General features: G+C 35.0%; 4 protein-coding genes and 3 pseudogenes across 4 annotated transcripts; 4 read left to right on the forward strand and 3 right to left on the reverse strand.

Annotated features, from left to right (window-relative positions):
- Positions 1-5,658: 5,658 nt before the first annotated feature.
- On the forward strand, positions 5,659-8,078 carry LOC149876878 (uncharacterized). Its single transcript, XM_090074787.1, has 8 exons — positions 5,659-6,749; positions 6,830-6,930; positions 7,004-7,060; positions 7,176-7,238; positions 7,323-7,427; positions 7,540-7,641; positions 7,737-8,003; positions 8,071-8,078. The coding sequence occupies exons 1-8, from the start codon at positions 5,659-5,661 to the stop codon at positions 8,076-8,078; spliced, it is 1,794 nt and encodes a 597-aa protein (XP_089930913.1).
- On the forward strand, positions 8,028-11,256 carry LOC149876879 (uncharacterized). Its single transcript, XM_090074487.1, has 4 exons — positions 8,028-10,106; positions 10,364-10,429; positions 10,691-10,747; positions 10,904-11,256. The coding sequence occupies exons 1-4, from the start codon at positions 8,195-8,197 to the stop codon at positions 11,221-11,223; spliced, it is 2,355 nt and encodes a 784-aa protein (XP_089930613.1). The 5' UTR covers positions 8,028-8,194; the 3' UTR covers positions 11,224-11,256.
- Positions 11,257-20,138: 8,882 nt separating this feature from the next.
- Positions 20,139-21,425, reverse strand: LOC149876880 (uncharacterized; annotated as a pseudogene).
- Positions 21,426-21,756: 331 nt separating this feature from the next.
- On the reverse strand, positions 21,757-23,151 carry LOC149876881 (uncharacterized; annotated as a pseudogene).
- Positions 23,152-25,311: 2,160 nt separating this feature from the next.
- LOC149876882 (uncharacterized) lies at positions 25,312-26,799 on the forward strand (annotated as a pseudogene).
- A 12,634-nt stretch (positions 26,800-39,433) lies between these two features.
- On the forward strand, positions 39,434-40,045 carry LOC149876883 (histone-lysine N-methyltransferase SETMAR-like). Its single transcript, XM_090074788.1, has one exon. It carries the CDS (start codon positions 39,434-39,436, stop codon positions 40,043-40,045), a length of 612 nt encoding a protein of 203 aa, XP_089930914.1.
- Positions 40,046-62,163: 22,118 nt separating this feature from the next.
- LOC149876884 (uncharacterized) lies at positions 62,164-63,069 on the reverse strand. Its single transcript, XM_090074789.1, has one exon. The coding sequence runs from the start codon at positions 63,067-63,069 to the stop codon at positions 62,164-62,166; it is 906 nt and encodes a 301-aa protein (XP_089930915.1).
- Between the last annotated feature and the right edge of the window lie 9,020 nt (positions 63,070-72,089).

A 72,089-nucleotide genomic window follows, 5' to 3' on the forward strand; every position in this document is an offset into this window, starting at 1 on the left:
CTAACCCTAACCCTAACCCTAACCCTAACCCTAACCCTAACCCTAACCCTAACCCTAACCCTAACCCTAACCCTAACCCTAACCCTAACCCTAACCCTAACCCTAACCCTAACCCTAACCCTAACCCTAACCCTAACCCTAACCCTAACCCTAACCCTAACCCTAACCCTAACCCTAACCCTAACCCTAACCCTAACCCTAACCCTAACCCTAACCCTAACCCTAACCCTAACCCTAACCCTAACCCTAACCCTAACCCTAACCCTAACCCTAACCCTAACCCTAACCCTAACCCTAACCCTAACCCTAACCCTAACCCTAACCCTAACCCTAACCCTAACCCTAACCCTAACCCTAACCCTAACCCTAACCCTAACCCTAACCCTAACCCTAACCCTAACCCTAACCCTAACCCTAACCCTAACCCTAACCCTAACCCTAACCCTAACCCTAACCCTAACCCTAACCCTAACCCTAACCCTAACCCTAACCCTAACCCTAACCCTAACCCTAACCCTAACCCTAACCCTAACCCTAACCCTAACCCTAACCCTAACCCTAACCCTAACCCTAACCCTAACCCTAACCCTAACCCTAACCCTAACCCTAACCCTAACCCTAACCCTAACCCTAACCCTAACCCTAACCCTAACCCTAACCCTAACCCTAACCCTAACCCTAACCCTAACCCTAACCCTAACCCTAACCCTAACCCTAACCCTAACCCTAACCCTAACCCTAACCCTAACCCTAACCCTAACCCTAACCCTAACCCTAACCCTAACCCTAACCCTAACCCTAACCCTAACCCTAACCCTAACCCTAACCCTAACCCTAACCCTAACCCTAACCCTAACCCTAACCCTAACCCTAACCCTAACCCTAACCCTAACCCTAACCCTAACCCTAACCCTAACCCTAACCCTAACCCTAACCCTAACCCTAACCCTAACCCTAACCCTAACCCTAACCCTAACCCTAACCCTAACCCTAACCCTAACCCTAACCCTAACCCTAACCCTAACCCTAACCCTAACCCTAACCCTAACCCTAACCCTAACCCTAACCCTAACCCTAACCCTAACCCTAACCCTAACCCTAACCCTAACCCTAACCCTAACCCTAACCCTAACCCTAACCCTAACCCTAACCCTAACCCTAACCCTAACCCTAACCCTAACCCTAACCCTAACCCTAACCCTAACCCTAACCCTAACCCTAACCCTAACCCTAACCCTAACCCTAACCCTAACCCTAACCCTAACCCTAACCCTAACCCTAACCCTAACCCTAACCCTAACCCTAACCCTAACCCTAACCCTAACCCTAACCCTAACCCTAACCCTAACCCTAACCCTAACCCTAACCCTAACCCTAACCCTAACCCTAACCCTAACCCTAACCCTAACCCTAACCCTAACCCTAACCCTAACCCTAACCCTAACCCTAACCCTAACCCTAACCCTAACCCTAACCCTAACCCTAACCCTAACCCTAACCCTAACCCTAACCCTAACCCTAACCCTAACCCTAACCCTAACCCTAACCCTAACCCTAACCCTAACCCTAACCCTAACCCTAACCCTAACCCTAACCCTAACCCTAACCCTAACCCTAACCCTAACCCTAACCCTAACCCTAACCCTAACCCTAACCCTAACCCTAACCCTAACCCTAACCCTAACCCTAACCCTAACCCTAACCCTAACCCTAACCCTAACCCTAACCCTAACCCTAACCCTAACCCTAACCCTAACCCTAACCCTAACCCTAACCCTAACCCTAACCCTAACCCTAACCCTAACCCTAACCCTAACCCTAACCCTAACCCTAACCCTAACCCTAACCCTAACCCTAACCCTAACCCTAACCCTAACCCTAACCCTAACCCTAACCCTAACCCTAACCCTAACCCTAACCCTAACCCTAACCCTAACCCTAACCCTAACCCTAACCCTAACCCTAACCCTAACCCTAACCCTAACCCTAACCCTAACCCTAACCCTAACCCTAACCCTAACCCTAACCCTAACCCTAACCCTAACCCTAACCCTAACCCTAACCCTAACCCTAACCCTAACCCTAACCCTAACCCTAACCCTAACCCTAACCCTAACCCTAACCCTAACCCTAACCCTAACCCTAACCCTAACCCTAACCCTAACCCTAACCCTAACCCTAACCCTAACCCTAACCCTAACCCTAACCCTAACCCTAACCCTAACCCTAACCCTAACCCTAACCCTAACCCTAACCCTAACCCTAACCCTAACCCTAACCCTAACCCTAACCCTAACCCTAACCCTAACCCTAACCCTAACCCTAACCCTAACCCTAACCCTAACCCTAACCCTAACCCTAACCCTAACCCTAACCCTAACCCTAACCCTAACCCTAACCCTAACCCTAACCCTAACCCTAACCCTAACCCTAACCCTAACCCTAACCCTAACCCTAACCCTAACCCTAACCCTAACCCTAACCCTAACCCTAACCCTAACCCTAACCCTAACCCTAACCCTAACCCTAACCCTAACCCTAACCCTAACCCTAACCCTAACCCTAACCCTAACCCTAACCCTAACCCTAACCCTAACCCTAACCCTAACCCTAACCCTAACCCTAACCCTAACCCTAACCCTAACCCTAACCCTAACCCTAACCCTAACCCTAACCCTAACCCTAACCCTAACCCTAACCCTAACCCTAACCCTAACCCTAACCCTAACCCTAACCCTAACCCTAACCCTAACCCTAACCCTAACCCTAACCCTAACCCTAACCCTAACCCTAACCCTAACCCTAACCCTAACCCTAACCCTAACCCTAACCCTAACCCTAACCCTAACCCTAACCCTAACCCTAACCCTAACCCTAACCCTAACCCTAACCCTAACCCTAACCCTAACCCTAACCCTAACCCTAACCCTAACCCTAACCCTAACCCTAACCCTAACCCTAACCCTAACCCTAACCCTAACCCTAACCCTAACCCTAACCCTAACCCTAACCCTAACCCTAACCCTAACCCTAACCCTAACCCTAACCCTAACCCTAACCCTAACCCTAACCCTAACCCTAACCCTAACCCTAACCCTAACCCTAACCCTAACCCTAACCCTAACCCTAACCCTAACCCTAACCCTAACCCTAACCCTAACCCTAACCCTAACCCTAACCCTAACCCTAACCCTAACCCTAACCCTAACCCTAACCCTAACCCTAACCCTAACCCTAACCCTAACCCTAACCCTAACCCTAACCCTAACCCTAACCCTAACCCTAACCCTAACCCTAACCCTAACCCTAACCCTAACCCTAACCCTAACCCTAACCCTAACCCTAACCCTAACCCTAACCCTAACCCTAACCCTAACCCTAACCCTAACCCTAACCCTAACCCTAACCCTAACCCTAACCCTAACCCTAACCCTAACCCTAACCCTAACCCTAACCCTAACCCTAACCCTAACCCTAACCCTAACCCTAACCCTAACCCTAACCCTAACCCTAACCCTAACCCTAACCCTAACCCTAACCCTAACCCTAACCCTAACCCTAACCCTAACCCTAACCCTAACCCTAACCCTAACCCTAACCCTAACCCTAACCCTAACCCTAACCCTAACCCTAACCCTAACCCTAACCCTAACCCTAACCCTAACCCTAACCCTAACCCTAACCCTAACCCTAACCCTAACCCTAACCCTAACCCTAACCCTAACCCTAACCCTAACCCTAACCCTAACCCTAACCCTAACCCTAACCCTAACCCTAACCCTAACCCTAACCCTAACCCTAACCCTAACCCTAACCCTAACCCTAACCCTAACCCTAACCCTAACCCTAACCCTAACCCTAACCCTAACCCTAACCCTAACCCTAACCCTAACCCTAACCCTAACCCTAACCCTAACCCTAACCCTAACCCTAACCCTAACCCTAACCCTAACCCTAACCCTAACCCTAACCCTAACCCTAACCCTAACCCTAACCCTAACCCTAACCCTAACCCTAACCCTAACCCTAACCCTAACCCTAACCCTAACCCTAACCCTAACCCTAACCCTAACCCTAACCCTAACCCTAACCCTAACCCTAACCCTAACCCTAACCCTAACCCTAACCCTAACCCTAACCCTAACCCTAACCCTAACCCTAACCCTAACCCTAACCCTAACCCTAACCCTAACCCTAACCCTAACCCTAACCCTAACCCTAACCCTAACCCTAACCCTAACCCTAACCCTAACCCTAACCCTAACCCTAACCCTAACCCTAACCCTAACCCTAACCCTAACCCACTAATCCTAACCCTAACCCTAACCCTTACCCTAACCCTAACCCTAACCTTAACCCACTAACCCTAACCCTAACCCTAACCCTAACCCACTAATCCTAACCCTAACCCTAACCCTTACCCTAACCCTAACCCTAACCCTAACGGTTCTAAAATTGATGAATTTATGATGAAATTCGATTTTTGGTTTGATATGATCCTTACATGCTACGAACTTCATTTTTTTTTTGTTTGGTAGATTTTCTTTTGCTCATAAACATATTTGAAATTGAACAGTCTAACATTTTTAGTTTTTCACCTGTGGTCCTAAACCTTATAGGGGTCAAATAGGTATCCTGCTGACAATGTTTAACCGCATTTTTTGATTGACCAGTCTGTCGTTCAACAGTTTCTAATGGTGTATACATGAAGTATTTTTGAAGGAGCATTAGAATTTGTCCCTAACCCTTCAACTTTGTTATTCAATTTGTCATAGCATTTATTTTTATTTTTGTTTTCTTAGTGGTTTCCTGCCAACCGTGGGTAGTTGTGATCCTTTTTTTTCTAATGACCCCGATAAACTTTAGGAAATTGATCCATTTTTGGTGCATGTCATCATGTTATGTCTCTTATTGTGATTTCATTTATTGGAAGTCGAAATTTGGTGTGGATGGGCAGTTTTTAACGGTTAATTTTTTAGGAAGGTTTAGTATATTAAAACGACGTTTTACTTATGCTGCACTCCAGCTGAAGGTAGTTATTTGTCATGGGACACGTTTGGAAGTCTTGTGCAATGTCAATATGGAGAAATTCATTCTTTAAAAGCGTCAATTTATAAAAATTCAAAAAGTGGTTTCTAGGAGGACAAATTTCACTTAAAACCTTATGCTACAGATTTTTAATGCCTGAAATGAATTCATTTGTGCACTTTTGATAATGTTTGTAGTAACGAGCATTTTACTGACATTTGCTTGCATGTGGCAGCTTTACTTGTGCCCTAACCCTTTGTTTTGTCCTTCTAGATGCCAGTTTTTTTGCGTAGTTTTAAAGCTTTTATTCCGTTTAGTGGTATACCAGCTTGATAAAGTACAGCAATCAAAAAACGTTTGTATTACTCATAAAGGAAATTAAATTCTGCGTCAAATGGTGTTACACGCTTTTTTAGTTTTTGCGTCGTTCGGCTTTTACAAATCGTTTTTCCGTTAAAATTGAAGAATAATCGAAAGAATGATCTTTTTTTCGGGCCATTTTCGTCGGGTTGATATTCATTTTCTGTAAATATTCTTTTTCACCTCTCAATTTTTCTTTTGCATTCGTGATTTGACTAGTTAGCATATCTCTACTCTTGTCTTCTTACTAAATCTTACCAAACTTTTAAAATGGCCGAAACCTTCACTTGTAAAGTTTGTGGCAATGAAGCCGTTGGTAACATATTTCAATTGAGGGGTAAGTGTTTACAATGCTCAAACAGTACACTGTTTGATTACTACGCAAAACTTACTCGCGCCCAAATCTCGGCAGAAATAGAAGATCCAAATGAATTAAAAAAATTTTTATCAAAACAAATAATTTTAATGAAGTCAAGGAAACTCAAAATGAAGATTACCAAAGAAGACATGCTCACTTCTTCGGAAGAAAGTTCTTCTGATGGGAGTTCCGATGAAGATTTCGTACCAGCAACCCCTGAGCTTCACAAAAAATCTCCAAAGATCACTACTACAACTGCGAACAAACCTGCTGCTGGTGTTTCACCGATGGAGGAATTGTGTGGTCCTGCAGAAGACCAACTAAAAAGATCAACACCCTCGCCTACTTCTAAGAAACGTAGTTTGTTTCCATCAGCAAACGACGGTCCAGTCTGCAAACGTCCTCTCCAAGCAAGACATTTAGAGGAGGATATTAACAGCGAAGTCAAGGGCCCTAAGACATTTTTCAAAATGAACTATGTGGGCGATCAATTTTTTTACCCCACTGAACGCTTTACAGCGAAGTTCACTGAAGGGCTGGATGATGAGTCGTTTATATCCTGTTCTAAATATCTTGAGTCTTGCAAGAAAAAGATTTTGAAGGACCTCGAGAGAGTTTTTGGTAACAAGGACAGGGTAAGCTGTAATGCTCTTTTTCTCTTTCTTTTAATGGTGTGTTTTAGTAAAAAGAGTAAATCTTATTCCTTACAATCTTTGTTGGTGGCAATGCAAAAAAGCTCATCAGGCAAAATATCTTATAAAATCTTTTGCCCAAACGATGGCTGTGTGGCGAGGACAACAAGACTCGGCCGCCATTTGCAGCAATCCCACAAATGGAGCCAAAAACGGGCTAATTTTCTAGTTTCTTTCTACGTTAGAATGTTCAAATTTCTAACAAAGGTGGTTAGAGACAGCCATCATCCATATGCATGCTCCATCTGCATGCTATGGTATGAGAGGTTGGACAACCACCTTGTAAAGGAACACAACATTGCTCGTAACAGGTAGAGAACTTTCTATTTTGTAGCAACAACTCAATTTACAAATTTACCTTTGTCACTTTACACAGAATTTTCTCTTTTAGTGAAAAGTTTAAAGAGCTTATCATGGAGATGAAGGCCTCTTCTAAAAAGTTCATAGAAGAAAATAGTTCTTCACAAGAGCCATCTTTTGATCGTCGAATAGGTACTTAAATTTGTCGCAGAAACTTGAACTATACCCTTACCATTTATTGTTTAAAAAAACATGTTGTGTTTAGATAATCCTTGCCAAAAGCTTTCTGCAATAGGTGCCGAAAAAAAGCTTGAAGAAAATAGTAAGTAAATAGATTTTGCAGTTGGCAAACAGCTTTGACAGATGATAGAACTCTTTAACCGCATATACCTTTCAATCACATGATTTTTACTATTTTTTTAAACATCAATTTTTAGGGAAGTTGTTAGATAACATTAGTAGCAAAACAAGCGATGCATCTCTGAGCTGTGTTTCGTCAGGTAAGAGAAATGTGAAAACAGCAGAGGCTCAGTGTTATTGTATGAACTGTATGCAAGAAAATTCTTGTCTTTCTCTTCTCTCAGGTTCTTCAATGAACAAAGATTCACAAGCAGGGCCGAGTGGGTTGTTTAAAAAAAGGAAAAACATTAACGTAGACCAGCTTAAAAATGCTCTACAGACTGCATACGGTAAGTAAAGCTTTTTTTAGTTATTTGTTTGTTGTTAAGTGCTTTTACTTACAGTCTGCAATTTTGTAAAACTTTTTTAAAAAATGTGCCAAGTTCTATTTTTAATTCTTAGATTACTCGTCTTCTGATGAAGAAAAGGTAAGTGCGTGGGCTACAGTTCAACCACCAAGCAGCAAGGGAAAGGATGTCGTGAAACGTGGTTTTGGTCAGAGAGGTTTGTCAATGTTTTGGAATAAATGCAATTCCTTTGAACAAAAAGAAAACGATGTCAGGTAGTTTTCTTTTTTTTTTTTTTTTTTCTTTTTATAGGAAAGGAGACTCAACAGTTTGGCCAGTTCAAGGGGGAGTCTGTATTGATTCACGCCACAGAGCTAAGCTTTGTGGACAAGAGGAGATTCAACATCACCTCATATCCTTTTCTGTACTATTATCAAACGGCTCCTCCACTTATAGAAGACTTCTTGAGATGGCTTTTAAAGGTTAAACTACAAAACAAAGAAAACGCAAAATCCCACTGCAATCACGTAAATACTATATGGAAAACAATTGATCCATCCCAAAAGGTTTTGCCAAAATGTGATAAAAAAACCTTTACAAAGATCTACAAAAATGCAGTTGTGGAAATATTGACTTGTTGTGACAGCACGTTGACGCTGCACCCAAACGCCCTCACCAATTCCAATGTTTTGGAGGATAGATACTTCTCCTTGCACTTTAAGAAAATTCAGCTCAATTCCAAGCTGAGTGAACTTGACCAAACAAAAGCCATGTCTTGTCACACGTTGTACAACCGCCTTGTCTCCCTTTGTCTCCTGTTTCGTTTCAGTGAAGCCAGAAACGTCTATTTCGGACTTTCTCATGAGGCCATCCGACGTTTGCGCTGCAAGGTGGATGAGTTGCGAAAAGTGCTGAGGCCCTTTCGTTCTTTGAGGAGGAGCCTTGTGAAAAGAAGAAAAAGCATCAACATCATCAATGTCAGTTTGCTGACCGAATATGGCAAGTCTGCATACGTAAGAGAGTTAGTGGAATCGATTAGAAAGGCGTCTCTTCCGCTGACTAGAGACAATGCTGTGTCTCTACGAAACCATCTTCTTCTCTCTGTCACTGTAATTAACAGTTTAAGAAAATCTAACATTGCTCTTTTAAACATTAGAGACTACATGGCTGCTGAGAAGAGTGAGTGTGGATATTGCATTGTGCAAGAGCGCTACAAAACAGCATACAAGTACGGAGCCAAAAACATTCTAGTGCCGAACGACTTGAAAGTGTTGATCGATATTTATTTGCTGAGATACAGAGACCTTCTTGTCAACGACTCTCACTACATGGCTGCAGACACCAAGACTGTTTTGGAGTTGAGCGACTGCTACAGGCCCCTTTTTCCTTCGGTGAGAGCCAACAAAGACGAAGGTGTGACACTAGGTGCAACTAGAGTGCCTGTTTACCAGATGGGTTCCTCTGCTATCACCTCTAGCCTGACGTCCTGCTTCAGAAAAAGCCAAGTAAACATTCCCATGAAGCGTCTTACTCCCACTTGCATTCGCGGTTCGATAGCCACTTACTTTGCCAACAACAGCAAAGAAGATCGCGAGCGGTTTGCTACACTCTACATGAAGCACAGCAGACACACAATGGATAGCTTTTATGTGTCCCAGTGGAACGCTGCAGAGGAGTTGCGCTTTGCCCTCGGCATCGGACAGTCCTTCGGAGTCATAGAGTCTTTGACTGTTGAAAAGTCTGAGAGACCACCAAAGGAGGAGAAGGATGTGATGGACTGGCTCAGAACTAATGCAGAGGAGTACGGTTTTCATGATGTTGAGGACATTTTTGAGGAAGATTCAGACTCCGGTTCTGACTCTGAAGAATGTGCTGCTACTTTCGGTTGTACCACAGTAATTCCATTTTCTCCAGCTGTAGAAAACAATGCTCCTTTAGAGGACAGCAACGAACATGTTGTAGATTTCTTGTGTGAACCTACCTCAACTCCTGTTTCGTCTGTTCCTTCTGAACAAACAATCGCTGGTCCAGTTCTTGAACTATCCTCTGCTCTTGCACAACTAGTTCCTAATGAACAAGCTGTTTGTATGTATGTAGATCAGACTCTAGCTGTTCCTGTTGGCACAGCTTGTTCTCCTCTTGCATTAACATTATTTCCTGATGAACCGGATTTTATTGAACACCATGCACAACTTTCTCCAGTTTACTTTAGTGAGCAAGTGGTTGCCAAACCTGTTTCTGCTGCTCCTGCTCAACAAGTTGCTTTCAGTCCTTCAAAAGAGGTCTTTTCTGTTCTGCTGGAAACAGTGTCTAATGTTGCTTCACAGCAAGATAATCTTATGGCTGTCACACGTGTTTTCCATGCTCCTCCTGAAGCTGCTCTTCTTGAACCTGCTCTTCTTGAACCTGCTCTTCTTGAACCTGCTCATAAGCAAGTGGTTGCCAAACCTGTTCCTGTTGCTCCTTCTCTGCAAGTTGTTTTTAATCCTTCAAAAGAGGTCTTTTCTGTTCCTCTGGCTCCTAATCTTGTTGCTCGTCAGCAAACGATGGCCAAACCCAGTTTGTTTCTTTCAGCTGTTCCAGTCCAACAGGCTGGTACTGTTCTTGAAAAACAGCCCTCACCTGGTGCTGTTCAATCTGTTGGTAGTCTATTTAGCCAAAGTCTTGCTTGTACATCCAGAGGTAAATTCTTTTTGATTTTTGATTTTTATGCAAATCTCAACACGCTTTCAAAAAATAAAAATGCCCAAATTAACTCCTTGCCCTATTGTTATTGTTAAAGCTGTAAAAAAAAAAGAAAAAAGAAAAACAATAAAAAAAAACAAAAAAAAAAACAAAAAAAACAACACAGAAGTGTGTATGTATTTGTTGCAGGACTAATTCTGTGATTGCTTAAATGTTTACACAAGTGAATGATACTAAAACTGATTATGTTTTAGAAGTAAAAGATCCAAGAAGAAAAAAAATCAAGTTGGAAATGCCATCTTTTACTCAAGAACACATCGGTAATGTAAAACCTAATTTATACAAACATATATAAACACAAACCTCTTCTTGCACAATTTCAGATGGTTAACTGTTAATAAAAACTAGCCATCATTGCTAAGTGCACTTTTAGAAAGTTGTGTCTACCCGATTTCTAATGATGAAGTTAGAAACATCACCGTTAGAAATCATGCACAGCTTGTTATTATCTCTAACACTTAGAAACTGTTGATGGTTTTTTTATGAATTAGAAAAATGAACATGGTTTTATTTTATTTCAGGATCAACTCAGCCAAGAACAAAGGAAAACAAAGCAGAAGTTAGCCAATGCCAATTAGGTAATCTTTCAAAAACCAGTTGTTGCTATCAGTGCAAACAATAAGGTCAACAAAAAAAACAAATAAAAAAACAAAATTAATCTTGTCATGCTTCAGAACCAAATGAATGTTCGATTTAATCTCTTTGTGTTATGACTTGAGTTTGTAAAATTTTAGATGAAATAGTTGAAAAGCTGAATGCTTGCCCTGGCCACAACGAATGGTTCAACACCAGAAGTTTTCCTCGATGTGCAGCTTTAGTGTTGGCATACATCTTGCAAGACGTGTTTACAGATGTAAGCTCAAGTTGCTCGTACAAAGATTACCTTGGCATCTTGGCAAATCATAGCAGTGACAAGCTCATTCATGTCTTGCAAAAGTACTCCTACCGAAGCCATATTAAAGACAAAATTAAAAACATGAAGCTAAAAATTCAAAAAGAGGGTAGTTTAGAAAAGTTTGTTCAATATGGCAATATAGTGAGACCGTTTATGTAGTTTAGAAAAGTTTGTTCAGTTTGGCAATAAAGATGGGCCTTTTGTGTAGTTTGTTTTCTCTATGCTTTTGCAAATATATTTATCTGTTTCGCTAAATACATAATAAACAAGAAGTTCTGTTAAACTGTTCTCACATTTCTTATTTAAAGATAGTTCAAACTTTTTTTATCTTTAAAAAAAAAAAAAGTCGTTTTGTTATTCTGTTAACACTTTTAATAGAGTTGCATTTAGAATTATTTCTGATGTTTTTAAGAGTTTGTTAAAAAGCAAATTAATATTTTCTGTGATGTTAAACTGCATAAGTGAAATTTAAAAAAGGAAAACTGCTCCAACCATTTTTCGGAAAAAGAAATCAAAAAGTTCCTTATTTTAAAAGATCTAGACATCCATTTCTTCTTCAGCAAAATAGCGAGGCTTTTTTTATGAACTCTTACTCTCTATTTTTTCATATATTTACACAAAGGATTTTATTAAGTTCAATGTAAACATACATAGAAGTATATTATGTTTTTTTTTTGTATGTTTTTTTTTTTATGGTGTCTAACTTTTGTTTCACTTCTATTTTATTTTACGTTTATCTTGTATTTTATCATGCCTTATTGGTTTTTGCGTTTTGTGATGTCAAGCTGCGTAAGCTAAACTTAAAAGAGGAAAACTACGCTAACTTTTCTTTGAAAAAATATTCAAAAAGTAACTTAAAAGAGAAAGCACACGAATTTAAAAAGTTGTATCTTGCCATCCAATTCTTCTTCTGCAAAGTAGTGAGGCTTTTGCTCTCTAATTTATCTCTATTTACGCAAAGGGTTTTATTTCAATGTAAACACGTATAAAAGAATACTTTGTTAAAAATAATGTTAAAGGAGTTGCGTAAAAAAAACGTCTGAATAAACTTTCTTTACAAAAAAAAACAACTAAGAAACAAGCGCGCCTAAGAAAAACCAGATCACGATTCACTAAGTCAATAGACGAAAGAAACAAACTTTAAAAAGTCTTTCTAGACAACAAATTCTATTTTTGGCAATGCAGTTTTTGTATTTATGCAACCTATCTTTTGTTTCACTTCTACTTTATTTTACGTTTACCTTGTATTTTGTCTTGCCTTTTTGCGTTTTGTGATGTCAAGCTACATAATCTAAACTTAAAAGAGGAAAACTAGGCTAGTAGAATATTATGTTGTTGGTTTTATATGCAGCCTAACTTTAGTTTCATCTATATTTTATTTTGCGTTTATCTTATATTTTATCTTGTCTTTTTGAGTTTTGTGTTTTGTGATGTCAAGCTACATAAGCTAAACTTTAAAGAGGAAAACTACGCTAACCTTTTTTTTGAAAAACTATTCAAAAACTACCTTTAACAAAGTAGCGAGGCTTTTTATGCACTTTTACTCTCTAACATACCTATATTTGCGCAGAGGATTTTATTTAACTCAATGTAAACATACATAGAAAAATATTGTTACACGTTTATTTTATGCAGCCTAACTTTAGCTTCATCTGTATTTTATTTTACGTTTATCTTATATTTTATTTTGTCTTTTTGAGTTTTGTGCTTTGTGATGTCAAGCTACATAAGCTAATGTTAAAAGAGGAAAGCTACGATAACCTTTCTTTGAAAAACTGTTCAAAAACTACCTTAGACATAATCTAGATTTAAAAGAGGAAGACTACGCTATTTTTGCTTTGAAAAAACTTTCGAAAACTACCTTAATCGATAGAGATAGCACACGATTTTAAAATGTTGTATCTAGTCATCCACTTCTTTTACACCAAAGTAGCGAGGCTTTCTATGCACTTTTACTCTCTAACATAGCTATTTTTGCGCAAACGATTTTATTTAATTCAATTTAAACATGCCTAGTAGATTATTATGTTGTTGGTTTTTTATGGAGCCTAACTTTAGTTTCATCTATATTTTATTTTGCGTTTATCTTATATTTTATCTTGTCTTTTTGAGTTTTATATTTTGTGATGTCAAGCTACATAAGCTAAACTTTAAAGAGGAAATTTACGCTAACCTGTCTTTGAAAAACTATTCAAAAACTACCTTTAACAAAGTAGCGAGGCTTTTTATGCCTTTTTACTCTCTAGCATACCTATATTTGCGCAGAGGGTTTTATTTAATTCAACTTAAGCATACCTGTTAGATTATTATGTTGTTGGTTTTTTATGCAGTCTAACTTAAGCTACATCTATTTTTCATTTTACGTTTGTCTTATATTTTATTTTATCTTTTTGTGTTCTGTGATGTCAAGCTACATAAGCTAATGTTAAAAGAGGAAAGCTACGCTAACCTTTCTTTGAAAAACTATTCGAAATCTATTTTTGAGATAATCTAGATTTAAAAGAGGAACACTACGCTAATTTTGCTTTGAAAAAACTCTTGAAAACTACCTTATTCGATAGAGATAGCACACAAATTTAAAAAAGTGTATCTAGTCATCCACTTCTTCTACAGCAAAGTAGCGAGGCTTTCTATGCACTTTTACTCTCTAACATTATGCATTTTACTCTCTATTTTTGCGCAAAGGGTTTTATTTAATTCAATTTAAACATGCCTAGTAGATATTTTATGTTGTTGGTTTTTTATGCAGCCTAACTTTAGCTACATCTATTTGTCTTATATTTTATTTTATGTTTTTGTGTTCTGTGATGTCAAGCTACATAAGCTAATGTTAAAAGAGGAAAGCTACGCTAACTTTTCTTTGAAAAACTATTCAAAATCTACCTTTGAGATAATCTAGATTTAAAAGAGGAACACTACGCTAATTTTGCTTTGAAAAAACATTCGAAAACTACCTTATATTTTATCTTGCCTTTGTTAGTTTTGTGTTTTATTATGTCAAGCTTCATAATCTAATCTTAAAAGAGGAAAACTGCGCTAACTTTTCATTGAAAAAGTACTCAAAAAGGACCTAAATCGATATAGATAGCTCACGATTTTAAAAAGTTGCATATAGTCATCTTCTTCAGCAAAGTATCGAGGCTTTTTATGGATTTTTACTGTCTAACTTTCCCATATTTGCGCAAAGGAATTTATTTAGTTCAACTTAAACATGCCTAGTAGATAATTATGTTGTTTGTTTATTATGCAGTGTAAACTTTGTTTCATCTATATTTTACGTTTATCTTATATTTTATTTTGTCTTTTTGAGCTTTGTGTTTTGTGATGTCAAGCTACATAATCTAAACATAAAAGAGGAAAACTACGCTAAAATTTCTTTGAAAAACTATTAAAAAACTACCTTTAACAAAGTTGCGAGGCTCTTAATGCTTTTTTACTAACATACCTATATTTGCGCAAAGGATTTTATATAATTCAATTTAAACATGCCTAGTAGATTATTATGTTGTTAGTTTTTTATGCAGCTTATCTTTAGTTTCATTTATATTATGTTTTAGGTTTATCTTATATTTTATCTTATCTTTTTGAGTTTTGTGTTTTGTGATGCCAAGAATTTTAAGCTAAACTTAAAAGAGGAATGCTACGCTAACCTTTCTTTGAAAATCTATTCATAAACTACCCTAGACAAAAGCTAGATTTAAAAGAGGAAAACTACGCTATTTTTGCTTTGAAAAAACTTTCGAAAACCACCTTAATCGATAGAGATAGCACACAATTTTAAAAAGTTGCATATAGTCATCCACTTCTTCTGCAGCAAAGTAGCGATGCTTTTTATGCACTTTTTCTCACTAGTTTGCTTACATTTACGCAAAGGAATTCATTTAATTCAATCCAAGCATATATAGAAGATTATTATGCTATGATTTTTTTTTTCTTTTATGCAGCCTAACAATTATTTCACCTATATTTTATTTTACGATTAACTTTTATCTTACTTTTCTTTTTTGAGTTTTGTGTTTTGTGATATCAAGCTACATAAACTAAACTTTAAAGAGGAAAACTACGCTAACCTTTCTTTGAAAAACTATTCAAAAACTACCTTTAACAAAGTAGCGAGGCTTTTTCTCTCTAACATACCTATATTTGCGCATAGGATTTTATTTAATTTAATGTAAACATACCTAGTAGATTATTATGTTGTTGGTTTTTTATGCAGTCTAACTTTAGCTTCATCTGTATTTTGTTTTACGTTTATCTTATATTTTATTTTGTCTTTTTGAGCTTTGTGTTTTGTGATGTCAAGCTACATAAGCTAAACTTAAAAGAGGAAAGCTACGCTAACCTTTCTTTGAAAAACTATTCAAAATCTACCTTTGAGATAATCTAAATTTAAAAGAGGAACACTGCGCTATTTTTGCAAAAACTTTCGAAAACTACCTTATTTGATAGAGACAGCACACAAATTTAAAAGTTTATATCTAGTCATCCACTTCTTCTACAGCAATGTAGCGAGGCTTTTTATGCACTTTTACTCTCTAACATACCTATATTTGCGCAAAGGATTTTATTTAACTCAATGTAAATATACATAGAAGAGTATTGTTACCCGTTTATTTTATGCAGCCTAACTTTAGTTTCATCTATATTTTATATTGCGTTTACCTTATATTTTGTCTTGCCTTTGTTAGTTTTGTGTTTTGTTATGTCAAGCTTCATAATCCAATCTTAAAAGAGGAAAACTGCGCTAACTTCTCATTGAAAAAGTACTCAAAAAGGACCTAAATCGATATAGATAGCTCACGATTTTAAAAAGTTGCATATAGTCATCTTCTTCTTCAGCAAAGTATCGAGGCTTTTTATGGACTTTTAATCTCTTATTTACCCAAATTTGCGCAAAGGACTTTACTTAATTCAACTTAAACATGTCTAGTAGATTATTAAGTTGTTTGTTTTTTATGCAGCCTAACTTTAGTTTCATTTATATTTTATTTTACGTTTATCTGATATTTTATCTTGTCTTTTTGTGTGTTGTTTTGTCAAGCTACATAAGCTAAACTTAAAAGTGGAAAACTACGCTAACCTTTCTTTGAAAATCTATTCAAAAACTGCCTTAGACATAAGGTAGATTTAAAAGAGGAAGACTGCGCTATTTTTGCTTTAAAAAAACTTTCGAAAAATACCTTAATCCATCGAGGTAGTACACGAATTTACAAAGTTGTATCTAGTCATCCACTTCTTCTATAGCAAAGTAGCGAGGCTTTTTATGCACTTTTGAGTTCTAATTTATCTCTGTTTACGCAAATGGTTTTTGTTTATTTCTGTGTAATGATATACAAAAGAGTATTTTGTTAAAGATTATGCTGCAGGAGTTGCGTAAAAAAACTCTGGTGACCTTTCCTTAAGGAAAAAGCAACTGAGAGGCATGTGCGCCTTAGAAAATTCAAATCGCGATTCACCAAATTAAAAGACGAAAAGAACGAACTTTAAAAGCTCTTACTAGACGTTTGTGTTTATGGTAGGCAATGCAGTTTTAGATTTTATGCAGCCTAACATTTGTTTCATCTATATCTTATTTTACGTTTATCTCATACTTTATCTTGCCTTTTTGAGTTTAGTATTTTGTGATGTCATGCTAAATAAGCTAAACTTTGCTAATTTTTATTTGAAAAAATATTCAAAAACTACCTGAATTATAAGCTAGACTAAAAGAGGAAAACTGCGCTAACTTTTCTTTGAAAAAATATTTAAAAACTACCTTTAAACATGATTTAGATTTAAAAGATGAAAACTACGCTAACATTTCTTTGAAAAAATATTTAAAAACTACCTTAAACATAAGCTAGATCTAAAAGAGGAAAACTACGCTAACTTTTCTTTGAAAAAATATTCAAAAACTACCTTAAACATAAGCTAGATCTGAAAGAGAGAAACTACGCTAACTTTTCTTTGAAAAAATATTCAAAAACTACCTTTAAACATGATTTAAATTTAAAAAAGGAAAACTACGCTAACATTTCTTTGAAAAAATATTCAAAAAGTACCTTAATCGAAAGAGATAGCACACGAATTTAAAAAGTTGCATCTAGTCATCCGTTTCTTCTTCATCATCAAAGTAGCACACGAGTTTAAAAAGTTGCATCTAGTCATCCGTTTCTTCTTCATCAAAGTAGCGAGGCGTTTATGCACTTTTTATTCTCTAATTTATCTTTACTTACGCAAATGGCATTTGTTTATTTCAATGTAAAAATTTTCAAAAGAGTATTTTGTTAAAGATTATGCTGCAGGAGCTGTGTAAAAAAACTCTGGTGACCTTTCCTTAAGAAAAAGCAACTAAAATAGATGTGCGCCGAAGAAAATCCAAATTGCGATTCACTAAATTAAAAGACAAAAACAACAAACTTTAAAAGTGAAACCATTTTTACAAGCGTATTTTGTAAAGATGAAATGTTCTTATTACATTCTAACGTTACGAAAAGGATTTTCTTCTGTTCAAATATTTATTACAATTTAAAGTGTTAAATAATGTTACAGAAACGACCTAAGACGCCTGTTATATTAATTTAAACGAACAAAATAGATAAAAAAAAAAAGAAAAACTATCATTTAAAAAAAAAAGAAAAAAAGAAAAGAAATAGAAATTGAGGAAAAACAAAAATAAGAACTTCTAACAAAGAGCTTTTCTTTTTATTTTTCAGATTTTAGATGCTTAATTCCTTGGAATGAAAAGTTGAACTGATGACCCACTACTAAGGTTGTTCCTAGCCTTCCGTTCTCAAACTAGGCAATTCTGAGAGGCTGTTTGATTAAGTACCGTTGATAGTAGTATCGCACGTAAGAGACTTCTAAAACTCTGATTATTAATTCCTTGAATGAAGAGATGACTTCATACTCACTAACGAGGTTGTTCTTAGCCATCCGTTCTCAAACTATGCAAAACAGTGAAGTTGTTTGATTAAGTATCACAGTTTGCTGATTTGTACGTGCACCATTGCCGAAACTGTGATGCTTGGTTCCTTGATTGGATTGAAGAAGCTCATCACCATGCTTTTTACAAGCTGTCCGTTGTTATGTTTTGCAATTCAGTGGTTCTGTTTTGCAATTCATTTTCTGTTTGTTTAAGTATCATTGATGGTGGTGTCGTGCATGCAAACTTTCCGAAACTCTGATGCTCGTTTTTCTTGAATGGAGAGATGAGCTTATACTTTAGGTGACTTTTAAAACTGCAGTAATTAGTGCCTCGAATGGAAAAACGAACTCATTCATTACAGACCAAGGTTGTTCCTGGCCATCCGTTAACATATTAGGCAAAGGAGAAAGTTAGCTTTATTTGTCGTGCAGATTGTCCGCTTTGACGTAAAATGCTAGAAATTTGCTGAACGCTCGGTTTGCGCCGCCCAAGAGTCATTCTGTTTCTGCGTTGCCAGCGTCTGTCGGCTAAATACAACTGTAGACTCCGCGCAAGCTTTTTCACCGCAAAAGTTGTACAGAGCCACACCGAAGGCTAAAATCGACTTTAAGGTCGAAGGTTAAAATCGACCCTAGAGCTTTGAAAACGACGTCACGAAATTTTCAAGTACATCATCGAAGAAAATTACGGCGGCCAGATGCGACTCTTAGTACTAACTCTTCTAATCTTAGTACGTTAAGCATTCCAGTCGAGAGATCAGACGTTTTTTCGTCACCTAAGAGACCGGCCGATCCGTTTGCGACGCTGCGGAAAGAAAGAAGATGGCAAACCACAGGGTTGTTACCGTAACAAACCTCCGTGAGTACCTCCATCTCGAATGGCTTTTGGGGAAACGTTCGTTTTAAACTCAAAGGGATGGTTGTTAAAGCTCACAAAAGCCTGGTTAACGATTTTCTAACGGCAGAGACCGTGTTTACAATGGATGCAGGCCGTTTGCCCGAGCCCAAAGCGCAAGACCTTTCGGAGAACTCCTCTAGGTCGATGCAACGAAACTACTAGACGCGTGCACCTAGCGGCACGTTACAACCGAAGGACGCCCCTCGTGGACACTATACGAACGCAATTTTTCATTGTCCCCAGGCTTCCAAACCGTAACCTCATCCCCCTCTAATCCTAACCCCGTAATTCTCTTACTCCTTCCCCCCCACCCCTCTTAAAAAAAAAAAAAAAAAGAAAAAGAAAAAAAGAAAAAAGTTTCCTTCTCTCTTTTTTTCTAGCTTTTAGCCAGCCCTCCGCTAGAAGGGAATAGGGAGTAACGAAGGTTTGACATCAAAGTAGCGTTTCGTATAAGATTTGTTTGGCAAAATTTGACAATTTTTATAAAAGCCAAGCAATAGTTCAAACTGGAGATAATAAAACGAAGTCGAATGATCTCACTTCTCAAACCACTGAGCTGCCATTGGTCGGCAGTTTCATGTTTGGAGACTATTGAGCTGCCATTGGTCGGCTGTTTAATCGTTGCGATTGGTCGGCAGTTTTATCGTTGGAGACCATTGAGAGATATAAAAGGCACTTTTTTTTTTTTTTTTTGAGCACAACATTAAACGCTTAATCGTTAGATCTTGTTATAAAGGCACCCTTAGAATGCCGAATTGAAAAAAAAAAACAAAAACCAAAACAAACAGAAAAAAAAAAAAAAAAATGTAACCGAAACGGGCATTCTTTTGAGCATAACGTTAAAAGCTAAATCGTAAGAGGTTTTATTAAAAAGGCTCCTTTAGAATGCAAAAGACAAAAACGGAAAGTTTTGCTTTCCTGGCCACAAGCGATAAAATTGTTAGTAAAACGCAATCTAGCATTCTCACGTTCCAGACGTGACCAATGTTCGAGTAATCGAACAGGTCCGATCAACCGTGAATGAAAGCGGAACTAACACACACTACCATTGGATGAGCAAGCAAACTTTGATGGAGTGAATTAGTAGATTTAGATAAAGTATTAGTTTGTCTGCAATTTAAACGTAAACTTAGTTTGCTGGGCGCATTTGGAAGAGTGGGAAACTTGGACAACTCTTCTAAAACAATAACAAAAAATAATTTACTTAAAATAATCTTTTGAGTAAATTGTTTTAAAGGATTTTAATTTTGACAACACAAAAAACTAATTGTTATTTCTTGAATGGGAATGAAAAATAGATTGACATCACTAAAGTGATAAAATCGTAAAAGCAAAAACCAAATTCATAATAAGATATAAAACCGCACCATTAGACTCTTGTGGATAATTGTGGTCATCACTATCTAAAATATAAAAAAATGATACTAAACATTTTAAAGAATATAATTTTAGCCAACGTAATAAAAGTGTATATATTAATGATTTTGTTTTCAAAAATACTTATAATATCTCTAGCCTTTACTCAACCAAGAGCCCCAAGGCAGGGGATATTTGAAGTCAGAGTTAGCTTCTTCTAGCCTTTGCCTAATAAAAATTTTTTATTAGATATTCGTAAGTTGTTAAAATTTGCACAAGCATTACTAAGTATAAAAAATTTAGTTTCAATATGAAACAGTTACTTTTAAAACAGCGTAGTTTTTGACAGTGATTTTGGCAAATATTTGTAGTATCGATTTATTAGTATAATTTATAAAAAAATACTTCTTTTTTCCTGTTTTTTAATTTGAAATAATGTTAGGAGTACTTAGTACTTAGATCTCTTTAAGAACTTGTATACCGCAATATCTCCACTCTCGTCATCATTATATAAGTCTTATTAAATGTTTAAATGTAATAAAATAAACTAAATGTAATAAAAAAAAAAGAAATAAAAAAATTATTCTAAATTATTGCCACCTTATTTTAAATAATATAAATAATATTTTTTTTATTCGTTTCTCCACAAGAGGTTCATCAATGTCTGTTGATGTTGTGTATTCAAAATTTTTACATTCCTGAAAGCTATCTGAAAATGCAATTTTCAAAATACAGATATATACAGATATAAAATTTAATATTATAAGAAAATATTAAAGAAATAGAGATATTCATAGATATACAATTTATTTTAATGATTATATTTTGTCTTTTTAAAAAAAAACCATCAAAGGAGACAAATTTTTTAGTTTCTTCTAAACACTATACCTGAACAGAATTTTATTTTCACTAATTCAAATTTGAACCAGTTGGATTGAGGTTCAGCTCTCTGCTCATATAAATGCTTAACGTTTTTTGGAGGCCATCTAACAAATTTTTCTTCTACCCAATTGTTTGGCAAAGTCCCTTCTTCATCTCTAGAATTTTCCTTCCAAGCTGCTCGTATCCATAGCATTATGCTAAATAAATGTTATATTGATATTTATATTATGCGGGAATGTAATATATATATATATATATATATATATATATATATATATATATATATATATATATATATATATATATACACATACTACATGTTAAGCCAAATTAATCTGGTTATTTTTGCTTAGAACTATCCAATAATTTTCATCTGAAAATTTTTGTGCATAAATTTTGCGTTAAAGCGTCTTTTAACCTAAACCTAACTTTTATAAAAGTTTAAACTTTATTTATATCTAACCTGGAAAACAAAATGCTATCTTATAAAATTATTATCTTAAAACTATTGAAATGTTTAAACACAGCAAACCAAACTTTAAAATTTGAAAAAAACTACCAAATAATAATATAGCATAAAGAAACTTATTAGAATACCAATAAAAACCAACGGAAAATTAATAACTATTTATTTTTTTTATAATGTACTACTACTCGTTACAATGCAGAAACAGCATTAGGACGTATCCATCTCCACATGGCAGTTTAAGCCCCTTTTTGGCAATATCCTCATTAGTCACCAGTTTTGTTTGGGTATGTTTATGGCGGTTTTCTGAATAGTAGATATCTACAATTGCTGAAGAGCATGGTTCAATAAAAAAAGGCTGTAGATAGGAACAGTCAAAAAGACAGCAATTTGTACCCATTTGCTCTAACTTCTATAATCTGAGCATAAGTGTCATTTTTAAGAAACACAATTGAGTCTCTAGGATGTGTTGATAGCTTCCAATCTCTTTGTTTTAATTTATTATTACCTTTTCGAACAAGCTCAATATTTTCATACTCTTCAATCCTCTTAGCAACTTGAACAAGTGGGTTTTTTGGCCGACTGTACTTTTTTAGTACCTGTAAAAAATTTTCAAACGGAAAAGCACTAGTTTTATCAAGCGATAAATTAAAAAAACGTACATCATCTGCTAGGTGGAGTAAATGATGAACATTATATACAACAAAATTATTTCCATACAACTTTTGACAGTGTAGAACATAATGTTCTAGTAGTTTTTGTGCATACTCAAGATATTCAACTCGTTTATCTTTATCAGGTGAAAGTAAAATAGTCATAGCAACAGACAATGTTAGAAAATGTTTGTACAAATCCGGTTTTAACACGCTTTTTAACGTAACTTGACCCGTATATAACAAGAATTGGCGGAATTCTGTAGCCTTCCACCTATCCAATTCAATCAGTGCCCAAGGGCGCCTTGCAAACTCACTAGGGATACATTTTCTTAATTCAAGGTGGTTTTTAGATATATTTAAAATTTGACGGCTGCATAATCTTACTACTCTATCTCTTTTTTTCAAAAATTGAAGCACTCGTCTAACCACAGCCAAACAAACTAAATGCATGTAGTCCAGAGAAAAAATGCTTAAACAGTTATTTGTTATTTGTACTAATGGTGTTGGACCATGCTGTTGACTACTGATATAAGCCAAGTTGAGGAATTCTTATTCAGTGCGTCTTTCTGCATTAAAACAACCTGGATTAACAAATGTTGTACGTCTATTAACTGACATTCCAACTGCAAAACATCGTTCACACCCATGCAAACTGTTATGGCCTTTAATATTTTTTAAAAAAGCCCTACCAGGTGCATCACACACAAATGATTGCAATAACAATGTTTAGGTTTTTTCACCATAACTAAATCCATACTCTTGGAGGTGCTTAACCTCATAAATAAAATCTTGCAAAAAATCATCTACAGAGTTTGGTTTTGAATTTCCACAAAAAAGTGCAGCAATCATAGGAGTAGAATGATTTATAGAACATAATATTGGCCATAATTGTAAGCTAGATGATTTGTACAACGGTATGCCATCCAAATTTACTTTCAAGTTCAGAATTTAATTACTGTCATCTCTTTCTAAAGATTGTGTGATGATTTTTTCAAGCCCAAAATACAAATAGGCACCACCACATTTTTTGTATGTAACTATTGTTCTTGTACTTTTTAAAAGAGTACGACTGTCCTTCGGAAGATCAAAACCATACTTCCGCAAGACACTAAGCACTCCATTCACTTGAACATGCGTCATTTTACATCTAACTGCCAAATCAGCCAAATCGTTTCTCAAATTTTCTTCATTGCTATTATCTGATTCACCTTCACTTTCCGAGCTACTATTAACGAAACTCAGGCTATTAGTTTCAAAACCATCCTCATTATAGTTATCAAAATTAGGTACATCGATATCATGTCTAGACAAAGATTTTAACATCTCAACATTATCCTGTTCATCAGCATTCAAAAAACTCCCCATTTCCTTAATCACCTTTTGATATTTTCTTTGGTACTCAGGAGTCATTTTCTATCAATAAAATGCACTGCAAACCTAATTTAAAACATAAAACTATTATATGTATGTAGTATATATACATATATATACATATATATATATATATATATATATATATATATATATATATATATATATATATATATATATATATATATATATATATATATATATATAGTCAATTGTATTACATTGTATATTACAAAATCAATATATTTAATATGTAATACATTTACAAATACTCTTTCATATTACAAATACTCAACTGATTTTGTCTTTCGAAGCAGGAAAAAATATAAATGATAAATAACACCTAGTAAATCAGTAAATTATAATTGATTTTTAATAAGTAAATTAGCAAATTCTGAGGTTATGTCCTCTTAACCATAGAGGTTACTTAATAAAGACATAAGTAAAATATTATAAACATTGTTAAATTAATATCTTTAAATGTTTTACTATAACATAAAAAATTTATCTTACTTATGAATAATAATAACTATATTTATAATAGTTTAATATCATGAGAAAAAGTGGATATGCTTAGATGCATAATCACTTTTTCTCATGATAAACTTGGCGTCCATTTTCTTATAAGAAAGTGGACACATGTCCATACATACATAGGTGTCCATTATAGGCATGGTGTACACCATGCCTATAAGCATGGCTAAATTTTAGCATTATAAAAAAATATATCCACTTTTTCTCATGATACAATTTTTCCTAATTCTTTAATAATCACTTATTCACGTATTATAATCTTTATATCACATGTACCGGTAACCTTACCACTTCTTCGCATAACTTAACTGAGAAACAGCTAATTGCAAATCAACTGTTATACAAAATTACCGAAATGATGATTTTATTAGGTATTAGGTAATCATTACTAAATATTTGTTCATTGATATAAAAAATATATGCTATTTTTTGGCATGCGTTTATAATTATTTTTTTTATCACATTCTTTACTATTAAAAATTCCTTGAGGATTTTTCCTTATTCTGCGCAATGCACCTCGTTCAACAGGACGGCCGATTCGATTGTTTTCGTTTGACGTCAGAGCGACTCATTTTTGTCTGTTTCAATTTCTAATAGTCAATAAAATTTATAATATAGACTTACGTAAGTCAATATCTAAACGTTGGTCGCCGTTAAATAAACGGTTTAAATAAATTGTTTAAAGGATGCACTTCAAACCTATGTAGGTTTGAAGTGCATCATTAAGACATTTTAGCATATACGTTTATTGAACGTCAATCCAACTTTTAGATATTAACTAATGTAAGTCGAAATTCTAAACGTTTGATAGACGTTTAATTAACGTATATGTCAAAAAGTTTGAAATGTAGATCAAAAATCGAACGTCTATTTTAGATCAATAATTGGTCGCTAAACGTTTTGTAAATTTATCGACTAATTTTGACTATATATTGACCAATTCTAAACAAGTCTGTGTTTACTGGGTTTCACCAGCTGCACTTTGAGTCACCTCTTCTTCAAAGAAGTTTCAGATTTCCGTTCTTGGACGCGGCATAATGCTGGCAACTGACTTAAAAGATCAAACTTCTAAACTAAATAAGAAAAAGAATCTTAACAAGGTAGCAAATGCAATTCTATATCAATCAGGTGTTGATTTTAAAGAAATTAAAAGCAGTCAGTCTACCGCATATAGAAAAATGAAAAAAGAAAATGAAAAATGGCAACCATTTCAAAAGAAGATGTTAAAGCAGCTATAGACGCATCTCCATATCCATGTTTAATTCATTTTGATAGCAAAACCTTGTTTGAATTAAAGAAAAAATTTTAAAGAGGGATAGAATGGCTGTTTAAGTTAACATTAATGGAGAGACTTACCTACTTGGAGTACCTCCACTAGTGTAATCCACTGGTGAAGATCAGTTCTTAGGTGTAATGAACTTAATTAATGAGTATCAACTTACGTCAAAAACTAGAGGAATATGCTTTGATACAACATCATCCAACACTGGGACGAATAAAGGATCAGTTTCCAGAATATCTAAGGAACTAGATAAATATCTCCTCCAAATAGCATGTAGCATCATGTGATTGAATTAAGAATGCTTCACTTTTAGAAACTAGTGACCAATGAAGAAACTAATGGAGCTGATAATTCTCTTTTCAAAAAGCTAAAAAATATTTTTGAAGAACCTAATTTTAACTATAATTCATTACTACTGTTACGGTTTGATTGGAATAAGGTTAAAAGCAGTCTTTTAAAAAAGGCAGCTATGAAGTCATTAACATTTTGCAAAGCATACGTTGGTAAACCAGGTATTATAAGAGATGATAGAAGTGAGCTTGCAGAAAAAGTAAGAAAAACTGGTGCTATTCATCATGAAAGATTTTTAGGAAAAGCAATTTATTATCTAAAGCTTCTGCTTTTGTCCAATCAACTTACATTTGTTCAGGAAAATGATAAACTAAAAATTGAAATTAAGCTTATTACAGATTTTATTGTTTGCTTTTATGCAAAATGGTATCTACAGTCTGAGGATGTCATCAAAGCTCCTTTTCTTGATATTACAGCCATACATCAAATGCATCTGTACAAGAAGGTATGTACAAACCCATTAGCTGTCGATGCTGTATTAGAGTCTCAGTATAAACATTGCTGGTATTTGGCTTCAACAATGATGCCTCTAGTTTTACTAGATGATGAGTTAGCATCAGACGAGAAGGCAAAAATTGAATCAGCAATTCTGTCATTTGATATGCCTAGCTCTGACTATTTTAAACCTGAGAATAAAGTAAAGCAAGATATCATGGAAATTTATAAAATGAATACATATATTCCACCATCCTTGTCTGCCTTGGTTGATGTCTTTTCTTACCTGATTTTTGACATGATTGGGTTTGATATGCAACGAGTTTAAGACTGGCTCTCACTTCCACCAAACTATTGGCATACTCAGTCATGCTTCAAAAGTTTTCAAAAATATGCTGAAACTTTGATTTTTGTAAATGACAATTCAGAACGGTCAATTGGTATGATGGAGCAGTATATTCATAGATATTCTGATGAAACTGAAAAGCACAACAGATTGCTCACTGCGGTCAAAGTTCGATCTATAATCAGTACAATTTCGAAGATTAAGTTTAATGATGGGCTTGGTGTGATTAAAAATGGGGCTTGGTGTGGTTAAAACTTGATTATTATTAGATTTTCAAATGTTTTTTCTGTTATAAAACTTGAATAGAAATTTATCTTTTTATCTACTCATTTTGATTTTTCAATATAGATAAATAGTAGTTAAATCAATATAGATAAACGACATTGCTGAGGTCACAGCCAAACACTGTTCATTCTTTCTGGCAAAATGAAGTTGGTTGCCCCCTCCGGCATGTCTTGAGAATAGTCAGAGAAGCCCTGTGTGTGTTTATATATACACATTATTTATTTGGTTATAAATATATATATATATATATATATATATATATATATATATATATATATATATATATATATATATATATATATATATATATATATATATATATATATATATATATATATATATATATAAACCTAACCTAACCACAAAAATACTAATTTTCATGATTTTCAATACCACCAAACATAGATTTTTGAGAAGTAAGAAAAAAACCATATATTTTTAAACAAAAATATAGGCCTATATACATATAACAGAAAAAAAAGATAGAGCCCCTTCCTCAAGACGCCCAAAAATGACCACTTTTCGGTCGTTTTTCCCCTAAATTATTAGCTTGATTATGGTTTTTTAGATTTAAAAATTTACTTTTTTTGAATTCCCCTAATATATATATATATATATATATATATATATATATATATATATATATATATATATATATATATATATATATATATATATATATATATATATATATATATATATATATATATATATATATATATAAAACGAAGAAACAACAACTATGTATGGTACTTAAAGTTTCATGCCTAGCGGCAATCATCAGCCATGAAATACAAATCAAAAATCTATAAAAACCGTTACAAATTGCAAAAATTACTGTATCGTGTGCTCTGACGTCATATTAGGAAAAAGAGGAGGAAAAGAAAGAAAGAAAGAAAGAAAGGAATAAAGAAGTAAAGAAATGAAAGAAAGCAATAGAGAAATTAAGAAAAGAAAAGAAAGAAAAGAAAAGAAAGAAAAGAAAAGAAAGGAAAGAAAAGAAAAGAAAAGAAAAGAAAAGGAAAGAAAGAAAAGAAAGAAAAGAAAGAAAAGAACGAAAAGAAAGAAAGAAAAGAAAGGAAAGAAAGAAAGAAAGAAAGAAAGAAAGAAAGAAAGAAAGAAAAGAAAAGAAAGGCATAATATAGGCCTAGTCACCAGTATCAAATTTCGAAAGAAGAAATTTATTTCTATGCCTGCATTTTGAAATCAATTCGTTCTTCTTATTCAATAAGGTACCTTCATTAAACATAATAATCATGTACTTCTCATGCAGGCATAGCATGCAACATTTTGTGGCCGGGTTGTACGATTTGCAATGTTTGATTATCTTCCACTTAACGATAGGTGTGAAATTTTCTTCTTTCATTTTCCATATTTCTTTCGATAGCTCTGTGTCGTTCTTATATTTTTCAATGTTAAAGGATTTTTGGTGGTTCGCATACCTTAGTTTGAAAGGTGTTTCGCTGATGCCGTAATATATTTTATCTTTCATTACTGGGTTGCTGGAAGAGATGGTGGCTTGGTAGACTATGTTTTTTGCAAGACAATTTTGATGTAAAGGACACTTAGTTTTATTGATGCAATTACAGGTTTTTTCTGTAATGTTGGGGTTTATTTGCTGCTGGTTTTTTTGCTGCTGGTTTTTTTGCAGAATGCTTTGGTTGTGGGAATTTATGATGTCTTTTATGTTCGGCATGCAGCTGTAGCTCACTTTAATGTAATTTCTATTGAAAATCTTATGGAGTTTGTGGGTAACTGGGAAATGTTTGTCGACCAGGTTTAAAAACCGCTTTCCTATATTTGTGCAAACATTTTTTCTGTAAGGAGGATTGAACCAGATAATTCTTCGCTTACGACTTTTGTTGTTAACAGGTTGTAAATTGGGGATGTATATAAGCTTTTGGTCGTAATCTGATTTTTCTAAGGCTTCCTCATACATATAAGAAGAATTTCTGAAGATTTGTTCGCTAGATGAATTGGCAGACAATCGTAGCTCGATGGAATGCGGGATCTGCTTTAAAATATTAGGAGGATGGTTGGATTCAGCATGAATATAGCTTAAAACATTTTCAGGTTTACTATAAGGCCGGAAAGAGCAGTCATTGAGGTTTAAAGTGACGTCAAGATAATTGACAATTTTCAAATTACATTGGATGGAAGTAAGTAAGCCATTGTCTTTGAAGATTTGAACAAAGTGCTTTTTTATTCTTTCCATTTGCGTGCCGCTGGTGTTTTTAAATATAGCTAAACCATCGTCTCGATATAGTCCAAAATCAGCTTTGTTGTAATGTTGCGATAGTTGGAAAAGTAGGAAAATGCCAACAAGTTCACAAACCTCAGCACCGTCAAAAGCACCCATGGTAACATCAAACAAACCGCTTTTCTTTTTAACCCAAACTTGATCGTTATTAAAGAGTATCGATTTTCTTGCGTGTTTGATAATCATTTTTTGATCATTATTAATTGTTACGTGCTTCTCAGCAAAGCTAATTGCGTTGTTTAAAAGATTTTCATTGATTGAAGGGTAGAAGTCATTTATGTCAAAGATAAGAAACTTATACAGGTGTTTTTCAGTGATTATCTTAAACCAATCAGTGACATTTTGCGTACATATCCATTGATTGAGACCAAGTGTACGTTTGATATCATGGTTTATTTTTGATAGTATATTTTTACTGATTCTTCCAATTTCATTTTTAGCAGGGTTTAGTAGCTATATATATATATATATATATATATATATATATATATATATATATATATATATATATATATATATATATATATATATATATATATATATATATATATATATATATATATATATATATATATATATATATATATATATATATATATATATATATATATATAGAGAGAGAGAGAGAGAGAGAGAGAGAGGACTAATGAACTACAGATCTAAGAATTAATAACAGCATCGTAGTTCTAATTTGGCGAAAACCTATTTTAAAGTCAAACATGACCTATGGGGGCATGTCAAACAAACCAGGGGGCAAACCTGAACACGTTCAGATGTGCCCCATTGTTTTTGTTCAGTAGTGCCCCAAACTGTAGCGGTCTACTGACGTGACCATACGTAAATAATGTGCCGAAACCATCGAGTACAGTTGCATTTTCTAAATACGTGAGTTAAATATCTACTGATAAAATCAAAAGTATTCATGATATATCGACAAAATTACCAGAGATCACAATTGTAATTGTATATGAATTGCAAAGTAATAGTCTCAATATGTTTAAACCAAGCTTCACAACAAAGAAAATTTATTCGAATTTAATTAAATACTAACATAATCAGCTTTGTATTGTGTAACGTCCGCAGTTGAACATAAATGAATGAATAGTGTTGATTTTTAGCGGCAAATTTGGCGTATCTCATCATCAACGTTCTTTCCCATTGCAGCAAAAACTTCTCGACGTTTCCTAAGAAGCGTTTGGGAATTTTGCCAGCTTGTGAAGGCGTTTCTCCGAGCCAAGTTTTGGCGAACATGCCTTGCGTGATGGGATAAAACGGATCCGTTTCCAAATCTTTTTTGACAGCTACGTTTTCCCATTCGACGTTTTTTTTTTTTTTGAAAGTGACGTCAGCTTTGAATTGCATCTTCCAGGCTTTTGAAAATGGAAAAGAGCGATCGCTCAGTAAAACGCCGTCGGTTATTGATTGAACGACAGTTTGAAAAAAAAATACTTTTCCCTTTCGTCAAGCTCACAATTGTCTGGCGCGTCGCTGGTGAGATGCTCGTACAAGCCTTTCAAGTTTTCGTCGACGTCCATCGCTCTGTTTCCGTAAACGACTCAAATCTTCAAATCTTTCAGTTGAGGATGATTGATTTCGACGGAATGACACACCTCCATGTCGAAGTAAGACAAACTCCCTCCGAGTTTTGCGGGAGATCGAGAAATGTGTTTCAAAAACAAACGCTCGTTTTCGTGATTGAAACGTGAATCAGGAAACTGCAAAGGCGTTTTTAACGGAGGGTAACGCAATTTAAACTCGTCTTTGAAAATGATTGTTTTTTCGCGCTCGCTCCGGATCAACTCGTTTGCATTAGAGGGCAAATATTGGTTCGGATGCGCAACTCCGCTCAAAGTCGAACTTGAAATTAAGCAAACGAGAATTAAGCAAACGAGACAATTCCATGTATCTTATTCTTTTGTAAAAGGCGTAGGTATGGTCGTGTTTTAAAAGCTTGCGAAACAAGTGTCCGTTTCATTCGGTGAGTTTCCACGTTTCCCACAAAGCTGAACGGGTATTCCCACGGTTTCGTTTTGAAGCACGTTTTCTAGCTTCATGTCCGACAAGGCCATTCAATTGTACTCTTGCTCGTTTTTCATACAATGGTGCATCGAATCGTTGCTGTCGTTTTGAAACAGCGGTTTGGAAGGCAAACCCTCGAACGCGATCGTTTTTTTCTCGTTCGTTTTCTTCTTCGTTTATTTCTTCGTTTGTCGACGAAGGATCTTTGACAAAAAGTCGACGTGTTTGCCAAACATTTTCTCTCATGTTTTTTAACAAATCAAAAACAGAACTCATATAAGCAGAATCAAATTTAAATCTCAACAAATCAATGATGCAAGTTTTTCTTTTTTTTGTCACGCACGACATATATTTGTTGCAATTATTTGTTAAAACTAACCGAGTTGAAATAATCTTTTAACGCCGTCAAATTTTCGCAAACAAACGCTTTTATCGTTTCGTTTTTGCCCTTTTGTTTTTTTTTTCCGAAAACGCGTACTCGTCAGCATAATAGTACAAACGCAATTTGATAAACTCTTTCAAGAGAGGAAAACTTCTTGCTGCGAAGAATTGTCCAACGCGCTTCTCAAACGAGCCACGCTGCCATTTTTTCGAAAAAAAACCAAGTGCTTGCCTTCTTTTGTTTTGTTGTCCAACAGATCGACAATGGGCTGTTTGAGTCGACGTCCGCCGGACGGAAACTCGTTTTGAAACACTGTGTGAATTGAAGAACAGGCGTTAAACACTATCACCAGCTTGTTATGCCATTCCAAGTTTTGCTACTGAGCCGAATGATGAGGAGCGCTGTGAAAAATAATCTCGAGCAAAGAGTCATATGCTGCTCGCTTTTTAAACACAAAGGACTGATGTTGTCAAAGAGCACCAACGTTTTGATTTGTCTCTTTTTGTTATTTTGCACGCCAAAAGCTTTCAAGCTCAACGACGAAATGCGCAATATTGCTTGGTCCAACCGTTCCACGCTTTCCACGATCGTCAAATATACCGCTCGAACGCGATTGTAATCCGAAGTCGTGATGGAACGCAAGCCTCGAGCTGCAACGGTGAAGTCTGCTCTGCAACACGAATAGCATTTTGGCGTCCAGATACTTGCCGATTTTGATTAGATTCAAGGCCATAGTCGTTTTCCCGTAATTAGTGGGTCCTACCAAAGTGCTGTTTTCGGGATAGGCATCTAAACGAGGATCGAAAATGTCGTGTTTGGATTTCTTGACGCATTGGAACGGCCCCTCGTTTTGTATCTATTTGCTAACTCTTTTCTAACTCAGGCAAATTGTCAAAATATCAATAGCATTACTGCTAAGATAGTATCCACATTTTTGGCAGTTATGTCCACTTTCTGCAGATAAAGAATTAATATCTATACCAATATGGAAACTTATTTTTGCTCTCTGAATTTTAAATTTTTCTACGACATTTTGCACATTGATAAAATATGTGCCTCCAGATCCTTGACGAAGTTTTCCAAACATTTTTTCTAGTGGGTCAGTTGTAAATTTTCCCTGTATTACATACTTAAAAGAATGTTGTAACAAAAATTTAGTAATGGCTACTAAACCATGACACGTATGAGCTAAAGCTGCACCTGTATCTCTGGTCAACTGAAATTGTCTGTTTCCCTGTTTGCTGGACATTTGTTCTGCCATTGTTGCAAGAGAAAGTAAAAATGCCAGTCTAGCATCTTCTGAAGTTGATATAACTGCTCTGTCTGGTTCTTTATATCGAATATCAGCATAAGGTCCTTTTGTATTGACAATTTTCCAGAATCTTACAAATATTTCAATAAAAGTAATGGTATCATCTGCTTCTTTTATGCTGCTGTTGGATTTTAGAGCAGTTGCAGTTTCATCACAAAAGACTTGTAGGCAAGTAGACACTTTTTGTCTCTCAATAGGTTTTGGTGCAACAGACACACTTGTAAGTTTAGACAATTTTGCAATGCTGTTTCCTTCGAGTTTGAACAAGCTTAAGATACTAGACCAGCATGCATATTTCGTTTTCCTATCATATTCATAACGTAACTTTTGACTTTTTTCTGTGATCCAGTTATTACGAACAGATTTAAGTAAATGCACAAAGTCATATAACAAGAACATATTGTCTTGAGTCAACCATGGATCAACACAATCAAACTTTTTAAATAGTACTTGGTTTACTCGATTATTGTCGCATATTAGTGCTACAGGTACCCCTCCAGCTCTCTTTATTCCTTCTAAGACAAATTGAGTTTGTTCGAAAAGAAATTCAGAATCAAGCTCACAAACTGGTAAAGTTCTGCACAGATATTGTGGCCCCCCATAAAGTGACACTAACATAAAACTTAAAACAGTTGTTGCTAAAGAGTCTGGTTTATTTACTGCTTTACCAAAGACTGAGCCAGCATGATAAGTAAGCGATGATTTAACATAGACTTCATCAATTAAAAGTATACACTTTTTTTGCATTTCATAGTCAAGCTTTGAAAAAACTGAGTTTAAAAACTCTGTATCATCCATTGCAGAATCTAGCTTTGAAGTTAGCTTTGTTAAGAGGGAAATACTTGGAAGTTCAAAATCTTCCCTTAATCTTTCATATAATGATCTTGAAATCGCAAAATAATCAAATGCTCTAACTATAGTTTCTGTACTGTATTTTTTCTTCCCAATTGTAGTAGAGCTCATGTCACGAATGAGCTGCAAAAGATTCATAATTTTTCTGCCTTTTGTTAAGTTATTCAAAAAATTAATAGCTTGTAATTTCGAGCAAGAATCAATTATGAAAGTCCTATTTTGAGATAGAGATGCAATTTTATACTTAACTCCACAAAAGTATCCCTCAAAAGTAAGATCATTCTTAATCTTAAGCATAAATCTGACAATTGAAGAGTTTTCTTCAAAGTCTGTTGACTGAATGATTAGCAAATGTTCACCAGCTAAATACCAAGTTACATCAACTACACCAAAATCAATTTCTTTATTTTGTAGCTTCTGATGTAATGATTTAAAACATGAAATCTTATCAGCAGCTAAAAACATATCAAGTTCATCGGCTATAATGTTCCGGACAGATGAAGATGCTTTAAAAGTTGTTCTTAATGGTGGTGAAAAAGTAGGTACCAAACTAGGCTTGACACATGTGAAAACTGATGGAGGATCGCGAGGCCTTTTATGGCCAAATTTGGTAACTGTTGGATATCCAGGTGGAAAGTGTCTTTCGCAAACAACTGTATCTGGGCTGTCAGGTACATTATCTCGTGGAATGGCATTCATCCAACGATTATATTCTTCTTTTTCAGAAGGAAGCCGAAAAACTTTTTCTTTATTTTGCTTATTGTAATTACCATTACAGTTGGTCACGCAACATTTTTTAGGCATTCTAGATAGATTTTAGATTCAAACAAGATAATATTTTACTTAATTTGAAAATTAACCAAGATGTCGCTAGAACTTATTAATACAAGATTAGCTTAAGAGTATTAAATTAGCCCCCAGCCCTAGGCCCCGATTAACGCGTTTACGAGGCCTGTTAGTACAGACGGCCATGGTCATGTCGTTTATTTTTTTTTTTCCCTAACGCACGAAAAAAAAACTTTATATACGCTTTTTTTTAAAATGAGGAACGGTGTGATTGTCGATCATGCGCCGTCTGTTTTGATAAATCGACCAATCCTTTACGATATTTTCTTCGCATTCTTTTAACGCCGCAATGTGTTCGTTGCTGCACAGTTTTCGAACGTCTCCCGCGCAACTTTTGCTCAACGCTCAAACGAATTCCAACCGATAATGATTGCAAAATTCTTCCATTACTTCACGTACATCTAAACACATACATCTTGCTGTTGAGGTTTTTGGCAAAATCGAGGGTGTTTTCGATGATCCGAATGCCGTTGACGTTGCTTTGCATGCTGTCTCGAACGAGGTGTTCCCTTAAATACTCTTTGTAATACTCGTCGTAGGTATATATGGGAGTGACGTACGTTCTGTCCTATCGTATTCGATGAGCAAAAGTGTCGATTATATAACGCTCCACGAGGGTCGATCATCTCGATAACGTCGCGCAACGCCCACCCTTCGTCGTCGTTCAATCTTTCGATGATGGTTCTCGTTCTTTTGACGACGTGTTGCAAGGCTTTCTCTTGATGGTTGACGGGAACACACGTCTTGCGCTTACTCGCGTCTTGATAAAACCATCCGCAATGATCGTTGTTGCACAACTTGCAGTTTTTGGCGGTGATTTTTTTCCCGCGCTGAAGAGCTTCTTGCCTGCGCTTGATGTTGCTTTTGACCATGTTTCGCGTTAGCGGAAAATTCCAGCAAGAAACGACGCAGTAGATTTTGTTGATTTCCAATTGAGCGCGAGCGTATTGTCCGTTTTCGTCGTACATTTTCACGCACTGTCGGTAGTTGCAAAGAAGCGTGACGCCGATAGGAAAGTCGGTCGTGTCGGCCGCGTACTTGCAAACGCTTTTGGTTGCCATTCCACCTTTTAGCATTTTTTCAATCAGTTCGTGGTTTTCGAGCGACTGAGGGAAGCGAATCGAAACTCCTCTGTCAACCGCGTTGAACAAGCTGGTTAACTTGAAGACAGACACCACGTTCATTATACGATAGTTGGTGTTTTCAAACATCTTGTTGTTAAAGTTGATCAGCACGGTGCCCAAGCTCATCGTGTTCATCACGGCGTATATTTCCAGCAACGGTCTCAGCGTTTTCAACCTCAAAAGCTTCCACATTCGCGCGACCTTTTCGTAAGCGGGCGCAATTTTTAACATTTCCTCCTCTTTTGGTTTGCTCTTGCTCAGATGGTTGTCGGCAAACAGCTCAATCGAAGGACACTCTCCGTATTCTAGATCCAATCGTTTGTCGTTGATCTGCTGGTAGGGAAAAACCGTTTTTTGTTCAGCAACGCGCTCAGCTCTTCGAAGCGATCAAAACCTTCCGTAATGATTTTTTTTCCGTCAAAAACGCCACCATGTTTTCTTTCACAGTTTGACGCAGCTTTTCGCCGAGCATGGAAGTGGCGGAATCCAAAGACTGGTTGAGAATTTTCAAACTGTCAACGACTCGAACGTTGCCGTCGAATGTGTAAAGAGCGATTTTGGAAGCGCTCTTGGCGATGGTGAAGAGCTTTTTTCCAACGAACAGTGTCGCGCGACGTCTTTGTGATTTTTCTCTTCAGGATCTTTGGGATTTTCCTTTTCCACTTCTTTATTTTCTTCTTCTTCTTCTACTTTTTCTTTGAAAAAGCTGAAGCACTTTTCGAACGAAGAGCTCAAGCTCAGCACTTGGATGTCGAACCACGAGTTGTGAGCGTAAACGTTTATGATGGGAAAGGCGATTCAAGCTCCGTCCCAATTGCAGCTGTTGTGCGCCAGACCGTGGTCTTTTCGGTCCATTGGCAGTGATTGACGACAACGTGATTCGTAAACAGCGTCATCAGTTTGTCTTGCTGCTCGAGAAAGGATTTTTTCATGACCTCGCTGCCAAACACCTCCAACAATCCGGGCTTTTTTCCGTCTAAACAAGACAGCTGGTACACTTTTCTCATCATCACGTTAAAAAACAAATCGGTTTTGGGTCTGTCCGCGCAGTACATTCTCAACATGTTGATCCAAGGGTGTTTGGCGTTTTTCAAATCACGCTTTTCAAACGGCTCCCGCTTTCCAGTTCTCGGTTCAAGACGGCGCGGCAAAAAGGGGATAAAAACGCCCCACACCGTTTTGGTGGACGCGAAAAGCCCTTCTTCCAGCAACTCCGCGTCGAAAGCGTTGGATTTTTTTTCGAAACACTCTTCCAACGCGCACAAAAAATAATAGAGCTGCGCCGGACCCGCAAATCTTCTTTTAAATCTTCGTACGCTTTTTACACCAGCCATTTCTGAGTGCTCTCTTTCAGTTTGAACATGTCGATCCGCGTGATGCTCTTGAACAGCGAACTTTTGATATTTCCTCTTATGAGTCGGACTGGCGGTGAGGGAGGATCTACGACGTGGTTGCAAGGCAACCGAGTCGAGGCAGCTGAGCCGCTGCCCCCCGAACCGAACAATGGGGTTCTTTTTTCGAGACACGCACAAGTCCAACTCTTCTCGACACACCACGCATTGTTAGTTTTCCCTTTTCGGACAGCGGGAGGCGGGACATGCTCTCTTCGGTGTTTTCATATTACTAAGACACGGCCGAACATCGCTCCCCAAACAGCGAACGAGCCAAAGGAGGGTAAGTGCAGTAGAGAGAAAACGTGTAACAAATGTACTTATGAGTTCCAGCTCTCGAGTAGTGGCCGTCGTTTTTTCTGGTTCGGGTTTCACCAGTTCGGTCTCGGTGTCGAAAGTCATGAAAAACGGAAGCACGGAGCGGCTGCTCCCCAATGATATGTTTTCGCCGCAAAATTGTACTTCAAAAACGAGAACGGCGTTTTCGCGTAAAACCCTTCGCAGGTCGATGCGTGGTTTTTCAGATTGGAGAAAAAAAGACTGCATTTCGGGTACTGCTGCATCTTTTGCAAACGAGTTTCTGCTTTTTCGTAGTAAAAGCAGTGTTCCAGCTTCAGCATCGAGCAGGCGTGCAACGAAAAGTTTTACTTTTCTTTCAAAACAATTTTCAGGGTCTGCCTGTTTTGCAGACGAAAATTTGCTTCTTCCAGCTCTTCAATGCTCGAATACATTTTTTGCTTGTCGCATTCGTCCGGCACGGTCATTCTGCTTTCGAAAACGCATTTTGCAAAGGCCCTCGTTTTTCTGACCGCTTTTCTCTTGACGTTTTTCATGTAGAACACGGCGTTGTTGTTTTTTTCGCGATATATCCACACTTGTACGTTGTGTCTCGCAAAATACTCCTCGTAAACAAAATCCTAAACTCTTCAAACCACAGGAGCAGATCGCTCGCCTTACAAGGAACTTTGGAGCAAATTTCTCAATTTGAGTATACTTGAATTTGCTGGCGCCATATCTACATCTCAATTGATAAAAATATTGCTGGCTGGCAATTTTAAAAAGTTCTTTTTGCAATAAGTTTCATAGTCTTCAATAACACACTACGTCTTTGTGTTCTCGCTAATTCTTCCTGCGACTGACATGGGTTTGCGTTTATGGAGCGATTTTATTTTATATTTATCATTAAGTTCTTTCTTTTTTCCACTTCATGCTTTTCTTTTGATAGATCGAGTCAATCTATATTGCCGTAAAATAATCTAACTGAAGAGCAACACCGGTCTCGCACGAAAAGTGCAAGACAGCCGAAACGCTTTGTGTACATACATGTGCAACTGCATGAAAAGTAAAGCAGTAGCATCGTTGAAGTTTAACTTTGTTTTAATAATAACCAGAAACTCATTTTTAATAACACTGTTAAAATGATAATAGAACTAAATAGTTCAATGAGTATATACGCAATAATTCTTTTTTTCTTTTTTAAATGAACAAGCCTAGAACAAAGAAACTTAATATTCGTTTAAGGGAATAAATATTTTATCTTATTTGTTGTTACACGTTTTTTAGGACGTTAAGAATATAGTAAAAGGAGCGCTTATTAACCAATCAAATTAAGTTTTAGTTAACACAAAGTTTAGTTGCATAAGATTACACCTTCAAATATGTATCATGGGCTGTGTTTGACCAATTAAAGTCCATTGTGTTGTTATCAAGAAATAAAAAGTTGCATTAATATTTAATTCATTTTTGATGAATAAAACCTTTTAGATTTATTATTGATACGTTTGCCAAATCATGCTGATTTAAGCCATTTTGTCAACAATAAATTGTCATGAACGCGTTTGTGACTTTTCACATGTTTTCATTAGATTCAATCTAATACGCTGAGAGTTTTCACTAAAATAAAAGTTTTAATACTTTGACAACTCAAAATGTCTACAGAAAACGAATATTGGGACGCAATGGTGTCATATAATTAGAAAACGGGTAAAGAATGCGGGAATTATCTATATAAAGTTTTGACTGATAACGGTTATAAGGTTTGGATTGATGAACAGAACATGGGCGGTGATTTAAAACAAGAAATCGCAAAAGTAAAAAAAAACAACGTAAAAGTACTTTTGTAAGAAACTTTATAAAATTCTTTTGTGAGTAAACTTATTCCATTACTATAATCTAGTTCCAATATAGTTCCTACAACTTTAAAAGAAACTAAATCAGTTTCTCAGTTTTATCAGGCAACCAAAAAAGTTCGTGCGGTTTTTCCTAATTGCCTATTTCTAAGAAATGTATTAAGAAAACTGGTTGTGGTGGGGGGATGATTTTGGATATAAATTAAAGCTTGTTTTAAGGAGAATCAATCAGTGTGTTTCATAAGTTTTATTAGTGCGTTTTAATTTTAAAAGTCTTAAGTGGAGTATGGCTGTGTCAGATGCGATAATACGCGTCTGTTTACTTTATGAGTTCAAACTTGGAACCAAAGCTGCAGAAGCTTGCCGTAAGATATGCGCTGCTTTTGGGGAAGGTACCATAGCAGAACGGACGGGTCAAAAGTGGTATAAAAAATTTTCTTCTGGAAATGAAAATCTTGAAGATGAACCAAGATCTGGAAGACCATCCATCGTAAACAACGAGGATATCAAGCTGGCAATCGAACAGGACTCCAGTCAAACATGTCAGGACCTTGCCTTAAGACTTAATGTGAGTGATGAAAATATTCGTTTACATTTGCATCAACTTGGAAAACGTTGGAAGTTGAGCAAATGGGTACCTTATGAGTTGAGTGAAACAAACAAGCTACAGCGCTTAACCATTTGTTCTTTATTGCTTTCCCGCCACAATTTAGTGTCATTTTTTGACCGGATGTTGACGTGCGACGAGAAATGGATTATGTACTGCAACAAAAAACGAACATATCATTGGCTAGCCAGTAACGATCCAGTACCGATGACTCCTAAACCAAGCATTCACCAACAAAAGGTTTTACTGTGTGTATGGTGGACTACAGCAGGTATCGTTCACTATGAGTGAACGATACCTGCTACAAACCATTACTGCTGAGATATACTCAGCCCAATTGGACAGAGTTTCGGTTGCTCTTCACCTAAAACAAGCAGCTTTGGCAAACAGAAAAGGTGTTGTATTCCACCAGGACAACGCCAGACCGCACACCGCAAAAATCACGCGGGAAACTCTTGCACGTTTACAATGGGAGATTCTACCTCACCCTCCGTATTCACCAGACCTTGCGCCAAGCAACTATCACCTGTTTTTGGCCCTGGATAATCATATGAGGAATCGACTGTTTCGAAATAGAGAAGATCTCGAAAATGAGTTAATTCAATTTTTTAGCTACCAAACTCAAGAATTTTATAAAAATGGAATATACCAGCTTGCCTGATATATAGAACAGACCTTCTTTCAAAAAATTGCACTTAGGCGTTGAGTTGTGTAAGCGAGCGCGCTCTCCTACATGCTTGTTGTGTTTTTCGTTGTCGCTTCCAAACCTCGTCATCATAGACAACTTAGTTTTGAAACGAATGAACTTAGAGCGGTAGCATTAGGAGAAAATTGTTTTAGTTTTATATGAAGACGTAATGAAATAACAGATAACATGGAACAAATGACTAGATCTTTTGCAGATCTGGAGTTTTTTCTAATATTCTAACGAAAGCTATCAGTAGCTTCTTATTTCAAGACACAACCCTGACTCAGACGACTTCAATACACGATAAACGCGTTAACTTACGTTGTCCTCCTTTTTTTTTCGTTCAACTAACCGCTTCTACATTTTTTAAACATGGCGAGAAAAATTTCTTTTTTTAATGAATTGAAATATTTCTCTATTACAAGATGCAGTGAAGTTTAAAAAAAAGTTCTTTAAACAAATGATGCTACACTAACCCCACCATTTCGTTAACCTACAATAACGAAAATTGTTTTCTTCATTCACGCATTCACTTTTAAAAGAGTTGTGATTTTTATCCTTTCAAAATAATTTATGCTGACAGATTTATCACGTGCATCTCCAGAGATGCATGCATAGTACACATACTTCTTATGACTTATTTACTCTTCGATCTCTGTCAAAAATGTTAAAGAATAAAATTTAAAAATATACAGTGTCGGACAAAACAAGTGTAACCAAATAATGCTAATTTAGTTTCTTTATATAAAAGTGCTGCATTTTTTCAATTTAGAGAAATAACTATGTAACTGTTTAGAGACAAAGTTCTTCAAGTTTTATTCATCACAAAGTTCATTATTTAAACACAAAAAAATTAATAAATTAATCAAAAGTATTAAAAAAAGTTGATTTCCTTCTGGACAAAACAAGTGCAACTCGACAAAATGTTGACCAAGCTGTATTTCGCTATCAATATTTCGTGGCGAATCCTTTGTTGTCGATCACAGCCTGGCATCTTCGAGGCATAGATTCGATCAGGTGATCAATTAAAATTTGTGGAATAGCTGCCCAGGCCTTTTGGATTTGTTCAAACAGTTGATCCTTATTACGAACACCTTCTAGATTAATTCTGTGGTTGACGATCTCCCACAGGTTCTCGATAGGGTTGAGATCCGGAGATTGAGGCGGCCAATCCATCACCGATAGGTGGTTGTCTTGAAACCGCTGCCTGACTACTTTTGTAGTGTGTTTCGGATCGTTGTCTTGCTGAAAAACCCATTTTATTGGCATATTCCATTCAGCATGAGGTAACATAACATCTTTCAGGATATTTTTATACATGAAACGGTCGACGTACACGGCAAATGCCATCGTTAGCAGAAAAACACCCCCAGACCATTACATTGCCTCCACCATGCTTCACGCTCTTATGGCAGTAACGTAAATCGAGGCGTTTTCCGGCCGGTCGACGTACACGGTAAATGCCATCGCTCCCAATGATGTTGAACTTCGATTCATCACTAAACAGGAGAGTTCGCCATTTCTGCACATTCCAGTCAATATGAGATGCAGCAAACAGGAGTCTTTTCTTCTGGTTTTTTAGTGAAATCAGCGGTTTCTTTGCAGGGCGTCGAGAAAACAATCCGGCTTCAACAGCACTTTGTCTGATTGTTCGGTCCGATACAGGCAGCTCTAATTGCTTTTGTATCTCGACTGATGATATCCAGGGATCCTTCTTGACGGGTCTGACGATCATAGAATCCTCTCTAGAAGTGGTGGAACGCGGTCTTCCACCTTTGTTATATGCTGCCAACTTCCCCGTAGAACGATATTTGAAACATAGTCTTGATACGGAATAACCAACTTTATACCACTATATATATAAGAATTGGCCCATTAGAGAGAAAATGGAGCCAGGTAGTAAAAACGTCCTGCGTGTGCCATTGAGCGTGAAAAAGTTCTTATGCCTCCACTTCATATAAAGCTGGGGCTCATGAAAAACTTCGTGAAGGCACTTGACAAAAACTCAGATGCTTTTCGGTACCTATGCAACAAGTCTCCAGAGTTGAGTTATGCAAAAGTGAAAGAAGGTGTATTCATAGGTCCACAAATAAGGAAGATCATAGCAGACAGTCACTTCAAAGATTTACTCAGCAAAACTGAAAAATAAGCATGGTTGGCATTTAAGTCTGTTGCAGCCAATTTCCTTGGAAATAATAAATCTCCTGACTATGTAAATATTGTGCAGAAGTGCATTAGTGCGTACAAGTTAATGGGTTGTAACATGTCCCTCAAGATTCATCTCCTCGACTCACATCTCGACTTCTTTCCAGAAAACTTAGGTTCTGTTAGTGACAAACATGGTGAACGTTTCCATCAGGACATCTCGGTGATAGAGTCACGCTATCAAGGCCGATGGAGTGCAGCAATGTTAGCCGACTATTGCTGGATGCTTCAGCGCAACATGCCAAATTGTCAGCACAAACGCAAGTCTACAGCCAAGAAATTCAAACCAAACTAACTTTTAATTTGAGGAACTTTACGTTATACCTATGTATTTTACAAGTGTATTATATCTTAAACTATGTGTATTTATGTTAAGTAGTACTCTATTCAGCGATATATGCTCTACTGTAACTTGCCTGCGAGTTGTTTGCTTTGATACAATATTAAACATATATAAATGGTCAATGCCAAATATCTCAACAACGGTGGGTGATAGAGACAAACTGTTTCTATATTTGTAATCAGCATGCCTTACTTGTCTTAAAACAAGTGTTGGTTTCCAAGATATTTTCCGAAAGTTTTTTTTTTGTTGATCAGTGTAATTTTCTTTCTTAGTTCCAATCCAAGACTGTCGGGAGCCATTTTTGCACTTGAAGTCATAAAAATAATAAAAAGAAATAATCACGCTTGTTAAGGCTTACCGTGTAACATTTACCTTGATGATACAATAATGCTCTGTGGAACACAACGTCTTAGTTGGATGTGGACTGTATTGATGTAATGAAACACTTGTTGTATCGGGTCCGCCAAATAACTTTTTTTTTTTTGAAAATGCTATAAAAAAAAACTACTGAATATTTTCTCAAATGTCTTTTTTTATTTGAAAGTACAATCCTTCCGGTTAATAATGGAAAATAGTTTCATTCAAATGGCTGCCTCGGCTGGCCATGCAGTAGTCTACACGATCGATCCAATTTTTAAGCACATTATCGATTGTGTGCAGCTGTATTTCACCAATGGCTTCACGAATATTGTCCTTGAAAGCGTCAATTGTCTCTGGCTTGTCGGCGTAACACTTATCTTTGAGGGCACCCCACAAATAATAGTCCAACGGTGTCAAATCGCAGCTCCGAGGTGGCCAAACGACATCAGCTCTGCGGCTGATAATGCGATCTTCAAAAATAGGGCGCAAAACATCGAGTGTAGCTTCGGCTGTGTGGCACGTAGCGCCGTCCTGTTGAAACCAAATGTTGCCAATATCCTCCTCTTCAATTTTTGTGAACAAAAATTCGGTCAACATGGCCCGATAACGATTGCCATTGACTGTAACGGCCACTCCTTGCTCATTTTCGAAGAAAAATGGCCCAATTATGCCTCTGGACCAAAATCCGCACCAAACAGTAACTCGTTTTGGGTGCATCGGCTTTTCAATGTATGCGTGCGGGTTTTCTGTGCCCCAAATGCGACAATTTTGCTTGTTTACATACCCGCCAAGATCAAAATGAGCTTCATCTGAAAAGATGATTTTTTTGGCAAAATCGGCATCTTCTGTAAGTCGATCGCAGGCCCACTTAGCGAAGCGAAAACGCATTGGATGGTCAGTTGGCTTCAACTCCTGAACCAATTGGACTTTGTATGGCGTCATACCAAGGTCTTTATGCAAAATTTGTCTCAATGATGTCTCCGAAATGTTCAATTGTTGAGAACGACGGTGAATTGATGTTGATGGCGCTTCACGCACATTTTCCGCCACAGCAGCAATATTCTCGGGTATACGCACTGTTTTTGGCTTTTCACGCTTTGGTTTATCGATGAGGATGCCAGTTTCTTTCACTTTTTTCACAAGATAACGAACATACGGAGCTGACGGTGCTTCTCTTCTTCTAAAATCCGTACGCAATTTTCGCACACATTCTGCAACATTACCATGATTTTCAAAGTAATGTCACAATATTTCCCAGCGTTGTTCAAGCGTATACACAACCATATTCGTTCAACGGAAGGATAAAACTAATTATCTGTCAAATCAGACATGAGCTAAGTGTTACCATTCACAAAATAAGCACTAGTTGAAAAAAAAAAGTTAGATGGCGGACCCGTTATTTCACTTCTTGTATTGATGTTCTTCGATAAAACACTTTGATAAAACTCACTTCAATAAACTGTCTTGATAATACTGACTAATTGACTTCCATATACTGACTGAATTACATGTCGATTTACAAGTCTCTTATATAGTAAAATGAACCTGTGTGAACCTGTTCTGGAAGATTCTAGATGCTTCTTTTCGATGCTTCTGGAAGCTTCTGGATGCGTTTGCATGCTTCTAAATGTTTCTGGATATTTCTGGATGCTACTGGATGCTTCCAGATTCTTCTTCTGGAAACTTCTGGAAGCTTCTGCATGCTTCTGGAGACTTCTGGATACTTCCTTTAATTATTAAAAAACTTCCGTGACGTTGACACGGACCAGATATAAGAAAATGAAACAAACCAAAAAAGTTGCACTTGTTTTGTCCGCTGCAAAATGGTACTTGTCAACGAAATTCTGCCTGTGTGCTGTCACTTGTCAGCTGATTACTCATGTCATGGCATGCTATTACTCCAGAATCCTGAACTGTTTGCTGTGGTAGTATAGTTCGTTTCGTTTTTAAGACATGTAAAATTAGGAACACTTTTTAGCATTGTTCGATGTTGGTTGCAAATGTTTTGTCCAATTCTGTATATATTCTAAAAGATATTTAAAAAACTCCTATAAAGTTTCTTTATCTCAAATAAACTTTTTTAGTAAGTTTACTGATAAAATTGTTTTGTCGAAAAGTAAGTATCTTCTTGATTTATCTTCTTCCCAAATATATCTCAAATTCTCAAATATAGTATCTTACATCAATGAAGGACTTCAGTGAGGGTCAATGTTGGAAAATTAATTTTTTTAATAAAAAATTGAAAAACAAATTGTTGCTCTTGAAAAGTTTTTAGAAGCACTTGCTTAAACATATCTTCGTATTACACCTGTTGTCAAACAGGTGTAATACGGAGGTTTTCTATAATAATTTCAGTGTTAGTTAATCGACTTCCATTAAAGTCAAATAAAATCCGCCGCTAAATCCACCAGTATTTAAAAAACTCTTAATAACTACAAAAAATACAAACACGTGGGCAGACAGCATAATCACAAAAGAAATGTTTTTTCATTCACAGTGCAATAGAAAGCAAGGTAATTGTTTGCAATTGATATTTACCTGGTCAGCTCGAGCATCTAAATTTTGAAGCTAATAAAACTTCAGTTGTTTTAAACTGTTAAAAGTTTATTTAAACTAAAATAGTTTCATATAAGTCAATTTTACAGAGAGTAAAATAAACTTTATATATTTTTTTAGCAGCAAAATATAATAATTTATCAATTTATTTTGCTATATTGCTAATAAATGTTAAAAGTTATCCTTTAAACATACATATTTTTCAATAAATAAAATTATCATAAAGATCTATAAGAATATCCTTTTCATTTTAATAAATATGCTTGTTAGATAAATCTTTTGGAGATGAAACAAAAAGTGCCATGAAGGCTCGTAGAGATGTCAAAGCCGGTAAGTTGTAATCTCTGTGTTTAGGCTTTTGTAAATATGCAAATTCCTATTGTTTAAATAATGCTTAAATAACTTTAAACATGAAAATCAGATAGTGAACAAGGTATTACTAGTCATAATTAACAATAATAATCATTATTAATAATATTTGGTTACTTGAGTTTGATTTTAATTGGTGTATATGGTTATTTTTTAGTTTAAAAAATATTCAAAAGTAAAAATATTGTTAAAACTGATGTTGGTATGATATAAGTTTGTTCTTCACTGTATACTTTTTTTAAGGTTGATGTTGTTTCACCTGATAAATTTTTCAACTTTTATTTAAAAATATAACTTTCACAATCCCGTTTAATGGAGATAATGTTTATCTAAAACCGATTATTGATAAACCTTTATCATTAAAATATTGCAAAACAAATTTGTTTCAGGAAATTTTACTATTAAACGATGGTACTATGAAAAAAATTTAAAAAAATCTATTTATGAAGAAATTTATGCAGTAGCGCATTTTGGGGAAGATGGAGCGGAGGGAAGAAGGAGGGAGAGGGAAAGGAACGTGCACCGCACATGGGCAGCATATGTATAAATATGACCAAGAACTTCCATGGTTTTAAATCTGTAGGTGAATAGAAAAAAACTCTTTTTGACATAAAGGAGAATCAGAATTAGTATTAGTTTATAGCATAGAATCAATAATGTTTGTTTTATTCTTTAATATAATTTATATGTTTCTGCATTATTTTAAAAATTTAAACATTCTACTTTTAATTAAATGAGAACTTCTTTCTCAAAGCAAAGACGTGACCAATTAAAGTTTTAATAATCAAAATCATAATAACCTTTAAACATCAAGTCTAAAAACTGAAGGGTTTATAAAAAGAATATTAGTTTTTAATAAAAACCTGATTAATATAACTGTTTATATTAAGATTATTATTGTTATGACTATTATCATAAATATTATTGTTATTATTATTATAATCATCATTATTACTACTATTAATATAACTGATGTTGTTATTGTTGTTGTTGTTGTTCTTGGTATTATTATTATTATTATTATTATTATTATTATTAATATTATTATTATAAATAATAATATTAATTTTATTATTATTATTTTCATTATTATTAATACTATTAATTTTATTATTATTATTTCCATTATTACTAATACTAATAATTTTATTATTATTATTTTCATTATTATTAATACTATTAGTTTTATTATTATTATTTTCATTATTACTAATAATATTAATTTTAATATTATTATTTTCATTATTATTAATACTATTAGTTTTATTATTATTATTTTCATTACTATTATTTTTGTTATCATTATTTTTATTATTATAATTTGGATAAATATCTTGATAATAAGTGGATTTGCCGTAAGTTCACTCAATAAAACAGATATTCTGTTAATATAAGTTTAGTATATCATCAATTTGGTGATTTTTTACGATATTTAAGGTTAAATATATGTAAATTTCTTTTCTTTAAGATTGATAAATTGGTTGTTTCCAGTAATTATTTTTGCTTCAAACTTTGCTTACTGATTGCTTATATAAACTCCTTTTAAAAAATTGAAATATTATAGATTTTCATTAAATACTTTTTTAGTTTTCTACTTTTTAAATTTTTCTATTATTTCCACTTATTATTTTCGTTAACGGTATCTTCGCTTTTATGACGTATGTAAGTTAAAATCGAATGACATAAAAAAAATGAATGCAAGATTCATAACATTGTGTTTTATTGCGTAAAAAACTAGTCCGAATGGAAATCAAACGTGAATCGCATGGTTTCCCTAATCATTTTCAAAAAGAAAATTTCTGCTTGGTTCTCTAAAATATTACGCTAAAAATTTTTTTTTTTGTATATACAGCTGCGGACAAAACTACGTGAACGATTGCAAATAGTTTTTTTTAATGAAATTTTCAATGTCTTAAAATAAGTTTATAGTTTAATACTATATATGGTTGGATAGAGCGTTTTTTGCTCTATAAGACTGTGTAAAGTGTATTCTCTAATAATTTGTTTAAAATTAAACATATCTAAATGTTCAAAAAGCATCAAATATTTTGCGCGACAAAACCACGTGAACGATTATACAAACGTAAAAGAATAATTTTACTAACATCAACAAATAATAGATTCTAAAAAAAAAAAACATTAATATTTAGTTGCATAGCCTTTAGAATCGATAACGGCCTTGCACCGTCTTGGCATAGATTCTACAAGAGTTTCTAGTAACTGTTTTGGTAATGCCTCCCATACTGTATGCCATCTCATACTGTACGGCTCGAAAAAGTTCATCCGGTTTGTGAAATTTGTGACCTCCCAAGCGTCGCTCAACTTCAATCCATAAATTTTCAATTGGATTTAAGTCGGGAGATTGGGCAGGCCACTTCAAAACCGTTATGCTATTATTTATGAGCCAATTTTTTACAATCAAAGCTGTATGTTTAGGGTCATTATCATGTTGATAAACCCAATTGTGAGGCATTTTTTCTAAAGCGTGTGGCAACATTTGATTAGATAATATTTCCCTGTACTGTAGTTGGTCCATTATACCGTTTACACGGTACAACGGACCAATTCCAGCCCAGGAGAAACACCCCCAAACCATTATATTGCCACCCCCAAATTTTACAGTTCCTATTGTATACTCTTTTGCAAATCTTTTACCTACTGGACGCCTAACATAACCTCGACCGTCGCTGCAAACCATGTTAAATTTACTTTCACCCGACCACAAAACTGTTTTCCAATTTTCAACCGTCCAGTTTAAGTGATCTTTAGCGAACTGTAGGCGATCTTTGACGTGCCTGGGCTTAAGGAATGGTTTCTTTGCAGGTCTGCGCCCATAAAGACCTCCTTCGTTTAAACGCCTTTGAATCGTTCGTGTGCTTACGTTTTCCATGCCTGTTTGCAGACGAATTTCAGGGGCTGTCAAATGTGGATTCTCAAGAGATTTTCGCACAATTTTTCGATCAGTACTAAAAAATAAAATGTTAAACATTAAAATTAACATTAACATTAATATTATTAAGATTAAATATTAAAAAAAATGAAATTAAAGGAATATTACCGCTTATCAGTAATACGTGGACGACCACCTTTCTTAACGATCTTTTTGCTCTTTTCTCGGTGTATAATTTTATGTATTCCACCTTTTCACATCTTCACATGAGCTGCAGTTTGCCCAATCAGTTTGATGAACCATTATAGTTTAATTTTTTTAATTTTTTGATGTTAAACAGAATAATCTTGAGAAATTTAAATGATTGTAAGTTCTTAGAATACCAAAACCACATGAACGATTTTTAAAAGCACTGATTTCGATGTGAATATAATATAATTTGCATCAAAAATGACGCTTTTATAAATCGTTCACGTGGTTTTGTCGCTCAAAATTTTCGAAATTATTTTAACGTTTATACATGTATGATTTTATACGTATTATTAAAGAATACACTTTACACAATCTTATAGAGCAAAAAACGCTCTATCCAACCATATATAGTATTAAACTATAAACTTATTTTAAGACATTGAAAATTTCATTAAAAAAAACTATTTGCAATCGTTCACGTAATTTTGTCCGCAGCTGTATAATAGATCATTATTTGCTATATCTAATTTAAAAAAAGTTTAATGAGATAATACTCTGCAGAAAATTAGCGATAAATAATGAAGTAAGACGACTAATAAATATCATTATGGTTTTAACGACTAATGACTATGAACTAGAATGAGTGGGGAAAGTAGGGTTCGGAAAATGTGTCTGCGCAGATCTGCGCAGACAAAATATGTGCATACCTGCGCAGACGTCAGCGCCGACGTCTTCGCAGACACTTTAACGGAAACGAAAAATTTAAATTACCTGAATCAAATGTCTGAAAATATTTATGCATAATTATCTGCTTTTTACGAGTTTTTCATCACTTATCTGTTTCATTTTGTTTCGAGCTACATATAATCAATCGATATAAACTTTTGTAAGTGTTTCTTACAACAATTTAAAGTGATTTAAAATAAAGAAATCGTGTATTTTCGTCATTCAAAATGTTTAAAATGGAAAATATCAAATTTCGAATTATTTGACAAATCTTGATCGAGAGAAGCGTTCTGGCACTTGTTTAGCATGTAACAAAGCTGTTCAATGGTCGAAGGAACGCCTTGCAGCGCATAAAAGATCATTATGTCCAAACGCCAGTGTTGAGGAAAAAAGATTGTTTTCGAAGCGTAATTATGAACCGTCACATCTAATCAATTTTTCTTTGCAACTTCTGTCTACGTCTGATTCACCGACGCAGCGTGTACATCCACCAATTAATGAAGAGGTCAAAAATGGCATTGACACGAAGCTTGCTAATTTCTTTTATCGTACTGGTATTTCATTTCGTTTAGTCGAATCGGAGGCCTTTAAGGATTTCTTTAGTCGCTCAATCCATCGTACGCATCTGTCATCCCGAATGCTAAAGCCTTGTCAGGATCTCTGCTCGACAAACAATACACAAAATGTTTTACTTCTGTTAATGAAATTTTGAATTCTGAAACAAACTTAGCACTAATGTCTGACGGCTGGACGAACGTATGAGGCGATCACATAGTGAATTTTTGTAATAAAGCGCCCGATCAGAAGCCTTTTTTTTACACCTCGATAAATACATTCGGAATCATTCAAAACTTATCTGCAGTTGCCGCGGCAACCTAACAAGTTATGGAGAAGATTGGCTCACAAAAATTTACCAGTTTCATAAGCGACAACGCTCCTGTTATGAAATCAGCGTGGAGGATCATCGAGGAGAAATATCCACACATCTCGGCTAGCGGATGCAGAGCTCATGGAGTCAACTTGTGAAGGACATAGTAAATACAACTAAGGCCACAAAAGCATTCAAAGATGCAGTGAAAATCATCAAATATGTGAAAAATCATCACATCGTGAAAGCAAAGTTTGATGAAAGACGAATTGCAGCAAATATTCTCTTTCATCGTCCATGCCTGTATCTACACGATGGTTTAGTTATTATAAATCAATGAGCAGTTTCCAGCTATCAAAATACGTTCTTATTAAGTTGGTGGACGGAGAAAGTACATTACTGAAGGAAATTCAACCAAAGAATACATCTACTGCTGTTAAGGCGTTGATAAAATCTAACCCATTTTAGGACCGTCTCTCTAAGCTTGTCAAAAGCATTGAATTTCCTTCCAACATGATCGGAAAGCTAGAAATTGATGAAGCTCCATTATCTCTCGTGTATGATTACTTTGGTCAAATGTACAACTCATATATGGACAATAAAGACATACAACAAAAAGTGCAATCTCGCCTCGGTTTTTTTTTATACAGGTATTGGAAGTGCTTTCATATTAACGCCCTAAAATGCCGCAGAAGGTTTATATTTGAATGAAGATAAAACCGATTTTATCACTGCTACAGTTGAATTCGCCAAAAAGATCAAACCTGAAATTGCTGACACTGCTGAAGATGAATTGATTGCATTTATAAGAGAAATGACTGCGCTGCCTGAGAGAAAAAAGGAAACAATATTTAAGATGAACGCGCGAAAGTATTGGAACATTTTCGGTCGCGATAAGTATCCTGCTCTTTACAAAATTTCTAAGCCTATTAACGAAATGATCTGCTCATCGGCTACAGCAGAAAGAGCTTGGTCGACCTTACGATTTATTCACTCGCGACTAAAAAATCGAATGAGAGAGTTGAAAAGCTGGTGTTCTTGTATACCAATAGTGTGCTGATGGACACAAATGACAAGACTGATTACATTCTTGAAGATGGTGCAATTCTCAATAAAATTGAATGTCAAGAAATCACCGAATAGGCGCCAGCATTATATTTTTTTATTACTGTAAGAATCTTTAAAAACTCCCATTGTTACTAATCACTGAATTTATAATAAAGTTAAAATATTACTTGAAACATTTTTTAAGATTAAAACTTTTTTTTTGGATTTCAAAAATTTGACTGCAAAGCAGAAAATTTTGTCGGCGCCGACGTCTGCTCTGACAAAATACACTGTCTGCGCATATCTGCGCAGATCTGCGCAGACAGTCCGAACTCTAGGGGAAAGTAACAGGATGGTCGACGCTACCGTTAAAATGTATCTTCTTAGAAACTTTTTTGTAAATTGTCCAAACCTTCGTATATCATCAAACTAGAAGAATATGTAAAGTTCATAACTTTGACAAAACGTTCACTTTACCCTAACCAATCCTCCAACCTTAAAATTCTATTAGTGATTACTGAGTTGTTGTGCAAACAGATACAATTAAATGATATTTATGTAATTAATTCAACAATTTACGTGCTGGAACTAAGAAAATCAACTAAGCAAAATTATTAACTTTTTAAATTAGAATAACTGTTCAATTAGCGGATTGTTAGCTTTTATTGACGTGGAAAGTAATGGAATAATGCTGCATAACCGTTGTGGCTTTTAAGCACGGTGGAAATTAAAATGAGCTGGCGACACTTTATATTAATTATAAAATAATACCTATTCAAAATTATTTTGACATTAATTTAGCACGCAAAGTCTTCATATTTTAAAAGCAGTTTTTTTTTATGACATATGAGAAAAAGAATTTTTTCAATCAATTTATATTTTAAATAATTGGACCACCTTTTATGCATATGACACGATACTAGAATGGATGTACCACTATTATGAGCATAAAGAGAAGTTTTACTTAATTATAATGAGGACATTAATAATAATATTAAGAAATTTTAATTAGATATAATATTGAAACTCATTAGAGTAATCAACCAGTGGTCGAAGTCGTTATTTTAAAAAACGAACTACTTAAAATGTGAAAAAAGGATTAGAAAAAAATATAGCACAAAAATTATTTAGCACATATGAATCGTTGATTAGAATACGTTGCTGCAAAAGTTTGATTAAATGTTACAAATTGTCAAACATTAATTTTACTTTGGACATCTTTAAACAAAGGGAAACCATTCTTCAAAAAAAAATGTCTTCATATGAAAATGTTTAAAGCCGTAATATTCACCCATGCAGAATTCAATGAGCAAAAATATTATGTTCTCATTACCTGGCATTCATATGCATGTCATACGCATTTAGAAAGTTTTAAATTTTTTCTTTCAAAAAATCTCATTTGTTTTATCAATTGATTTTTTATGTTAATTGATAAAACAAACGAGAGGTCTTTTAAAATTGATAGTGTAAAAACCTTTCTTTTTTTTTGCTCTCTTTTAGTGAATTTCATTAAAGCACTTCACCTAAAAACTATCATGTATAAAATGTATTTTTTAAAAAGATTTTAAAAGTTACATTTTATTAGTTTAGTTTATTCACCTGACAGAAGGATTTATTATTTTTGTTACCAAAGGTTGATTTTTTTTATTACCGATTTTCCTTAAATTTAACAATAAGATTAAATTATCTTATCACTTGGAGTCTTCAAATCATCTTATCACCCAAACGAAATAATATTGCTTAGAAATAAATAAACAAATCCTAATTTGTAATTTAAAAAAGGCCCGGCAAAACCGTGGTTAAGCCCTCTACCAGTCTTTGTTTAGTGAAAATTTTGTAAAACTAATTAAACCAAAATAAAAATGTCTGAAAAAATAACCAATTAAAGACGCCTTACAAAAACGACTTATACCTCCTAAAATTATACATCTCCTGTTATTACAAACTAATTTCTTTATTTTACTTAAACATTACACGTTTTAGAAATCAACAGAAGAATCAAAAAGGAAATCCTTTTTCTTCGGAAATTTTGTCACCAACTATGGAACTAACTAAAAGAGGCATACCGTTTTTTTCCCTTTTCAAATCTGTTTAATCGGCCCGTATTGAACTAGAATTGTAATCTTAGGCAAAAATAATTCATTACTTTTGTGTTTTAAATGGATCATTCGCAACTAATTTCCTTAATGCGGATCATGTGGTGATATTGTTTTTTTTTTTTCCATTTTCATTATTATGAATTGCTGGGAACACCTTAGATACATTTCCAGAGTTAACTTTTCAATGTTAACAAGTGTCATGAAATACTTCACTAAACCACCAAATATATAAAATTTGCTATTGCAGATCTAATATAAATTAATTTTTTTAATTTAAAAAACAATAATTTAATAAAAAATAAAATTTACTTTTTTGCTAGGTTCGCCTTAACTGCATACATACAGTACACTTTGCGTAGTTAACATTTGTGTTGGTTGCTCTTACCTCAGAAAATTTATTTATTGACTAATTTTTTTTATTGTGATATATATTTATCATATTTAAAGTAATCAACAGTTTCTTATAATCATAAAACAATAAACTAATCAACAAGCATAAAAAATTTTTAATTATAAAAAATATGTGCAACTACAAATGCACAAACTTTTTCTATTTGTAAAACAAAGTCTTTTAAAATCGGTTCTTCAAAGAATTTTAACACATCACTAGGAAAGTTTTTAGAACTTTTCTCAATTTTATAAGTTCTCTTTAAGGAAAAAAATATATGCTCCAACCACACATGACAATATTTTTGAAATTTATTAGAATTAACTTTAAATGAGTAGTTTGTTAAAATAAGAATTGCATGCAATCTTTTTATGATTCTTGAGTATATTTTATGGGTGTTTCTTACAAAATTTCTTACAAAATTTTTAATAAAACTTTTATAAAATGTATAAATGCTTTTTTAGCCTTATATTAACTAGTTTCCTGAGCTTCCTGGATATAAAATAACCCATTTCTTAAAAATATTTTGTAAAATAAGCTTCTTTATCTTTGATAGCCCTCTAATCAACCAAAAGTACTCGTTTCGGAATCTTTTTTATTATTTTTCATTAGTTTTAGAGTTGCTCCACTTACCGTGCAAGCTTATGATGATGATACAAATCAGATAGATAGATATTTCACCATCTACCATTGAGGTATCGACATTATAGAGTTCTTGTAAGTTTTTTATGCTTTTATGTTCATACATTAGGTTACATTCTATCTTATTGGTTTTCAAGTGTTTTACGAAGTTATACACATTTTCATGTATTTCTTATTAGTCTAAATAACTGAGAGTGTAAAAATTTTCTTTAAAAAATCGTTTAACGAGGGGGTTTTATTTAACAAATGGGTAGGAAAGTTTTACATAAGCAAACAATTTTCTGCACGTCTTATTAGAGAATAAACAGAAACTGAAGCATCTTTTATTATTATTATAGCTTTGAAGTCGCCCACTTTTTTCAAGTAAAGTGCAGAGTATAAGTTATTATGTCATTTGAAAGCTTCATTTCTTAGCTTTTGTTATGCATGCTTAGCTAATTACAAATATTTGACTAAGTCGCGACATTTGTATGTTGTACATAAGAAAATGTATGGATATTTTTCACAACATGTATGGATATTTTTCACAACATGTATGGATATTTTTCACAACATGTATGGATATTTTTCACAACATGTATGGATATTTTTCACAACATGTATGGATATTTTTCACAACATGTATGGATATTTTTCACAACATGTATGGATATTTTTCACAACATGTATGGATACTTTTCACAACATGTATGGATATTTTTCACAACATGTATGGATATTGGTTAGAAAATCTTTTTTGGATATATAATAAAAACATAACACACTTTCATTATTGTAATATTATAGGGAACCAACCAGGATTTTTCTTTTCGAAAAATACTTTTTTGTAGTGCTTAGTGTATAAAGTTGAAATTTTAATATAAAAAATATTTTAATATAAAAAATCATTCACTATGGAGATTCTAGCTCCTATGTTCAAGCGCCAATGTCTAGGATATGTAAGTGATAAATGCGGTGAGTAGTAGGGAAATGCCGATTCTAGCGCACTGATACCTTTTCCATACTTAAGCTCACCTTTATAGAGATGCCGTTTCTAGCGCACTATTGCCTTTTCAGGAGATGAAATAAATGTTTTTAAAATAGTTAAAAAGTGGGAGTTAAAGTCCATTCAAGTTTTTTAAATAGGTGAGAGCAAATTTCAACATGCATCTTTTTCTTGTCAATTGTTTTTAAAAAACAAAAGTTTTCAATTTTGCAAGGATGATTTCTGTTTCTTAATAGTTGAAACAGCATATATTGCGCACTAATAAAGCTTTTTCTATTAATTTGTTTCGACTTGTCTTTTCCATAATAAGCGTCATAGAGAGAAGAGAATTTTATATAGTCTTTAATGAGTTGCCCCTCTAAGTATTCAATGTCATGAGTTCTTTTACCAGTCATCACGAAATACATATAGTTAGCATTTTCATAGTGATTGGAAAACCCAAGTTGCTTTAAGAGGATGAGAATATGCTCTTTAGTAATTTTAGAATATTTGATGCTTTTTTTATTGGAGTCTACTAGAAGGTTTAAAGCTTGAAATTTGCTTTTAAGTTTATCAAAGACTTCTTTTTGAACTTTGCATTTTTGCTTTCCATTGTACTGTTTGATGCATTTTTAGAAATGGTTAATTCTTGACGAACTTATTCTATTGGAGTGATAGTACTCTATTTTAATGTCTAGAGTATCCTGCTGGCAGGAACATATTAAGCAAAACTTTTTATTGCAGTTATCCATCTCAAAATTTTTAGGGTCTTCATTGAAGCAGTATTTGCATTTATAAAAGTAGATTGGCTTTTGTTCAATTTTAATATGATTCCACTTTTTAGAATTGACAAGTTTTATTGCCATTTGAAAATATTGTCTTAGAATGTCTTCTTTCTCAGCTCTAAATTTATCAATTTCTTCAAAGGGAAGTTTTGTCTGCAGAATGTCTTCATACCTTTGAACGAGATGAATGGTTTTTTTAAAAAAGAAAGCTTTTTCTGTTTTCATACTTTTAAAGTTTTCCATGTCTTTTGCAGCTTCAATGTCAAACTGCTTTAATATTTTATTGTTTAGTGAAATGATATTCATGTTAATTAATTGCTTAAGTAAATCATAACTCAATATACTCTAACAATCAGGACCGAAAAGCTTATCATAATCAACTAATTTAAAAAAAGGTTTATTTTTAGAATTCTCAATAGCTGGAATTTTATCTATTAAAATTTCTATATCATCATCGAAAAACTTAGCATAATCGTCTAAATTTTCAGTAGTCGAGGTTCCTAAAATTTCAATGTCATCATCGAAAAACTTATCGTCTAAATTAAAACAAGGTTTATTTTTATAATGCCCGATAGCCAACGTGTGAATTCCATCTTTCAAAATGATTCTTTTATCATCTTCAGCGCTGAGTGCAACTTTGTTAATCTCTTCAGTGTAAATCTCATGCTTGTGAGATCGAATAATGTTCATTTTTGCAAACTTTTTTACTCCATTCATTAAGCATTCTTTGTAATCCTGATGTTTAATTTTACTTTCAACAACGCTTTTCTTAACACCTTCACACTTTTAATGTTCTTTTTCTTTAAGAATCTTGTAAGAATAGAGCTTAGGTCGAAGCCCGACAAACTCTTCAATTTGCTTTCCTCCTATTTCGTCTTTGAACATGCCAATGACCTTTTTATTTGCTCCAACTTTGAACCCCACGTTTTGAACGGCTGGATGTTTTTTATTAAAGTCGCTCGTGTCAAATCTGCTTTCAACATCCTCAGCAATGTCTTTATAAAAATCTTCAGTTTCGATTTCATAAATAAGAGAGCCCGTGTCAGTCATTAACAACTTGGCACGATCATTATATTTTGGTTTGATATAGTCGTAATGATGTTCGAACATGAGAGTTTTGCTTAAATCCAAGACACACATTCCCAAGTAAATGGGCTTGTTGTAAACTAACTTTGTTTTCTTCATGTGCACGGCAATCAGTTTTTCATCAAAAATGGTTCTACTTTCGAAATTAGGCTTTTTAGACAACTTATTAGCTTCTTCTTTAGTCACCAGTCTCACGTCTACATGATTTTCAATGTTTTCCATCGTATTTCCAAAGACAGAGTTGTTCATAAGCTTAAAAAAATCTTTCTCAAAGTCGTTACTAGCTTTAGTTCTTAAATCAGTGTTAAGATCAATGTATTGTTTCATCCAAAGTCTTTCTTCAAATCAAACACCTCGATGAATTTTTCTAATGTTTAGACCTAATCGTTTATATAGTTTTAAGTTAACATAGTGGATGACATATTTTTCTTTGTTGCTTAAATTCGGAACAATCTTGTCGACTTTGTGGAGAGTCATTCTTTCAGGAGCTAAAGGATAATCATTGTGTTCATCGTGAAGATGTTCAGGATAGTCTAAATCAACCTCTAAAATGCATGGTATGTTTTTCCAGTTTAAAAGTTCGTCTTCAGTCATCCATTCAAATCCGTGAGTAGGAAGAGGCTTACTCATTGCCCATCCGTATAGATTGTTAGCTTCTAAATATTGGATGAACTTAGATGGTTTTGTAGGATCATATGAATCACCCATGTATTTGTTATTAGCAGTTCCAAACCGGTTTGAAATCATGCTTATTCCACCACGTATTCCTTTTCGGATCATGAGAAGCATATCAGCATCGCTTAGAAGCTCCAATTCTATTTTTGTCATTTTTAAGCAAGCGTCCCAAGCTAAATCTGGAGAGGTATAATACCAAGCAGGGTCTAGTCCATAGTGTTTCATGCATGCGTCTCTGAAATTTTCAAGAACATCGGCAAGAATCAAGACGTCAGACACATTGTACAAATCGTGATAATCTCTAAACGTTTCACATCCAAATTCGTTCCAAATGTTTTGAGTATGCGTATAGACTTCTTTTCTAATAGGTGTATTGTTAAGTTTAGAGTAAAATTCTTAGATGGGAGGTAATGCTTTTTCAGAAAACTTTTTAATCGAGTCTACCCAATCGTAGGGGTACACACCTTTTCCTAATAACAAATTTCGTTTTGTTCCGCTATACATTAAATTAAGGTTCTTACACATTTTATCAGCTTTTTTAAGACTTCTATCTTTACAATCTTTGCAATTTCGTTTACAATAGCAGCTCTTTCCTTTTTTATCTTGGCAGCTTTCCTTACACACATCTAATGTTTTACATTCATGAAACACATCTTTAATAAGGTTGTCTGCTAAATCTTTTAATGAGCTAGCCATGAATCTGTAGCTATCGATGAATCGTAACCTTGTTAGCAATTTCTACAATAATGTTTTTTATGTTGGTGTGATGATGTAGAAGAGGACATCAATCGACTTAAACTTTTAATGAGGCAATAATCATTCGTCTCATCGTTTGAAATGAGTAGCAAATCAGCACTATGCTTTCGATTTGAAAATTTAGATATTCTTAAAGGGTAAGGTTTTTTATTTTCATACCCAAAAACGTTGATGCTAATTTCTGGATTAATTTTTTCAAACTTGTCGATTTGATTAAGCTTGACTGGGAAATCAAGTCCTTCCTATTTCAGCTCTTCCGATTTTAGAATCAAGTCTTCGTCAATTCTTTCATTATCTCTATTCTTTAAATTCAGAGCTCTAACGACAGACCATTTAAAGCATTGATCGTCTTTGTTTTTTATATTGATAACCGCCTTTTTATTTTTCAAGTCATCAGGAAGTTCAATATAGGATGAGGCGGTAAGAGGAGTGTAACTAATCATGTTAACATCTATTTTTAAAATTTTAAACACTTTCCAATTAGACCCCTCTTTCCTGTAATTAACAATGTTTTCAAGAACTCTTTCTTTCCATGTTTCAAAGCTCTCTCTAGTACCTGTTGATTCGAGAATAACTTCATATTTAGAAGGAAAAGGAACAGTTCGAATCTTCTCTAATCCTGTAACCATATTTACCTGTATCATTTAAAACATGTTAAAACAAGGTTCGTTTTGGTGTTTATCTCTATGACTTTAATCGCAGCATCTTTAACCATGTTTAGAAAGGCTGCAGGGTCTTGATAACTTACAGAAGGGCTGTAAGAAAATTGCTTGGTAATATAATTTAGCGCATGATCAGTCAATTCAAACTTTATTTGCGGTTTACCTAATACAATGCTTCTGAGAGACTTTATTCTTTTTTCAACTCCGTCTCGTGTATTGCTTACGGTTTTCTTCACTAACACTGGGACGTAAGGATCAATGACTGTAAGCACTTGGTTATAACCATGAGTAACCACATTTTTCACAGCGGTTGTAAACCTTGAAAATAAACTAGGAGAAAGCACAGGCGTTGAATCGACAACAGGATTGTCAAGAATGTGGATCGAAGAGATGAGAGATCTTTGAATATTAAGATTTTACAAGTGAGCTGGTTTTGGAGGAAGAGGAGGCTTTAACACGTCAGACCTCACAACAGGTGGAATAATGGACGGTTTTGGAGCAAAGGGAGGTTGACTCATTGGAGCAGGCGACGGTCTTGGAGCAGGAATCGGTCTTGCATCAGTCGTTAACCTTCAGCGTGGAGCAGGTCCATATCCGATAAAAGGTTTTGTATTTTTAACAGCTTCAATAAGCTCGACTTTTCTCATTTTTGAGATACCTTTGATAGCACGGTCTTCAGTCATCATGTTTAACTCTCTCACGGTCATTCTATCCATTGTTAATAGTAGAAAAAAAAGTTCTTAACTCAAATCAATTTTTAATTCTTTGAATTAAAAATGTCTTAAATATGTCTTGCCGATTCTCTTTCAAATCTTTCTTTTGCCAATTCAAAGATGTCTTTTTCCAATTCAAATCTTTTTCTTGCTAATTCAAATCCTTCTCCTAACAATTCAAATATGTCTTTTTCAAATTTAAATCTTTTTGTTTCTAATTCGAATTTTTCTCTTGCTTTTTCGAATCTTTCCATTTTAAAACAGGAATGAATTTTCTTAACTCAAATTCTCATCCTCGTATGCATATTCATAAATATTATATTTAGGATCAGGTTCAATCTCAAATCCCCACTTGCAATCTTCTTCGATCTCTTTTTCGATCTCTTTTTCGATCTTTTCTTTTATTTCCGAACAATCTAAATCATCTGTCTCATATCCAGACTCATCCGAATCATACGAATCATCCGAATCATCCAAACTAATAAAATGATGAGTGTTAGTTATAAAATAAAAGGCATTTAATTCAACACTAAAATAGATAAAACGTTGTTGACCATACTCATCAATAAAATACAAACGATCTCCAAAGGAATGAATAAAGCGATTATTATTTCCATCATTAAAATAATTACGACCTAATAGTATCTTCACCGAATACTGTTTGCTCAATGGATCAATCATAAAACATCGGTGTTCTTATTCATCGAGAAAATAATAAAGACCTAATACTTGATTATATTTGTTTAATGTTTTAAGCAGCAAGAGTGCATGATCTCATTTCTTCAGGCTCATCATCGTCTGACGAGGAATCATCATCTGACGAAGAATCATCCGAACTTTCCCCTCTTCCATAGATTTTTTTTACAAATTCAAATCTTTCTTTTGCTGCATTAAATGATCTTCTATACATATTAAAGTCTGAACTTGCCATTTTAAAGCTTTCTTCTGCCAATTCAAATTTTTCATTTGCTCTTTCAAATCTTTTTATCTACAATTTACATATTTCCATCTCAAATAAAAATTTTTCTTTTGCTATTTTAAATCTTTCATTTTTCTTCAAAAATCTTTCTTCTGCTCTTTCAAATTTTTCTTTTTCCAATTCAAAGCTTTCTTTTTCTCTTTCAAATTCTTCATTTGCTCTTTCTAATCTTACTAATTCCATCTTTTTTAAAACAAGAATGAATTTTCTTACCTCGAATTCAATTTTTTAGGTCTTTTCACCGGCCTATCCTCCTCAACATCCTTCATCAATTCGCTCTTATCAATCAGATGGTTTTCTAAAGCCAGCATCAACAAAGACAATTTGCTTTTAGACGTTTGAGTGATGTTGTTTTCTCTCAGCAGCTTTTTAAGATCTTTTTTCGTGTACCTCATTTTTAAGAGGCATAAAAATTATTAATAAACAACGTTCATCTTTTTACCGTCGGATTTAATCCTGAGCATCTTATCAGAAATGACTACAGCAAAGGCTTGAGTACCAGCAGGAACGTTTGCATTAAAGAATGCCTTGATTTGAACGTCCAACACGGTTGATTTAAATCTTGCTGCCTGCTTGCTTACATCAAAAACAAAGAGAGGGCAAATGTATCTGTAGTTTAAACCGGTCGTATTAGGTTGAGCTGCAATATCGTCGATGCCGTAAAGTTTGTTGTCAAACTTGCACGCGTCTCTATAAGCCCTTGAGAATTTGTTGTTCTTAAAGTCCAGGTCATAGTTTACAGCAGGATACCTTTCGCTGTTTATGGTCACATACATGTTTTTAATATCACAATGATCAAAAACGGATGGATTTCGGTCTTGACTGCCATCCCTATTGGTTTGGAATCCAATCACGACATATCTTGGTCTCTCGCTAGAAGATCTCGCACTTAGTCTCCAACTAAATGTATTAGCCACGGGAACAGAAATGGTATCGCATTTTCTAGACTTTAACGATAATGGAACGTCTACTTTAGACTCGTTGATTTTGTAAAGGTTGTTGCTTTCCAAGAGAGAGGGAGTAACATGAGGCATAAACAAAGACAATTTAGTCAAATCGACTTTTCCTGCGCCTGTAGCATTAGCTTTAAATATGGCGCCAGTGTCGCTCTTTCTCACAAGGGTTAGAGTGTGCTTAAAACCAAAAAGAACTTTGTCGTAATCGTCGCAAAAACCAAAAATGTGTTTCAAAGGAATGCAAAACGAAAAGGTTCCTTTATCCACAGGTTGCTTAATAATGTAACCGTGTCTGTTGATAAATCCAAAGTTATTAGCAAGATCAGCATCCATGCATGATACCGTTGTTTGCAAAAGTAACCGCATCTGTGTCTGCATAAATCGCCCCATCTGCTTTAGTCAGTCTTCCTTCAACCAATAGATAAACCTTAGAAGGAAGCGTAAACAAATCTTGCTGTTCAATATTAATTCTTATCTCTCCAGTGTTGTTTAATATGGTGATCACAGGCTCATACTCGTGAAACTCGAATCTCTCGATTCCTTCATCAATCATGACTTCTTCTGTAAAATTTTAAATCTCGGAGTTTGCCATTTTTTATATAAAAGAAAAAAAAATTTTTTTATCTCCGATGTTCCGAAGTTCCGAACGCGCGTCTTTAGATTATTTTCATGCCATTTCCCATTTTAACCAGGCCTTGGATTCGAATGGCGTTTTTACGACTCAAAGAACCTCCCACCATGGAATACTCGTCTACAAATCCAGATTTTGTAGCTGGAGATGTTACCAACTCTGAAATAATGTCTTTGTTTTTCTGAGTCATTTTTGGTGTTCATGTCTTGACATACACCTTTTCAATGACCTTCTTGCCTTTATCAATAGCTACATCTTTAGCAGTGGAAATGGCTGATGAGGCTAATTCTTTTCCAGCAGACTTGGCAGCCGTAATCGCTTCTCGTCCCAATTCGCTTTTCGCCACTTTATGAGCCAAAGTCGACGCTGCTCTCGATGCGCTCGACGCAGCCGCTCGTCTCATGAAATTTTTAAACGTTTCAAATATACCGCTTCCACCAATCACGTGTTTTCTCACATATCTCTTTCTGTAAACGATCATTTTTTATAAGCAAAAAAATTATTTTGCAATGCATCTCTGAATTGATTTGTACTGGTCTTTTCTAATCACCTTTTGTCTTAGCAGCTCATCACATATGCTCACAGCCTCGTTTCTGGAAGCCGTGTTTCCACTACGACAAGAAGCAATAGTTAATTGAAGCTTTTCTACTAACGCATTCGGATCGCTTGGAAGAACGACAATTCCATAACCTTTTTGAGACTTGAGATTTTTTTCAATAGGAATAATAATACTATTATACTTTTCAATCTCTGAAGCTCTTGGCTTGTTCATTCTTGGATCTGACTTTACGGCTCCGCTATCTACCAATATTTCCGAGTAACTAGCCAAATCTGTCACGTCGAAATTCTTTGAAATATTTGGACTAGTCATCAACTCCCAAAGACCTCTTGTTTCTTCATACTTTTTACCTCCGACAATCATATCATCTCCCTCAAACAAAACACCTATTTTTCCAATGCTATATTGACACTTGTTTCTAATCAGTTCAAACTTGTTCTTAAATTTCTTTTCCCTCTTTTATTCTGAAGACTCAAATGCGTCGTAGAAATATTGCCTAAAGGAACTGTTTCATCTATAGCAGTAGACTCTATTACTGGCTCTATTACTGGTTCAATCTTAGACTGAATACTCTCTATGACCTTTTTATTGCTCTCAGTTTGCTCACATCCGTCTGAAATTGAGAATCCATCAATTTTTCATTCACACTGTCTTGACAAAGTTTATTTCTTCTCGCCAACACCTCTTTCACAATCTCATCCCGTTTATTCGGGTTTTGCATTTTATAAAAGGTCATTTTTTAAAATACGCAGAAAAAAATAAGCGATCTTATTGTCCCTTTTTAAATAGGTTGTTAAACGTTTGAATCGCGTCTTCTCGTCCTTTTTGAATCAAAGACTCTTTAGTCAACTTATCTATTCCTTTTTTAGCTTTTGATCTTATCTCCTCCACCATCTCTTTAAACTTTTGAAGCACTTCCAAAATCAACTGAAACTCAGAATCTTTTATTTCTCCATCCACCAATGCTTTTGAAATATGGTCGCTGATCGTGTTCAATTTTGTCTCTGCCAAAACTTTAATCTTTTCATGTTTTTCCGCTTTTAACGACAACTTTTTATTCACTTGCCCTCCAACAATGGATAAAAAACCTACTCCAATAGCTACACCTTCACAAGTAATAGCTGCTGGGTTGGCAACAATCGTACTCAAAAGACTAATTCCAACCGTACCTAGAGCTATGCATAACACTTGCATTGAAGTGTCCACATTAGATATAATTCTAAAAGCGTGATGGTACTTTTTACTTAAATGAATTCTCTTTTTTCTCTCGTTGTCCATCTCCTTCTGAAATTCGCTTATTTTTTAAGTCGATAAGAATGACATTTTTCAACCTCAGTGGGAGCCGTAGGAAGACTCGGATATATTTCTTTATAACTTTTTTAATCCATTTTTATTAAGACAAAAAAAATAATTTTTAAAGAAAATTTACTAAGTACAAGCTTTCGCCTTTTTTAACAATAACGTCCTTGTCGCTTTTGTTGTAAATATCCATAAAGATCAGATCCGCAGGCTCTGAAATCATCATAATGTTTTTGATTAAAATAATTCAACTTTACATTAAGACCATGTCTCAAATTCACCAACGCTATCCCCTTCTCAATACCAAACATGAACAGAATCTTTTGCTTAGACAGTCGAATCAAATGAATATCTTTTTGAGCAAATATCTCATATCTCTCACCTACTTTTAACTGAGGGTGCTTTAAATACTTGTCAAGAACAATAACGCATTTTTTCCACTCTTTCTTTTTATCATAATGAACTCTTCTCACACACTGCATCTTTTTTATTTAAAAAATTATTTTTTTATGCGTATAAATACGCTTGTCCGAGTAAAAGGTAAAAGCTTCTGGATTGACCCATTGAGCATCACCTGAGTTTAGCGTGGCAACGAGCCTTCTTCCAGGTGCAACGCTGGGCATGGAGTCTGCTTCTCCGAAATTTCTGTAAAAGGAGATGGTGGTGATGGAGTTGATGGAAGCCGTGGACTGATACAGCAGTCCCGTTGATTTGTTGTTGAACGAGCTTATGTTTGATCCGTTCCATGAGGACAAGTAAAAATCTTCTAATCCGGAAGAAGAGAAAATGCATTTGCTGTCGCTGTCAAACCCAGGGAAAGTAGTGTAATTATTTGCATTGTATGGAGTCCAAGGACTGAGCACAGTTCCATTCCCTGGAGGTAAATTTCCATCGTACATTCTCACTCTTGATTCCCACCAGTTTCCAGAGGCGCCGATGATGTGCATTCTGATCTATTTCAAAAACACGCCATTTCCACGACCTTTGGATCTTATCAAAACGTATTCGTCTCCGTAAGAGGTTTGGAAATATCTGAACGCCCTCGAGTACAATTTGTAAAACGGTAAGGAGGGTGGAATGGAGGAGAGTGTGGTGATGAAGGGCTGAATCCAGTAGGTGATGGCTGAAGCTGTTTTGTTTCGCAATACAGTTTCGATGCTTGTGTTGAAAGGCATGTCAAGTGTGAAAAAGCCTCCCAAAGAAGTGGTGCTGTATAAATTGTATCCCTGCAAAGAGTTGGCGTAAAACGGTCCTCCAAGAGGAGAGAAGAGCAAGTCGCAAGCGAGGGCGGTTTGGTCTATACCTACGGCATCTGTGATTTCTGAATAATTTCCCACGTTAATTTCACCGTCTGTATGAATTCGAATAAAAACGTTTTCAGGAACAGACAATCCATTAGTGACGGTTCCGTAAAAAGCCAACCACAATCTTCTTAAAATTCCAGGTCCACCAGAGTAGGTCAAAACAAAAGCAGCATCAGGAAGACCTGCAGCCACCGTTTGCGATTTTAATCCTAAAGATGTGAATCCTGATCCTGGAACCAAGCCTAAAAAGTTTGATTTTTGCGACAAGACGTCCACATAGCTTTTTGTCGCTCCATCTTGCGCATTGGTGGGGTTGGTCACGTTAATCAATTTGTGAGAGTTCAAATCTAAACCTGCATTTCCAACTGTCGTTCCAGTCCCTTCTATCACGTGAGTGTCCACATAATTTTTCGTGGCAAAGTCTGAAGACAATGTGGGCTCAGCCAAATTGGTGAGTTTGTGTGATGTCATGTTGATGTCTGCGTAAGAAATATTATTGTAAGCGACTTTGGTGTCCACGTAGGATTTCGTGGCAGCGTCGTGCAGACTAGTAGGATCAGTGACATTGATCAACTTGTGAGAATTCATATCAATGTCTCCCGTGATAGTGCTTGACCCGTCTGTTTTGATACGCATGCTTGAACTGACGTCCACATAATTTTTTGTGGCGGCGTCATGAAGACTTGTAGGCTCGTTTAAATTGATTGCTTTGTGAAAATTTAAATCCAAGTCTGCAGCTCCAATCACCGTGCCAGTTCCTCCCGACGAATGCGTGTCCACATAATTCTTTGTTGATTTTTTAATGATTTTTTGAGAATTAAAATCAATGTCTGCAGTAATAGTGCTGTTTCCATCCGTTCTCACATACAGCTCACTTGCTGTTGCCAAATAAGGGTTGTATAAATACTTTCCCAATTCTGTCCTTCCAAACTTGTCAATCATTTTATCTACTGCAGATTTTTTTTTTTTTTTACCAAAGGTTGTCAATGATGCTTTAAAAGTCCAATCCTTCTTCCATTTTCTTCAAGACGTAAAGACATAAATGACCACAATAGGATGTGTCTCCAAATTGAACTCTCTCGCTGTTATAAAGAACTGGACTTTTTAAATAATCGACGAGCTCCACAAGAGGGGGTTGGGCGTTAGAATCAAAACTATATTTTTTATCGTCCTCTTTGAACCAACACACCCAATGAAATCCATTAGTTCTAGTATCTCCCGTATTCACAATACCGCATTCTTTTCTTCTTGGCTTTTTTGGCAACTGGTCTCTTACAAAAACACCTCTAAAGTTTTTAATTTTTAACTGTTTAGCAGCCTTTATCAATTGAAAATTTGTTAAAGGCTCTTTAGGTAAAATAACTCCTTCTACGTTGATCATTTTTAAATTCGTTTAAAAATTTAAAAATCTTCTAAATCAGTCATGACACTTTTATTAATCTTTACAACCATTACTTCTGAAACACTCACTTGAATAGACTCTACCTTTGAATCAGTAAACACTCCCTCGATTTTTAAAGAAGCAATCACCTCGCAATTTTGATGAAATACTCTAAAGGATTTTTAATCACTTTCATTTTACCTTCCTTCTTTGAATAAAAGACTGAACTCACTTCTATGTCCGACCCTTTTTTCTTTGTTTGGCTTTGATTTTGAAATAGACAAGTCTTCTGTTACTATCTTCTTCAATCTTCCACTTTTTTTCAACAAAGGAATTAACTCTTTAACCTGCTCGCGAAGGTATTTTGATATTTTTTCAGTCACCTCTTCAAATTTACTCCCCTCCTCGCTCAGAAGAGACATTGAATAACCTTTCAACTCTTTAATCTCTAATTTCAAACTCTTAAACACTCCAAGAGAATGTAAAACAGGAGTTCGCAATACAACTGGACCTTTACCTGAAGGATACTCATTACATAGGAACCTTTTGAAACTGAATTGGATTTGTTGCTGAATGAATCTCTCCCACTGATAATTTACTCTCATCAAAATTCTTAACAGTTATATAATTCATCTTTTTATAAAGAAAAGAAAATTACTTAACTCATTTTTCAAAACGTATCAATTCTTTATTATCCACCCACGAGTTAAACAAATCTGAATATCCTAGCCATTTAACTAACGACTTACTCTTTGTTTTGCGAATGATTTTTTCAATTCTAAATATGTCTTGATTGGTCTTTTGCATTTCCTGGTCGTAAAAAGTACCTTGAATTTCTTCTCCGTTAGCGTCAGCAATTTTATTCGTAGGCGGATCTGTATACTGAACTTTTGACACTGTAAAAACCTCTTCAGTCCATCTCGGAGTATACCTTTTTTCAAAGTTAGACTTCTTTTTAGTGATCCTCACTTTATCACCCATGGAAAATTTTGGTTCTTGTCTTTCAGTTTGCGTCTTTCCATACAGATTCATCCAAACCTTATTCTTTTCTTCGCTAGCTTCAACTGGTGTCATTTGATGGAGGAATGCTTTGTATTGTTGTAATTTTTCATCATTTCATCTAAAACGTCAATGTATTTATTAGTGCTGTTAGCTGAAAAATATTTAAACGTTTTCTCTTTCATCGTTCTGTTTCACTGCTCAACGACACAACTTTTTTCCTCGTTTTCAGTGGGATACAATTGCACTCCCAGCGCTTTCACATGTTTGTTATAAAATTCTTTTCCTTTGTCTACCCACAATTTGGAACACTTTCTTTTTTTAAATATTTTTTTCAACGCTTCAGCCACATCAAGACCAGTTTTGCTTTTTCAATGGAATAATCCATCCATACTTTGAAAACACGTCAATCACCATGAGCAAATATTTTATGCCGTTGTTGAATTTTAAAAACGATTGCATGTCTACCAAATCTGCAGCCCATATTTCATCGACGTCGTTCACAATAACTCTTTTTCTTTTGAAATGATGAATTACCTGTTTATGAAGCTCCTCTGCAAGCTGATCTGTCGTTAAAATATTTACATGCCAAATCGTGGTGATACCCTGCATTGTCCACCCTATCCACTGGCTTGCTCCACTTTTGATACATGTCGGTTGAAGTCAATCTCTTATCCAAATTCATGCCCGGACCTGCAAAGTTCATCCCAGGAATATGCATTTCTCCTAGAAACTTAGCCCATGGAATCTTCACTTTGCTAGACAGTTTATTAGTCGACTCTACCAAATCACCTCCTTTAGCCATCTTAATAAACTTAAATTTGGTCGTTCCGCAAGAGTTACACGTCCCTTTTAGCATACTTCGATTATTTTTTTTCATCTCGTTTTTCATATGAACAGTTTCTGTTTCTCTTTTACACTTGATGCAATACATTTTATATTTCATAAAAAAATTTTTTTTATATATAAAATGGAAGTGATTGACTTATCGTGGAACATTGGTAAAACCAAAAGAAACAACAGCAAGCTTTTACCTAGAAGCATTAGAGGTATCATAGTTGGAAAATCGGGATGTGGAAAAACAACTTTGTTGCTTAATTTACTGCTTAGACCGGGATGGCCCAATTATAACCGATTGCAAGTGTTTGGAAAATCCCTCTTTTAACCTGAATAAAAAATACTTAAAAATTCCTTCTAAAAAAAGTTACCCAAAGAAATCATACTTGAACTTTTCAACATTCAACACAAAATCGAAGAGCTTAATTGAAGTCCTGAATGTGTCATTGATGAAATTTCTAAAAATTGGGAAGGAAAAACAGTCATTGAATGCAAATTCTTTGAGACTGAAGAAGACGTTCCTGAACCTGAGTTTTTAGACTCTACTAAAAATAATTTAATGATCTTAGACGACTTGCAACTAACCAAACATAACAAATGCGAAAAATATTACATACGAGGACGACATTCTAACGTGGACTGCTTTTACCTGGCTCAAAATAATTTCATGCTCTCTAGACAAACCATCAGAGAAAACACCATTTTATTTGTCTCTTTCCTCAAGACTCTAAAAACGTCGATCACATTTACAGAGACCATGTTTCGAGTGATATGCAAAAAGAAGAATTTAAAATGTTCTGCAAGTACTGCTGGTCTCAACCTCATGGGTTTGCTGTCATTGATTTATCTTCTAAAAAGAACCAGGGAAAATACAGAAGCGGGTTTAGCGATTTTTAATTTCCAAACGTATAAAAAACATGGATTCTATTTCATTATTAAATCTAAAAAAGAAAACTCGACGGTAGATAGTAGCGTTATTAAAACCTACTTTGACGTACCCATTGATCTTGGAACTGATAAAAAGTATGAAATGGACTTAGTCGGGCTTGAGACTTATTGAAGCTATCCTAACATCACCTCTAAAAATAACGTTTTCAGATATAGTCCCAACTTAGGATCAATCAGTTACACCATCTACATTGAAGAAGCGCTTACGAAATTAACGAAATCAACGATTACTTGCAAAAAGAAATGAAAAAACAATGCGGAACTTTAAACAGAGCGGATTGAGTCATTCTCGGAACAAGCGACACCACTTCAAAGTCTACTCTCACTTTCGGAAATCCTGGTTCGAATACTCATTATTGGGTTGATTTTAACGTAAACAACAGCATAGCATCACTTCTTGGATTTGATAAAAAATAATACACCTATGTTGAGAAAAAAGAAGATCCTGTTGATCCTGACAAAGTTACTAGCGTTATTGACTATTATGAGTCTGAAACCATTGTTAGAATTGAAGAACTTTCAGTCATTAGAGTCACCAACGACATTATCAGCGCCTCCTATTTAGATGGAAAATCAACAAATGATATTTACTCCTTTTATCCTGATGCTCCTCCTGGATACAAAATCAGTGAAAAACCTTTTCATCTCATCTACTTGCCCATTGCCGTTAACAAAATATTAAGTATGCAAACGCAACTTATTGATCAACATGGAGATTTAATCGACTTTAAAGGAGAAGACATCATTTTTAGATTTCATGTTAGAGAACGAATATCTTCTGTGTTGCAAGACCTTTTCACAAACAGCGCTATCGATCGATAAATTCGTGAATTTTTTTTCTTTTCTTTAAAAAATGATTAATTATCAAAATATCAAACTTAACATCTCACAAGGACAAGCTGATAAAATTAAAAAAGCAATGCATGATAAAACTGATGCTAGCATTAAACTCACTCCTCAAGACTTGGATGGTGAACGGGTTCTCGCTGTCACTATGTCTCAACTTAAAAAAATTAAAAAAGCGTACGGAGATGGTAAAGGAATCACTCTTAAACTTAGCAAAAGACAAATCGCATACAACTCTAAAGTGGAAGGAGGTTTCATAGGAGCTCTTTTACCTTTATTAGGAATGATTGGAAGCGCTCTCGACACACGAGTCGTTCCTGCTCTTGCTACTGGACTGCTTGCAAGAGTTGGATCTTCTGCTGGCTCAGCTATGGTTGACAAAATCGCTCGACGAGGTGTTGTTTACATGAGCAAAAATGGAAAAGAATTAAAACTTGCAGTAGCAGGTTCTGGGCTGTACTTAAAACCTTGGACTAAAAATAAACCCATTTACGGAGATGGACTATTTATTAAAAAGGGAAAGGATATGAACCTATTGGCTCTGGTTTGCTTCTTGGACCCAATTCACCTTTTTCAAGCATT

The sequence above is a fragment of the Hydra viridissima genome, unplaced genomic scaffold (assembly GCF_058129835.1).
Source record: "Hydra viridissima isolate aposymbiotic clone 2 unplaced genomic scaffold, HvirCarnegie_v1 scaffold_17, whole genome shotgun sequence".
Classification (NCBI taxonomy): domain Eukaryota; kingdom Metazoa; phylum Cnidaria; class Hydrozoa; order Anthoathecata; family Hydridae; genus Hydra; species Hydra viridissima.

What these genes read in the sequence shown, in the direction of transcription:
- LOC149876879 (XM_090074487.1), top strand. Translation starts at nt 8,195, where the DNA reads ATGTCTTGTCACACGTTGTACAACCGCCTTGTCTCCCTTTGTCTCCTG. An exon ending in TCTTGCTTGTACATCCAGAG is followed by an intron (nt 10,107 to 10,363) that starts GTAAATTCTTTT and finishes ATTATGTTTTAG; the next exon opens with AAGTAAAAGATCCAAGAAGA. An exon ending in TTTTACTCAAGAACACATCG is followed by an intron (nt 10,430 to 10,690) that starts GTAATGTAAAAC and finishes ATTTTATTTCAG; the next exon opens with GATCAACTCAGCCAAGAACA.
- LOC149876883 (XM_090074788.1), top strand. Translation starts at nt 39,434, where the DNA reads ATGGCTGTGTCAGATGCGATAATACGCGTCTGTTTACTTTATGAGTTC.
- LOC149876884 (XM_090074789.1), bottom strand. Translation starts at nt 63,069, where the DNA reads ATGCGGTTACTTTTGCAAACAACGGTATCATGCATGGATGCTGATCTT.
- LOC149876878 (XM_090074787.1), top strand. Translation starts at nt 5,659, where the DNA reads ATGGCCGAAACCTTCACTTGTAAAGTTTGTGGCAATGAAGCCGTTGGT. An exon ending in TGCTCTACAGACTGCATACG is followed by an intron (nt 7,428 to 7,539) that starts GTAAGTAAAGCT and finishes TTTAATTCTTAG; the next exon opens with ATTACTCGTCTTCTGATGAA. An exon ending in ACGTGGTTTTGGTCAGAGAG is followed by an intron (nt 7,642 to 7,736) that starts GTTTGTCAATGT and finishes TTCTTTTTATAG; the next exon opens with GAAAGGAGACTCAACAGTTT.